This window comes from Salvelinus namaycush, chromosome 9 (assembly GCF_016432855.1).
Source record: "Salvelinus namaycush isolate Seneca chromosome 9, SaNama_1.0, whole genome shotgun sequence".
Classification (NCBI taxonomy): domain Eukaryota; kingdom Metazoa; phylum Chordata; class Actinopteri; order Salmoniformes; family Salmonidae; genus Salvelinus; species Salvelinus namaycush.
The window spans coordinates 11,036,969-11,109,057 of record NC_052315.1 but is presented as its reverse complement, the minus strand read 5'-3'; positions in this window follow the sequence as shown (position 1 = coordinate 11,109,057).

Below are 72,089 nucleotides of genomic sequence, written 5' to 3'. Positions count from 1 at the left end.
CCCCCCCCCCCCCCCCAGCCCCACACCCTCACCCAGACTTTTCCCCCCTTTCCTGGCCGCCCGGATCTCATCTCCCAGCGAGGCTCAGGTCACTCCTAAAGTGTCAAAGTGGGTCTTAATTCTAAACCCCCCGGGGCCCGTCGCTAACGATTCAGCTATGCTTATCACTCAATTATCTCCCTGTTTTCCTCCAGTACAGCTCGTCTGTAAACCTTTAGACAGTTTCATTTCCCATTGTCTAGCAACACAGATGGCCATACCAGGTTTTTTGACAGACTCAAGGAGCGTCACAGCCTTTTGACAGACTCAAGGAGCGTAACAGCCTTTTGACAGACTCAAGGAACCGTACCAGCCTTTTGACAGACTCAAGGAACCGTACCAGCCTTTTGACAGACTCAAGGAACCGTACAAGTCTTTTTGACAGACTCAAGAGACCGTACAACTCTTTTGACAGACTCAAGGAGCCGTACGAACCTTTTTGACAGACTCAAGGAACCATACCAGCCTTTTTGACAGACTCAAGAGAACGTACCAGCCTTTTTGACAGACTCGAGGAGCCTTACCAGCTTTTTTGACAGACTCAAGGAGCCGTACGAGCCTTTTGAAAGACTCAAGGAGCCGCATGAGACTTTTTTGACAGACTCAAGGAGCCGTATAAGCCTTTTTGACAGACTCAAGGAGCCGTACGAGCCTTCTTTACAGACTCAAGGAGCGTACCAGTCTTTTGACAGACTCAAGGAGCGTACCAGTCTTTTGACAGACTCAAGGAGCATATCAGCCTTTTGACAGACACAAGGAGCGTACGAGCCTTTTGTCAGACTCAAGGAGCCGTATTAGCCTTTTTGACAGACTCAAGGAACCGTACCAGTCTTTTTGTCAGACTCAAGGAGCCTTAAGAGCCTATTTGACAGACTCATGGAGCCGTACGAGCCTTCTTTACAGACTCAAGGAGCGTACCAGTCTTTTGACAGACTCAAAGAGCGTATCAGCCTTTTGTCAGACTCAAGGAGCCGTATTAGCCTTTTTGACAGACTCATGGAGCCATACCAGCCTTTTTGACAGACTCAAGGAACCGTACCAGTCTTTTTGTCAGACTCAAGGAGCCTTAAGAGCCTATTTGACAGACTCATGGAGCCGTACGAGCCTTCTTTACAGACTCAAGGAGCCGTACGAGCCTTTTGACAGACTCAAGGAGCCGTACGAGCCTTTTGACAGACTCAAGTATTCGTTTTTTTTTTGCGGGGGTGAGACATTACGTGAAAGATTACCTAACGAGCAACTTTCCAAGAGAGATCATTACTCCAAACTCATTTTGAAATGATTTTTTATGAACAATGAATTCTGGCCTTAGTGCTATTAGCCCATACAACACATTAAATAACAGATTCTGTACATTGAGCGTCAGATAGTTCCTCCCCCCAAAAAAATCTAAAGGAAGTTTGTTCTGAAGTGTCTGTCGTATATCTGAGAGATATATAAAGAATTGTTTTAAGAAGGTCATACCAAGGATTATTTTAATATTTGATTTTCACCTTTCCACGAAGGGGTCATATTAGTGTGTAGCCCAAACTGTTCAGACTCTACAGTTGGCATATCATCTGTACCAATTTGAGACTTTTCCCAAGACGCTTGTGGGGATCGTAGAGCAAAACGGAACGCCACCGTGTTAGTGAGAGTCTCATCTTTCCATGGAGGGGTCATGATAGTTTTGTAGGCTAAACCGTTCAGACGCTACAGATGATTTTGTGAGAAGACCGATATTCAGGATGTCTCATGGTCTGACAAACATCTCTCTAGCTCTGTCACCTTTCACCTCAGATGCCGAAGTGCAACTTAGTCAGATGTGGTTGTTTGAGACGCATCCATAGCAAAAATACAGATATCTCTAGTTTAAGCTGACGGATTTTGATGGGGATTTTTTATTATGCTCATTCGATTTCGGCAGGGGATATCGACCTTCGGCAGGGGATATCGACCTTCGGCAGGGGATATCGACCTTCGGCAGGGGATATCGACCTTAGGGGGTTTAATGGGAGAGAGCTTTTGTCAACAAGGCCAAAGCTGTTCTCTCTTTTTATCAGGTAACATGTTATACCTTAAACCAATTCAACAAGTCATATCTCCCAGCTGTTCTCTCTCTATCAGGTGCCATGTTAATAGTTACAGCTGTTCAACCATACATATGTCACAGCTCATCTCTGTCTATCAGGTACCATGTTAATAGTTACAAAAAATCAAAAAGCCATATGTCACAGCTCTCCATCTACTATAGGGTAACCTGTTAGAATAAGGTAACCTGTTAGAATCAGGTAACCAACTAGAATAAGGTAACCAACTAGAATAAGGTAACCAACTAGAATAAGGTAACCAACTAGAATAAGGTAACCTGTTAGGATAATGTAACCTTTTAGAATAATGTAACCTGTTAGAATCAGGTAACCAACTAGAATAAGGTAACCAACTAGAATAAGGTCACCAACTAGAATAAGGTAACCTGTTAGAATAAGGTAACCTGTTAGAAAAAGTTAAAATATTGTAGTCAGGCAACAGATGAGATATGAATAGGCAACATTTACTTCGAAAGTTAGCTCAAATAATAATATTTTCAAGAAAATATGCTTCATTTTTTACTTGGTTGTGTCATATTTCTTTGCACACTTTCCGTTGAAGCTTGCATCAATTATTATTATTTGACCCTGCTGGTCATCTACGAACATTTGAACATCTTGGCCATATTCTGTTATAATCTCCACAAGTCACAGCCAGAAGAGGACTGGCCACCCCTCATAGCCTGGTTCCTCTCCTGGTTCCTCTTCTTCCTAGGTTTTAGCCTTTCTAGGGAGTTTTTCCTAGTCACCGTGCTTCTACACCTGCATTGCTTGCTGTTTGGGGTTTAAGGCTGGGTTTCTGTACAGCACTTTGCGACATCAGCTGATGTAAGAAGGGCTTCATAAATACATTTGATTGAATTCGATTGATCGATGCATGCTTCAAAATATGCACAAACGGAGGACGCATTCGAGAAGTCGTCCCCCCCCCCCCCCCCCCGTGCTCCGTTTCACAAGCTTTGATTTGGACTCACTTTAGCATGCATTTTGAGAAACACCCAGCATGAAAGAAGCACACATATAGAATTGAAAGCTCAGAGTAAATCAGAGGTGAAAGAAAGATACACGAGGAAGAGTAAACTGAGTGGATGTCATCTGAACCTCATGAAACACTTATTAAGCGTTCAACCACTTTCTGGCCTTTGTTCTTCTGTTGAATCCTGTGGAATGTTCTGGAGGAAAGAAACTAGACATGTAGTTTGGGTCTCGGGCAGAATTGTTTGCAGTGAGTTTCCCTTACCCGCAAAATAGTGCAAGATGTTTCAAATAGCATCACCTTTTCGATTATGGTTTTCCCACCACCCCAGTGGCTGATTTGCAACCCCATGCGCAACTAATTAGCACTGCAACTTGCACTAATGTTATATCTGCCGATTGGCAAGCTCACTCTTTTTTTAATTCAAAGATGTTGCACATTTAGACTGAATCACAGCATTTAGACAAAGATAATTGTGTAGTTTAGAGCGATCTTCTAGGTTAGCTAGCCAGCTATTTTCGTCCTTTTAACGTAACGTAACGTAATCAACACTGCTAGCTAGCCAGCTAGCCACCGAATAGCAGCACTGTAGAATCTATTACATTCAACGGAACAACGGAACGACTTGATTAGTGTAGTGTTAGCTAGCTACACAGTTGTCTTTGCTGTCCTTGTATCTAAGATAACTGTGGAGTCTAGAGTAATTTTCGGTTAGCTAGCCAGCTATTTTCGTCCGCCGCGCTGCCGTTCCCCTACCTAGTCAATACTGCTAGTCAACACTGCTAACACTGCTAACACTGCTAGCTAGCCAACTTCTACCGAATAGCAGCACTGTAGAAACTATTACATTACAACGGAACGATTTGATTAGTGTAGTGTTAGCTAGCTAGTGTTAGCTAGCTACATAGTTGTCTTTGCTGTCCTTGTATCTAGGACAATTGTGTAGTTAGACTAATTATCTGGCCAGTTACCGAGGTTACCTAGCCAGCTATCGAGGTTACCTGGCCAGCTACACTCTCAAACAAAGTCAACAACGCAGCCACTGCTAGCCAGCCTACTTCAGCAGTACTGTATCATTTTAATCATTTTAGTCAATAAGATTTTTGCAACGTAAGCTTAACTTTCTGAACATTCGAGACGTGTAGTCCACTTGTCATTCCAATCTCCTTTGCATTAGCGTAGCCTCTTCTGTAGCCTGTCAACTATGTGTCTGTCTATCCCTGTTCTCTCCTCTCTGCACAGACCATACAAACGCTTCACACCGCGTGGCCGCGGCCACCCTAACCTGGTGGTCCCAGCCCGCACGACCCACGTGGAGTTCCAGGTCTCCGGTAGCCTCTGGAACTGCCGATCTGCGGCCAACAAGGCAGAGTTCATCTCAGCCTATGCTTCCCTCCAGTCCCTCGACTTCTTGGCACTGACGGAAACATGGATCACCACAGATAACACTGCTACTCCTACTGCTCTCTCTTCGTCTGCCCACGTGTTCTCGCACACCCCGAGAGCTTCTGGTCAGCGGGGTGGTGGCACCGGGATCCTCATCTCTCCCAAGTGGTCATTCTCTCTTTCTCCCCTTACCCATCTGTCTATCGCCTGCTTTGAATTCCATGCTGTCACAGTTACCAGCCCTTTCAAGCTTAACATCCTTATCATTTATCGCCCTCCAGGTTCCCTCGGAGAGTTCATCAATGAGCTTGATGCCTTGATAAGCTCCTTTCCTGAGGACGGCTCACCTCTCACAGTTCTGGGTGACTTTAACCTCCCCACGTCTACCTTTGACTCATTCCTCTCTGCCTCCTTCTTTCCACTCCTCTCCTCTTTTGACCTCACCCTCTCACCTTCCCCCCCTACTCACAAGGCAGGCAATACGCTTGACCTCATCTTTACTAGATGCTGTTCTTCCACTAACCTCATTGCAACTCCCCTCCAAGTCTCCGACCACTACCTTGTATCCTTTTCCCTCTCGCTCTCATCCAACACTTCCCACACTGCCCCTACTCGGATGGTATCGCGCCGTCCCAACCTTCGCTCTCTCTCCCCCGCTACTCTCTCCTCTTCCATCCTATCATCTCTTCCCTCTGCTCAAACCTTCTCCAACCTATCTCCTGATTCTGCCTCCTCAACCCTCCTCTCCTCCCTTTCTGCATCCTTTGACTCTCTATGTCCCCTATCCTCCAGGCCGGCTCGGTCCTCCCCTCCCGCTCCGTGGCTCGACGACTCATTGCGAGCTCACAGAACAGGGCTCCGGGCAGCCGAGCGGAAATGGAGGAAAACTCGCCTCCCTGCGGACCTGGCATCCTTTCACTCCCTCCTCTCTACATTTTCCTCTTCTGTCTCTGCTGCTAAAGCCACTTTCTACCACTCTAAATTCCAAGCATCTGCCTCTAACCCTAGGAAGCTCTTTGCCACCTTCTCCTCCCTCCTGAATCCTCCTCCCCCTCCACCCCCTCCTCCCTCTCTGCAGATGACTTCGTCAACCATTTTGAAAAGAAGGTCGACGACATCCGATCCTCGTTTGCTAAGTCAAACGACACCGCTGGCTCTGCTCACACTGCCCTACCCTGTGCTCTGACCTCTTTCTCCCCTCTCTCTCCAGATGAAATCTCGCGTCTTGTGACGGCCGGCCGCCCAACAACCTGCCCGCTTGACCCTATCCCCTCCTCTCTTCTCCAGACTATTTCCGGAGACCTTCTCCCTTACCTCACCTCGCTCATCAACTCATCCTTGACCGCTGGCTACGTCCCTTCCGTCTTCAAGAGAGCGAGAGTTGCACCCCTTCTGAAAAAACCTACACTCGATCCCTCCGATGTCAACAACTACAGACCAGTATCCCTTCTTTCTTTTCTCTCCAAAACTCTTGAACGTGCCGTCCTTGGCCAGCTCTCCTGCTATCTCTCTCAGAATGACCTTCTTGATCCAAATCAGTCAGGTTTCAAGACTAGTCATTCAACTGAGACTGCTCTTCTCTGTATCACGGAGGCGCTCCGCACTGCTAAAGCTAACTCTCTCTCCTCTGCTCTCATCCTTCTAGACCTATCGGCTGCCTTCGATACTGTGAACCATCAGATCCTCCTCTCCACCCTCTCCGAGTTGGGCATCTCCGGCGCGGCCCACGCTTGGATTGCGTCCTACCTGACAGGTCGCTCCTACCAGGTGGCGTGGCGAGAATCTGTCTCCTCACCACGCGCTCTCACCACTGGTGTCCCCCAGGGCTCTGTTCTAGGCCCTCTCCTATTCTCGCTATACACCAAGTCACTTGGCTCTGTCATAACCTCACATGGTCTCTCCTATCATTGCTATGCAGACGACACACAATTAATCTTCTCCTTTCCCCCTTCTGATGACCAGGTGGCGAATCGCATCTCTGCATGTCTGGCAGACATATCAGTGTGGATGACGGATCACCACCTCAAGCTGAACCTCGGCAAGACGGAGCTGCTCTTCCTCCCGGGGAAGGACTGCCCGTTCCATGATCTCGCCATCACGGTTGACAACTCCATTGTGTCCTCCTCCCAGAGCGCTAAGAACCTTGGCGTGATCCTGGACAACACCCTGTCGTTCTCAACTAACATCAAGGCGGTGACCCGTTCCTGTAGGTTCATGCTCTACAACATCCGCAGAGTACGACCCTGCCTCACACAGGAAGCGGCGCAGGTCCTAATCCAGGCACTTGTCATCTCCCGTCTGGATTACTGCAACTCGCTGTTGGCTGGGCTCCCTGCCTGTGCCATTAAACCCCTACAACTCATCCAGAACGCCGCAGCCCGTCTGGTGTTCAACCTTCCCAAGTTCTCTCACGTCACCCCGCTCCTCCGCTCTCTCCACTGGCTTCCAGTTGAAGCTCGCATCCGCTACAAGACCATGGTGCTTGCCTACGGAGCTGTCAGGGGAACGGCACCTCAGTACCTTCAGGCTCTGATCAGGCCCTACACCCAAACAAGGGCACTGCGTTCATCCACCTCTGGCCTGCTCGCCTCCCTACCACTGAGGAAGTACAGTTCCCGCTCAGCCCAGTCAAAACTGTTCGCTGCTCTGGCACCCCAATGGTGGAACAAACTCCCTCACGACGCCAGGACAGCGGAGTCAATCACCACCTTCCGGAGACACCTGAAACCCCACCTCTTTAAGGAATACCTAGGATAGGATAAAGCAATCCTTCTGACCCCCCCCCCCCCCCCCCCCCCCTTAAAAGATTTAGATGCACTATTGTAAAGTGGCTGTTCCACTGGATGTCATAAGGTGAATGCACCAATTTGTAAGTCGCTCTGGATAAGAGCGTCTGCTAAATGACTTAAATGTAAATGTAAATTTTCATGACAGGAAGAGCATGGTTCACATTACAGTTATGTGTTAGGCAGCAGACCATACAGTCTCAGGTCTGAATGCAGACCATACAGTCTCAGGTTTGAAGGCAGCAGACCATACAGTCTCAGGTCTCAAGGCAGCAGACCATACAGTCTCAGGTCTGAATGCAGCAGACCATACAGTCTCAGTTCTGAATGCAGACCATACAGTCTCAGTTCTGAATGCAGACTATACAGTCTCAGGTCTGAAGGCAGCAGACCATACAGTCTCAGGTCTGAAGGCAGCAGACCATACAGTCTCAGGTCTGAAGGCAGCAGACCATACAGTCTCAGGTCTGAATGCAGCAGACCATACAGTCTCAGGTCTGAATGCAGACCATACAGTCGCAGGTCTGAATGCAGCATACCATACAGTCTCAGGTCTGAATGCAGCAGACCATACAGTCTCAGTTCTGAATGCAGACTATACAGTCTCAGGTCTGAAGGCAGCAGACCATACAGTCTCAGGTCTGAAGGCAGCAGACCATACAGTCTCAGGTCTGAAGACAGCAGACCATACAGTCTCAGGTCTGAATGCAGCAGACCATACAGTCTCAGGTCTGAGGGCAGACCATACAGTCTCAGGTCTGAAGGCAGCAGACCATACAGTCTCAGGTCTGAATGCAGCAGACTATACAGTCTCAGGTCTGAAGGCAGACCATATCGTCTCAGGTCTGAATGCAGCAGACCATACAGTCTCAGGTCTGAATGCAGCAGACCATACAGTCTCAGGTCTGAATGCAGCAGACTATACAGTCTCAGGTCTGAAGGCAGACCATACAGTCTCAGGTCTGAAGGCAGCAGACCATACAGTCTCAGGTCTGAATGCAGCAGACTATATAGTCTCAGGTCTGAAGGCAGCAGACCATACAGTCTCAGGTCTGAATGCAGCAGACCATACAGTCTCAGGTCTGAATGCAGACCATACAGTCTCAGGTCTGAATGCAGACCATACAGTCTCAGGTCTGAATGCAGACCATACAGTCTCAGGTCTGAATGCAGACCATACAGTCTCAGGTCTGAATGCAGACCATAAAGTCTCAGGTTTGAAGGCAGCAGACCATACAGTCTCAGGTCTGAATGCAGGCTATACAGTCTCAGATCTGAAGGCAGACCATACAGTCTCAGGTCTGAATGCAGACTATACAGTCTCAGGTCTGAATGCAGCAGATCATACAGTCTCAGGTCTGAATGCAGACCATACAGTCTCAGGTCTGAAGGCAGACCATAAAGTCTCAGGTCTGAATGCAGACCATACAGTCTCAGGTCTGAAGGCAGACCATACAGTCTCAGGTCTGAATGCAGACCATACAGTCTCAGGTCTGAATGCAGCAGACCATACAGTCTCATGTCTGAATGCAGACCATACAGTCACAGGTCTGAAGGCAGCAGACCATACAGTCTCAGATCTGAAGGCAGCAAACCATACAGTCTCAGGTCTGAAGGCAGCAGACTATACAGTCTCAGGTCTGACGGCAGCAGACCATACAGTCTCAGGTCTGAACGCAGACCATACAGTCTCAGGTCTGAATGCAGCAGACCATACAGTCTCAGGTCTGAACGCAGACCATACAGTCTCAGGTCTGAATGCAGCAGACTATACAGTCTCAGGTCTGAATGCAGCAGATCATACATTCTCAGGTCTGAACGCAGACCATACAGTCTCAGGTCTGAATGCAGCAGACCATACAGTCTCAGGTCTGAATGCAGCAGATCATACAGTCTCAGGTCTGAAGGCAGACCATATAGTCTCAGGTCTGAAGGCAGCAGACCATACAGTCTCAGGTCTGAATGCAGCAGACCATACAGTCTCAGTTCTGAATGCAGCAGACCATACAGTCTCAAGTCTGAAGGCAGCAGACCATACAGTCTCAGGTCTGAATGCAGACCATACAGTCTCAGGTCTGAATGCAGCAGACCATACAGTCTCAGTTCTGAATGCAGCAGACCATACAGTCTCAGTTCTGAATGCAGCAGACCATACAGTCTCAGGTCTGAAGGCAGCAGACCATACAGTCTCAGATCTGAATGCAGACCATACAGTCTCAGGTCTGAATGCAGACCATACTGTCTCAGGTCTGAATGCAGACTATACAGTCTCAGGTCTGAATGCAGCAGATCATACAGTCTCAGGTCTGAATGCAGACCATACGGTCTCAGGTCTGAAGGCAGCAGACCATACAGTCTCAGGTCTGAATGCAGCAGACCATACAGTCTCAGTTCTGAATGCAGCAGACCATACAGTCTCAGGTCTGAATGCAGCAGACCATACAGTCTCAGGTCTGAAGGCAGCAGACCATACAGTCTCAGGTCTGAAGACAGCAGACCATACAGTCTCAGGTCTGAATGCAGCAGACCATACAGTCTCAGGTCTGAATGCAGCAGACCATACAGTCTCAGGTCTGAATGCAGCAGACCATACAGTCTCAGGTCTGAAGGCAGCAGACCATACAGTCTCAGGTCTGAAGGCAGCAGACAATACAGTCTCAGGTCTGAATGCAGCAGACCATACAGTCTCAGGTCTGAATGCAGCAGACCATACAGTCTCAGGTCTGAATGCAGACCATACAGTCTCAGGTCTGAATGCAGCAGACCATACAGTCTCAGGTCTGAATGCAGACCATACAGTCTCAGGTCTGAAGGCAGCAGACCATACAGTCTCAGGTCTGAATGCAGACCATACAGTCTCAGGTCTGAATGCAGACCATACAGTCTCAGGTCTGAATGCAGACCATACAGTCTCAGGTCTGAATGCAGACCATACAGTCTCAGGTCTGAATGCAGACCATACAGTCTCAGGTCTGAATGCAGACCATACAGTGTCTGGTCTGAATGCAGCAGACTATACCGTTTTAGGTCTGACTCTCCCCATTGGAGTGTAAGAGATGCTTCCCCTCCCCCCCATTTCTGCAAACTCTGCAAAGACAGTTATTTTTAAAACATAAACATTTCACTTTGAGACATTCTTTTTGTTCTGCTGAAAGGCTCGTTTAGGCTCCAACATAGACAGGGAGTCTTTTTGAGCAGCCTATCAGGATGTGGTTAGCTGTCGAGGGGCTCAGCCATTTATTCCCATTAGTGCTGGTGGTGGAATAACACTTTAGTATTCTTTACCTGTCATGGCTGCCAGATGTAGATTACGCTGGCACTGCACAGCTGGAGAGGAAAGCTCACCTTGCATCTCCGCAGCTATACAGTTCTGTCAGAGAGTCTAAAGCATAGCCTAACATCTCCAGACTAGTAGTAATTGGCTGACTAAGTTCACTAAGCATTTTTTTGAGGAACACTGAGCAAGTTCCTCAGTTTGCATGCTTCGTTGAGAGGGCAACCATGGCTTTCTTCATGAGAGGTCCCTGACTTTTTGGCACTTAAAATAAAGAGGGAACCAAACCCCCCCCCCAAAAAAGATGTAGAAAATGATAAGTGGAAGTATGATGTGTTTCGGCAAAACCTTGTACAGCCAACCAGGGTCTACAGCCAACTTTATACAGCCAACCAGGGTCTACAGCCAACCTTGTACAGCCAACCAGGGTCTACAGCCAACCTTGTACAGCCAACCAGGGTCTACAGCCAACCTTGTATAGCCAACCAGGGTCTACAGCCAACCTTGTACAGCCAACCAGGGTCTACAGCCAACCTTGTACAGCCAACCAGGGTCTACAGCCAACCTTGTATAGCCAACCAGGGTCTACAGCCAACCTTGTATAGCCAACCAGGGTCTACAGCCAACCTTGTTCCACCACATTGAACCACCCAGTGCACACACAAGTGGGCTTTCAGAGTTTTGCATTTGTTTAATGGAATAACCAGTTATAATTGTAAATGCACATGTGTATCGATCATGTGAAATGGAGAGCCCAGAGAAAATTAAAAAGTCTTGACACATTAACATTTAATGAGGAATCAGTGAAACTGTACAAAATATAGTTTTTCAAAGGCAGTAGAATATGTTGTTATAGTTTTTATCATTGATTGATGTGAATAAAAAGGTTAAAGGGATACAGGAGGATTTAGGCACTGAGGCCCTTTATTTGCATCACCAGAGTCAGATGAACTACAGGATACCATTTCTGTGTCTCGGTGTCCAGTATGACGGAAGTTAGAGGTAGTTTCTCGAGCCAATACTAACTATGTATATTTTCATGTAGGTCACTAGTTCTTTAATGTCTCTGTGTCCAGTATGAAGGAAGTCAGAGGTAGTTTCTATGTCTCAGTGTCCAGTATGAAGGAAGTCAGAGGTAGTTTCTATGTGTCGGTGTCCAGTATGAAGGAAGTCAGAGGTAGTTTCTATGTCTCAGTGTCCAGTATGAAGGAAGTCAGAGGTAGTTTCTATGTGTCGGTGTCCAGTATGAAGGAAGTCAGAGGTAGTTTCTATGTCTCGGTGTCCAGTATGAAGGAAGTCAGAGGTAGTTTCTATGTGTCGGTGTCCAGTATGAAGGAAGTCAGAGGTAGTTTCTATGTCTCGGTGTCCAGTATGAAGGAAGTCAGAGGTAGTTTCTATGTCTCGGTGTCCAGTATGAAGGAAGTCAGAGGTAGTTTCTATGTGTCGGTGTCCAGTATGAAGGAAGTCAGAGGTAGTTTCTATGTGTCTGTGTCCAGTATGAAGGAAGTCAGAGGTAGTTTCTATGTCTCGGTGTCCAGTATGAAGGAAGTCAGAGGTAGTTTCTATGTCTCAGTGTCCAGTATGAAGGAAGTCAGAGGTAGTTTCTATGTCTCGGTGTCCAGTATGAAGGAAGTCAGAGGTAGTTTCTATGTCTCGGTGTCCAGTATGAAGGAAGTCAGAGGTAGTTTCTATGTGTCGGTGTCCAGTATGAAGGAAGTCAGAGGTAGTTTCTATGTCTCGGTGTCCAGTATGAAGGAAGTCAGAGGTAGTTTCTATGTGTCGGTGTCCAGTATGAAGGAAGTCAGAGGTAGTTTCTATGTGTCGGTGTCCAGTATGAAGGAAGTCAGAGGTAGTTTCTATGTCTCGGTGTCCAGTATGAAGGAAGTCAGAGGTAGTTTCTATGTCTCGGTGTCCAGTATGAAGGAAGTCAGAGGTAGTTTCTATGTCTCGGTGTCCAGTATGAAGGAAGTCAGAGGTAGTTTCTCGAGCCAATACTAACTATGTATATTTTCATGTCGGTCACTAGTTTAATGTCTCTTCTGGCTCCGGAGTCATCTCAAGGGGTGAAGCCTCCGTGTACGTGTGTCTCTTCTGGCTCCGGAGTCATCTCAGGGGGTGAAGCCTCCATGTATGTGTGTCTCGTGAGCTCTTTACTCAACGCCTATGTATTCAAAATCTGTCCTTCTGCCCCTGAACAAGGCAGTTAACCCACTGTTCCTAGGCCGTCATTGAAAATAATATTTTGTTCTTAACTGACTTGCCTAGTTAAGTAAAGGTAAAAAAAATCTAATAAAATTCATCAATCTGTCTATCTCTGTCCACTGGCCTGCAAAAACGTGACTTTTTGTTTTCTATGGAAAATCTCTACCAAAATCAGTAGTTCAAAAGCGATTTATAATGTTTCTCGTCTGTATCTTATTTTACAATTTTTTCTGGTAAACATTTCCCTCAAGGCCTGTGGTTCAGCTTTTCTGTTGCCATTTGTTACTTTCTGCTTTGTGACTTATAGGATGTGTCTTATACCACATTGTCTCTGTTTCGCAACAGGCTATATAATTCCTTAGCTGATGGTGACTTCCTTCACCGCCAACGTTTACTCGTTACAGAGGACGGGGCGGTCGACAGTGGATGGGAGATAGACTCGTAGCTGTTATCTACGGCATGCTTTGCTTCTGAGACACCAGTCCATCAAACTCTGAGGCAATTATCCTGAGAGCAGAGAGGTCAGCGAGCCAGGGAGGCAAGAATGAGCCCGACGGATTGGCTTATCCGATGACCAGAAACACAGAACAGCTGAGAAAACTATTGAGGAGCCTTTTATTTTAGAAGTCATGAGAGTTCAACGTATAGAAGGAGGTCAAAGGTCACAGATTGGACTTTTATTTCACAGATCTCTATTTCACTGATCTCTATTTCACATATCTCTATATCACAGATATTTGACATGTTCAAAGCCGTGCAAGAGAAGCCGGGGGAGAGGGGCTTAGAGAAGTCGGGGGAGTGGGGGCTTAGAGAAGCCGTGGGAGTGATGGCTTAGAGACACATAAGATATTCAGGTGTACAGCGGCTGTGTACCTGTTTGATTACATTTATAATCATCACAGGTTCTGTCAAGAGCACCTATTGTATTGCAAGCAGTCCGGGAGAGAAGCTGGTCAGACGAAGTAGCAGAGATCATGTAGCACTTTAAAGATACTAGATTCAAAAACAAACTGTTGACTGATACTGCATGTGTTTTTAATCATGAAAAAGTGCTACACACACCCCCCCCCCCCCCCCCCCCCCCACACACACACACATCAGACAGGACAATGACCCAACACACCTCCAGGCTGTGTAAGGGCTATTTGACCAAGAAGAAGGAGAGTGATGGAGTGCTGCATCAGATGACCTGGCGTCCCTCAACCCAATTGAGATGGTTTGGGATGAGTTGGACCGCAGAGTGAAGGAAAAGCAGCCAACAAGTGCTCAGCATATGTGGGAACGATTTCAAGACAGTTGGAAAAGCATATCTCGTGAAGCTGGTTAAGAGAATGCCAAGAGTGTGCAAAGCTGTCATCAAGGCAAAGGGTGGCTACTTTGAAGATTCTCAAATATAAAATATATTTTGATTTGTTTAACACTTTTTTGCTTACTACATAATTCCATATGTGTTATTTCATAGTTTTGATGTATTCACTATTATTCTACAATGTTGAAAATATTAAAAATAAAGAAAAACCCTGGAATGAGTAGGTGTGTCCAAACTTTTGACTGGTACTGTATATCAAAGCACAGAATTTGACAAGAAATGGAGCAAAAACAAAATGAAGACACTCAACCCAATTGAGATGGTTTGGGATGAGTTGGACCGCAGAGTGAAGGAAAAGCAGCCAACAAGTGCTCAGCATATGTGGGAACGATTTCAAGACAGTTGGAAAAGCATATCTCGTGAAGCTGGTTAAGAGAATGCCAAGAGTGTGCAAAGCTGTCATCAAGGCAAAGGGTGGCTACTTTGAAGATTCTCAAATATAAAATATATTTTGATTTGTTTAACACTTTTTTGCTTACTACATAATTCCATATGTGTTATTTCATAGTTTTGATGTATTCACTATTATTCTACAATGTTGAAAATATTAAAAATAAAGAAAAACCCTGGAATGAGTAGGTGTGTCCAAACTTTTGACTGGTACTGTATATCAAAGCACAGAATTTGACAAGAAATGGAGCAAAAACAAAATGAAGACACAAGGTATCAGGTTCCTGGCTGCTGATGTAACAGTATAACTTTAGACCGTCCCCTCGCCCCGACACGGGCGCGAACCAGGGACCCTCTGCATACATCAACAACAGTCACCCACGAAGCGTCGTTACCCATCGCTCCACAAAAGCCGCGGCCCTTGCAGAGCAAGGGGAAACACTACTTCTAGGTTTCAGAGCAAGTGACGTAACTGATTGAAACGCTATTAGCGCGTACCCGCTAACTAGCTAGCCATTTCACATCCGTTACACTGACATACACTGAGTTTACAAAACACTATGAACACCTGCTCTTACCATGACAGACTGACCAGGTGAATACAGGTGAAAGCTATGATCCCTTATTGATGTCACTTGTTGAATCCACTTCAATCAGAGTAGATGAAGAGGAGGAGACATGGTTAAAGAAGGATTTTTATGCCTTGAGACAATTGAGACATGGATTGTGTATGTGTGCCATCCAGAGGGTGAATGGGCGAAGACAAAATATTTAAGAGCCTTTGAACGGGGTTTGGTAGTAGGTGCCAGGCGCACCGGTTTGTGTCAAGCACTGCCACACTTTTTCATGCTCAACAGTTTCCAGGTTGTATCAAGACTGGTCCACCACCCAATAAACATCCAACCAACTTGATACAACTGTGGGAAACATTGAATTCAACATGAGCCAGTATCCCTTTGGAACACTTCAACACCTCATAGGGTCCATGCCCAGACAAATTAAGGCTGTTCTGAGAGCAAAAGGGGGTGCAGCTCAATATTAGTGCCCTCGGAAAGTATTCAGACACAGCCTTATTCTAAAATTGATTAAATAATACATTTTCCTCAACAATTTACAAACAATACCCCAGAATGACAAAGCGAAAACAGGATTTTAGAATTTTTTTGCAAATGTACAGTGGTGGAAAAGGTAAAATACTACTTGCGCCAAAGTCTAAAAGTACGTGGTTTTAAATGTACTTAAGAATCAAAATTAAAAGTATAAATCATTTAAAATGTCTTATATTAAGCAAACCAGAAAACATGATTTTCTTGTTTTTTTTTGTTAGCCAAGGGCACAGTTCAACACAATCGAAGCATTTATGTTTAGTGAGTCTGCCAGATCATAGGCAGTAGAGATGACCAGGGATGTTCTCTGTTTAGTGAGTCCTCCAGATCAGAGACAGTAGGGATGACCAGGGATGTTCTCTGTTTAGTGAGTCTGCCAGATCAGAGGCAGTAGGGATGACCAGGGATGTTCTCTGTTTAGTGAGTCCTCCAGATCAAAGGCAGTAGGGATGACCAGGGATGTTCTCTGTTTAGTGAGTCTGCCAGATCAAAGGCAGTAGGGATGACCAGGGATGTTCTCTGTTTAGTGAGTCTGCCAGATCAGAGGCAGTAGGGATGACCAGGGATGTTCTCTGGATAAGTGCGTGAATTAAACCATTTTCCTGTCCTGCTAAGCATTCAAAATGTAACGTGTACTTTGGTTGTCAGGGAAAATGGAAGGAGTAAAAAGTACATAATTTTCTTTAGGAATGTAGTGAAGTAAAAGTAAAAGTAATCAAAAATATAAATAGTAAAGTAGTGTACAGATACCCCCAAAAAACTACTTAAAATAATTTTACTTAAGTACTTTACACACCTGCAAATGTATTAAAAATTAAAAACAGAAATAACTTATTTACGTAAGGATTCAGACCCTTTGCTATGAGACTCGAAATTGAGCTCAGGTTCAACCTGTTTCCATTGATGATCATCCTTGAGGTGTTTCTACAACTTGATTGGAGTCCACCTGTGCTAAATTCAATTGATTGGACATGATTTGATAAGTCGCACACCTGTCTATATAAGGTTCCACAGTTGACAGTGCATGTCAGATCAAAAACCAGGCCATGAGGTCGAAGGAATTGTCCATAGAGCTCCGAGAAAGGATTGTGTCGAGGCACAAATTTGGGGCAGGGTAGCAAACCATTTCTGCAGCACTGAAGGTCCCCAATAACACAGTGGCCTACATCATTCTTAAATGGAAAAAGTTTGGAACCACCAAGACTCTTCCTAGAGCTGGCCGTCCGGCCAAACTGAGTCATCTGGGGAGAAAGGCCTTGCTCAGGAAGGTGACCAAGAACCCGATGGCCATTCTGACAGAGCTCCAGAGTTCCTCTGTGGAGATGGGAGAAACATCCAGAAGAACAACAATCTTTGCAGCATTCCACCAATCAGGCCTTTATGGCCTTTAAGACTCTCCATCCATACAGTGAATCATGGTGGTAGCATCATGCTGTGGGGATGTTTTTCAGCAGCAGGGACTGGGAGACTAGTCATGATCGAGGGAAAAATGAAAGTAGCAAAGTACAGAGAAATCCTTGATGAAAATCTGCTCCAGAGCGCTTAGGACCTCAGACTGAGGTGAAGGTTCACCTTCCAACATGACAACGGCCCTAAAAACACAGCCAAGACATTGCTGGAGTGGCTTCGGGACAAGTCTCTGAATGTCCTTGAGTGGCTCAGCCAGAGCCCTGACATGGACCCGATCAAACATCTCTGGAGAGACCTGAAAATAGCTGTGCAACGATACTCCCCATCCAACCTGACGGAGCTTGAGAGGATCTGCAGAGAAGAATGAGAGTCATACTCAAGAAGAATTGAGGCTGTAATTGCTGCCAAAGGTGCTTCAACAAAGTACTGAGTAAAGGGTATGAATACATTTGTTTTGATATATACAATTTGCAAAAAAATATTTTTTGCTTTGTCATTATGGGGCATTGCATGTAGATTAAAGAGGGGGAAAAAACTATTTGATACATATTTTAATTGCACTTCTGTGCAAGCATGCTGCCTTCATGATGCAGACCTCATAAAGCTGACCTCCTAAAGCTGACCTCGTAACTCTGACCTCCTAAAGCTGACCTCGTAATGCTGACCTCCTAAAGCTGACCTCGTAATGCTGACCTCGTAAAGCTGACCTCGTAACTCTGACCTCATAACGCTGATCTCATAATGCTGACCTCATAAAGCTGACCTCATAATGCAGACCTCATAAAGCGGACCTCATAACGCTGACCTCATAACGCAGACCTCATAAAGCTGACCTCCTAATGCTGACCTCGTAAAGCTGACCTCGTAACGCTGACCTCGTAAAGCTGACCTCGTAAAGTTGACCTCGTAACGCTGACCTCGTAAAGCTGACCTCCTAAAGCTGACCTCCTAAAGCTGACCTCGTAAATCCTACCTCATAATGCAGTCCTCATAATGCAGACCTCAAGAAGCTGACCTCGTAATGCAACTTTCTAAAGCTGACCTCAAAATTCTGACCTCATAATTCTGACCTCATAAAGCTGACCTCCTAAAGCTGACCTCCTAAAGTTGACCTCGTAAATCTTACCTCATAATAATGACCTCCTAAAGCTGACCTCGTAAATCTTACCTCATAATGCTGACCTCATAATACTGACCTCATGAAGCTGACCTCATAATACTGACTTCATAAAGCTGGCCTCATAAAGCGGGTATCATAAAGTTGGCCTCATGACGCAGACCTCAAAATGCAGATCTTGTAAAGCTGACCTCGTAAAGCTGACCTTGTAAAGCTGACCTCATGATGTTGATCTCATAAAGCTGACCTCATAAAGCTGACATCATAATGCAGACCTCATGATGTTGACCTCATAAAGCTAATCTCATAATGCTGACCTCGTAAATCTGACCTCGTAAGTCCTACCTCATAATGCTGATCTCATAATGCAGACCTCATAAAGCTGACATCATAATGTTGACCTCATGATGATGACCTCATCATTTTGACCTCATAATCTTGACCTCATAAAGCTGACCTCATATTTCTGACCTCATAAAGCTGACCTCAAAATGCTGACTTTAAAAAGCTGACTCCATAATGCTGACAAAGCTGACCTCATAAAGCTGACCTCCTAAAGCTCACATCATAAAGCTGACCTCATTAGGCTGACCCCATAATGCTGACAAAGCTGACCTCATAAAGCTGACCTCCTAAAGCTTACCTCATATTCCTGACCTCAAAATGCTGACCTCAAAATGCTGACCTCATAAAGCTGACCTCATCATGCTGACCTCATAATGCTGACCTCATAATGCTGACCTCATAAAGCTGACCTCATAATGCTGACCTCATAAAGCTGACATCATAATGCTGACCTCATAAAGCTGACCTCATAAAGCTGACCTCATAATGCTGACCTCATAAAGCTGACCTCACAATGCTGATCTCATAAAGCTGACCTCATAATGCTGACCTCATAAAGCTGACCTCATAAACCTGACCTCATAATGCTGACAATGCTGACCTCATAAAGCTGACCTCCTAAAGCTTACATCATATTCCTGACCTCGTAAAGCTGACCTCATAAAGCTGACCTCATAATGCTGACTTCGTAAAGCTGACCTCATAAAGCTGACCTCAAAATGCTGACCTCATAAAGCTGACCTCATAAAGCTGACCTCATAATGCTGACCTCATAATGCTGACCTCATAAAGCTGACCTCATAATGCTGACCTCATAAAGCTGACCTCATAATGCTGACCTCATAAAGCTGACCTCATAACACCTGACCTCATAATGCTGACAATGCTGACCTCATAAAGCTGACCTCAAAATGCTGACCTCATAAAGCTGACCTCATAAAGCTGACCTCAAAATGCTAACCTCATAATGCTGACCTCATAATGCTGACCTCATAAAGCTGACCTCATAACACCTGACCTCATAATGCTGACAATGCTGACCTCATAAAGCTGACCTCAAAATGCTGACCTCATAAAGCTGACCTCATAAAGCTGACCTCAAAATGCTAACCTCATAATGCTGACCTCATAAAGCTGATCTCATAAAGCTGACATCATAATGCTGACCTCATAATGCTAACCTCATAATGCTGACCTCATAAAGCTGACCTCATAAAGCTGACCTCATAAACCCGACCTCATAATGCTGACAATGCTGACCTCATAAAGCTGACATCCTAAAGCTTACCTCATATTCCTGACCTCGTAAAGCTGACCTCATAAAGCTGACCTCATAATGCTGACCTCGTAAAGCTGACCTCATAAAGCTGACCTCAAAATGCTGACCTCATAAACCTGACCTCATAATGCTGACCTCATAATGCTGACCTCATAATGCTAACCTCATAATGCTGACCTCATAAAGCTGGCCTCATAATGCTGACAATGCTGACCTCATAAAGCTGACCTCCTAAAGCTTACCTCATATTCCTGACCTCGTAAAGCTGACCTCATAAAGCTTACCTCATATTCCTGACCTCGTAAAGCTGACCTCCTAAAGCTTACCTCATTTTCCTGACCTCGTAAAGCTGACCTCATAAAGCTGACCTCATAATGCTGACCTTGTAAAGCTGACCTCAAAATGCTGACCTCATAAAGCTGACCTCATAAAGCTGACCTCATAATGCTGACCTCATAAAGCTGACCTCATAATGCTGAGCTCATAAAGCTGACCTCATAAACCTGACCTCATAAAGCTGACCTCATAATGATGACCTCATCATTTTGACCTCATAATCTTGACCTCCTAAAGCTTACCTAGTATTCCTGACCTCAAAATGCTGATCTCATAAAGCTGACATCATAATGCTGACCTCATAATTCTAACCTCATAATGCTGACGTCATAAAGCTGACCTCATAATGCTGACCTCATAAAGCTGACATCATAATGCTGACCTCATAAAGCTGACCTCATAAACCTGACCTCATAATGCTGACCTCATAATGCTAACCTCATAATGCTAACCTCATAATGCTGACCTCATAAAGCTGACCTCATAATGCTGACAATGCTGACCTCATAAAGCTGACATCCTAAAGCTTACCTCATATTCCTGACCTCGTAAAGCTGACCTCATAAAGCTGACCTCCTAAAGCTTACCTCATATTCCTGACCTCGTAAAGCTGACCTCATAAAGCTTACCTCATATTCCTGACCTCGTAAAGCTGACCTCCTAAAGCTTACCTCATTTTCCTGACCTCGTAAAGCTGACCTCATAAAGCTGACCTCATAATGCTGACCTTGTAAAGCTGACCTCAAAATGCTGACCTCATAAAGCTGACCTCATAAAGCTGACCTCATAATGCTGACCTCATAAAGCTGACCTCATAATGCTGAGCTCATAAAGCTGACCTCATAAACCTGACCTCATAAAGCTGACCTCATAATGATGACCTCATCATTTTGACCTCATAATCTTGACCTCCTAAAGCTTACCTAGTATTCCTGACCTCAAAATGCTGATCTCATAAAGCTGACATCATAATGCTGACCTCATAATTCTAACCTCATAATGCTGACGTCATAAAGCTGACCTCATAATGCTGACCTCATAAAGCTGACATCATAATGCTGATCTCATAAAGCTGACCTCATAAACCTGACCTCATAATGCTGACCTCATAATGCTAACCTCATAATGCTAACCTCATAATGCTGACCTCATAAAGCTGACCTCATAATGCTGACAATGCTGACCTCATAAAGCTGACATCCTAAAGCTTACCTCATATTCCTGACCTCGTAAAGCTGACCTCATAAAGCTGACCTCATAATGCTGACCTCGTAAAGCTGACCTCATAAAGCTGACCTCAAAATGCTGACCTCATAAACCTGACCTCATAATGCTGACCTCATAATGCTGACCTCATAATGCTAACCTCATAATGCTGACCTCATAAAGCTGGCCTCATAATGCTGACAATGCTGACCTCATAAAGCTGACCTCCTAAAGCTTACCTCATATTCCTGACCTCGTAAAGCTGACCTCATAAAGCTTACCTCATATTCCTGACCTCGTAAAGCTGACCTCCTAAAGCTTACCTCATTTTCCTGACCTCGTAAAGCTGACCTCATAAAACTGACCTCATAATGCTGACCTTGTAAAGCTGACCTCAAAATGCTGACCTCATAAAGCTGACCTCATAAAGCTGACCTCATAATGCTGACCTCATAAAGCTGACCTCATAATGCTGAGCTCATAAAGCTGACCTCATAAACCTGACCTCATAAAGCTGACCTCATAATGATGACCTCATCATTTTGACCTCATAATCTTGACCTCCTAAAGCTTACCTAGTATTCCTGACCTCAAAATGCTGATCTCATAAAGCTGACATCATAATGCTGACCTCATAATTCTAACCTCATAATGCTGACGTCATAAAGCTGACCTCATAATGCTGACCTCATAAAGCTGACATCATAATGCTGACCTCATAAAGCTGACCTCATAAACCTGACCTCATAATGCTGACCTCATAATGCTAACCTCATAATGCTAACCTCATAATGCTGACCTCATAAAGCTGACCTCATAATGCTGACAATGCTGACCTCATAAAGCTGACATCCTAAAGCTTACCTCATATTCCTGACCTCGTAAAGCTGACCTCATAAAGCTGACCTCATAATGCTGATCTCGTAAAGCTGACCTCATAAAGCTGACCTCAAAATGCTGACCTCATAAACCTGACCTCATAATGCTGACCTCATAATGCTGACCTCATAATGCTAACCTCATAATGCTGACCTCATAAAGCTGGCCTCATAATGCTGACAATGCTGACCTCATAAAGCTGACCTCCTAAAGCTTACCTCATATTCCTGACCTCGTAAAGCTGACCTCATAAAGCTTACCTCATATTCCTGACCTCGTAAAGCTGACCTCCTAAAGCTTACCTCATTTTCCTGACCTCGTAAAGCTGACCTCATAAAGCTGACCTCATAATGCTGACCTTGTAAAGCTGACCTCAAAATGCTGACCTCATAAAGCTGACCTCATAAAGCTGACCTCATAATGCTGACCTCATAAAGCTGACCTCATAATGCTGAGCTCATAAAGCTGACCTCATAAACCTGACCTCATAAAGCTGACCTCATAATGATGACCTCATCATTTTGACCTCATAATCTTGACCTCCTAAAGCTTACCTAGTATTCCTAACCTCAAAATGCTGATCTCATAAAGCTGACATCATAATGCTGACCTCATAATTCTAACCTCATAATGCTGACGTCATAAAGCTGACCTCATAATGCTGACCTCATAAAGCTGACATCATAATGCTGACCTCATAAAGCTGACCTCATAAACCTGACCTCATAATGCTGACCTCATAATGCTAACCTCATAATGCTAACCTCATAATGCTGACCTCATAAAGCTGACCTCATAATGCTGACCTCATAATGCTGACCTCATAATGCTGACCTCATAAAGCTGACCTCATAAACCTGACCTCATAATGCTGACAATGCTGACCTCCTAAAGCTTACCTCATATTCCTGACCTTGTAAAGCTGACCTCATAAAGCTGACCTCATAATGCTGACCTCGTAAAGCTGATCTCATAAAGCTGACCTCAAAATGCTGACCTCATAAAGCTGACCTCATAATGCTGACCTCATAATGCTGACCTCATAATGCTAACCTCATAATGCTGACCTCAATAAGCTGATCTCATAATGCTGACCTCATAAAGCTGACCTCATAATGCTGACCTCATAAAGCTGACCTCATAATGCTGACAATGCTGACCTCATAAAGCTGACCTCCTAAAGCTTACCTCATATTCCTGACCTCGTAAAGCTGACCTCATAAAGCTGAACTCATAATGCTGACCTCATAATGCTAACCTCATAATGCTAACCTCATAATGCTGACCTCATAAAGCTGACCCCATAATGCTGACCTCATAATGCTGACCTCATAATGCTGACCTCATAAAGCTGACCTCATAAACCTGACCTCATAATGCTGACAATGCTGACCTCATAAAGCTGACCTCCTAAAGCTTACCTCATATTCCTGACCTTGTAAAGCTGACCTCATAAAGCTGACCTCATAATGCTGACCTCGTAAAGCTGATCTCATAAAGCTGACCTCAAAATGCTGACCTCATAAAGCTGACCTCATAATGCTGACCTCATAATGCTAACCTCATAATGCTGACCTCAATAAGCTGACCTCATAATGATGACCTCATCATTTTGACCTCATAATCTTGACCTCCTAAAGCTTACCTAGTATTCCTGACCTCAAAATGCTGATCTCATAAAGCTGACATCATAATGCTGACCTCATAATTCTAACCTCATAATGCTGACGTCATAAAGCTGATCTCATAATGCTGACCTCATAAAGCTGACATCATAATGCTGACCTCATAAAGCTGACCTCATAAACCTGACCTCATAATGCTGACCTCATAATGCTAACCTCATAATGCTAACCTCATAATGCTGACCTCATAAAGCTGACCTCATAATGCTGACCTCATAATGCTGACCTCATAATGCTGACCTCATAAAGCTGACCTCATAAACCTGACCTCATAATGCTGACAATGCTGACCTCATAAAGCTGACCTCCTAAAGCTTACCTCATATTCCTGACCTTGTAAAGCTGACCTCATAAAGCTGACCTCATAATGCTGACCTCGTAAAGCTGATCTCATAAAGCTGACCTCAAAATGCTGACCTCATAAAGCTGACCTCATAATGCTGACCTCATAATGCTGACCTCATAATGCTAACCTCATAATGCTGACCTCAATAAGCTGACCTCATAATGCTGACCTCATAAAGCTGACCTCATAATGCTGACCTCATAAAGCTGACCTCATAATGCTGACAATGCTGACCTCATAAAGCTGACCTCCTAAAGCTTACCTCATATTCCTGACCTCGTAAAGCTGACCTCATAAAGCTGAACTCATAATGCTGACCTCATAATGCTAACCTCATAATGCTAACCTCATAATGCTGACCTCATAAAGCTGACCCCATAATGCTGACCTCATAATGCTGACCTCATAATGCTGACCTCATAAAGCTGACCTCATAAACCTGACCTCATAATGCTGACAATGCTGACCTCATAAAGCTGACCTCCTAAAGCTTACCTCATATTCCTGACCTTGTAAAGCTGACCTCATAAAGCTGACCTCATAATGCTGACCTCGTAAAGCTGATCTCATAAAGCTGACCTCAAAATGCTGACCTCATAAAGCTGACCTCATAATGCTGACCTCATAATGCTAACCTCATAATGCTGACCTCAATAAGCTGACCTCATAATGCTGACCTCATAAAGCTGACCTCATAATGCTGACCTCATAAAGCTTACCTCATAATGCTGACAATGCTGACCTCATAAAGCTGACCTCCTAAAGCTTACCTCATATTCCTGACCTCGTAAAGCTGACCTCATAAAGCTGAACTCATAATGCTGACCTCGTAAAGCTGACCTCATAAAGCTGACCTCAAAATGCTGACCTCATAAAGCTGACCTCATAAAGCTGACCTCATAATGCGTACCTCATAATGCTGACCTCATAAAGCTGACCTCATAATGCTGACCTCATAAAGCTGACCTCATAATGCTGAGCTCATAAAGCTGACCTCATAAACCTGACCTCATAAAGCTGACCTCATAATGATGACCTCATCATTTTGACCTCATAATCTTGACCTCCTAAAGCTTACCTAGTATTCCTAACCTCAAAATGCTGATCTCATAAAGCTGACATCATAATGCTGACCTCATAATTCTAACCTCATAATGCTGACGTCATAAAGCTGACCTCATAATGCTGACCTCATAAAGCTGACATCATAATGCTGACCTCATAAAGCTGACCTCATAAACCTGACCTCATAATGCTGACCTCATAATGCTAACCTCATAATGCTAACCTCATAATGCTGACCTCATAAAGCTGACCTCATAATGCTGACCTCATAATGCTGACCTCATAATGCTGACCTCATAAAGCTGACCTCATAAACCTGACCTCATAATGCTGACAATGCTGACCTCCTAAAGCTTACCTCATATTCCTGACCTTGTAAAGCTGACCTCATAAAGCTGACCTCATAATGCTGACCTCGTAAAGCTGATCTCATAAAGCTGACCTCAAAATGCTGACCTCATAAAGCTGACCTCATAATGCTGACCTCATAATGCTGACCTCATAATGCTAACCTCATAATGCTGACCTCAATAAGCTGATCTCATAATGCTGACCTCATAAAGCTGACCTCATAATGCTGACCTCATAAAGCTGACCTCATAATGCTGACAATGCTGACCTCATAAAGCTGACCTCCTAAAGCTTACCTCATATTCCTGACCTCGTAAAGCTGACCTCATAAAGCTGAACTCATAATGCTGACCTCATAATGCTAACCTCATAATGCTAACCTCATAATGCTGACCTCATAAAGCTGACCCCATAATGCTGACCTCATAATGCTGACCTCATAATGCTGACCTCATAAAGCTGACCTCATAAACCTGACCTCATAATGCTGACAATGCTGACCTCATAAAGCTGACCTCCTAAAGCTTACCTCATATTCCTGACCTTGTAAAGCTGACCTCATAAAGCTGACCTCATAATGCTGACCTCGTAAAGCTGATCTCATAAAGCTGACCTCAAAATGCTGACCTCATAAAGCTGACCTCATAATGATGACCTCATAATGCTAACCTCATAATGCTGACCTCAATAAGCTGACCTCATAATGATGACCTCATCATTTTGACCTCATAATCTTGACCTCCTAAAGCTTACCTAGTATTCCTGACCTCAAAATGCTGATCTCATAAAGCTGACATCATAATGCTGACCTCATAATTCTAACCTCATAATGCTGACGTCATAAAGCTGACCTCATAATGCTGACCTCATAAAGCTGACATCATAATGCTGACCTCATAAAGCTGACCTCATAAACCTGACCTCATAATGCTGACCTCATAATGCTAACCTCATAATGCTAACCTCATAATGCTGACCTCATAAAGCTGACCTCATAATGCTGACCTCATAAAGCTGACCTCATAATGCTGACCTCATAAAGCTGACCTCATAAACCTGACCTCATAATGCTGACAATGCTGACCTCATAAAGCTGACCTCCTAAAGCTTACCTCATATTCCTGACCTTGTAAAGCTGACCTCATAAAGCTGACCTCATAATGCTGACCTCGTAAAGCTGATCTCATAAAGCTGACCTCAAAATGCTGACCTCATAAAGCTGACCTCATAATGCTGACCTCATAATGCTGACCTCATAATGCTAACCTCATAATGCTGACCTCAATAAGCTGACCTCATAATGCTGACCTCATAAAGCTGACCTCATAATGCTGACCTCATAAAGCTGACCTCATAATGCTGACAATGCTGACCTCATAAAGCTGACCTCCTAAAGCTTACCTCATATTCCTGACCTCGTAAAGCTGACCTCATAAAGCTGAACTCATAATGCTGACCTCATAATGCTAACCTCATAATGCTAACCTCATAATGCTGACCTCATAAAGCTGACCCCATAATGCTGACCTCATAATGCTGACCTCATAATGCTGACCTCATAAAGCTGACCTCATAAACCTGACCTCATAATGCTGACAATGCTGACCTCATAAAGCTGACCTCCTAAAGCTTACCTCATATTCCTGACCTTGTAAAGCTGACCTCATAAAGCTGACCTCATAATGCTGACCTCGTAAAGCTGATCTCATAAAGCTGACCTCAAAATGCTGACCTCATAAAGCTGACCTCATAATGCTGACCTCATAATGCTAACCTCATAATGCTGACCTCAATAAGCTGACCTCATAATGCTGACCTCATAAAGCTGACCTCATAATGCTGACCTCATAAAGCTTACCTCATAATGCTGACAATGCTGACCTCATAAAGCTGACCTCCTAAAGCTTACCTCATATTCCTGACCTCGTAAAGCTGACCTCATAAAGCTGAACTCATAATGCTGACCTCGTAAAGCTGACCTCATAAAGCTGACCTCAAAATGCTGACCTCATAAAGCTGACCTCATAAAGCTGACCTCATAATGCGTACCTCATAATGCTGACCTCATAAAGCTGACCTCATAATGCTGACCTCATAAAGCTGACCTCATAACACCTGACCTCATAATGCTGACAATGCTGACCTCATAAAGCTGACCTCAAAATGCTGACTTTAAAAAGCTGACTTCATAATGCTGACAAGCTGACCTCATAAAGCTGACATCATAATGTTGACCTCATGATGATGACCTCATCATTTTGACTTCATAATCTTGACCTCCTAAAGCTTACCTCATATTCCTGACCTCAAAATGCTGACCTCATAAAGCTGACCTCATAAAGCTGACCTCATAATGCGTACCTCATAATGCTGACCTCATAAAGCTGACCTCATAATGCTGACCTCATAAAGCTGACCTCATAACACCTGACCTCATAATGCTGACAATGCTGACCTCATAAAGCTGACCTCAAAATGCTGACTTTAAAAAGCTGACTTCATAATGCTGACAAGCTGACCTCATAAAGCTGACATCATAATGTTGACCTCATGATGATGACCTCATCATTTTGACTTCATAATCTTGACCTCCTAAAGCTTACCTCATATTCCTGACCTCAAAATGCTGACCTCATAAAGCTGACATCATAATGCTGACCTCATAATGCTAACCTCATAATGCTGACGTCATAAAGCCGACCTCATAATGCTGACCTCATAAAGCTGACATCATAATGCTGACCTCATAAAGCTGACCTCATAAAGCTGACCTCATAATGCTGACCTCATAATGCTGACCTAATAATGCTAACCTCATAATGCTAACCTCATAATGCTGACCTCATAAAGCTGACCTCATAATGCTGACTTCATAAAGCTGACCTCATAAACCTGACCTCATAATGCTGATCTCATAATGCTGACCTCATAATGCTAACCTCATAATGCTGACCTCATAAAGCTGACCTCATAATGCTGACCTCATAAAGCTGACCTCATAATGCTGACCTCATAAAGCTGACCTCATAAACCTGACCTCATAATGCTGACCTCATAAAGCTGACCTCCTAAAGCTTACCTCATATTCCTGACCTCGTAAAGCTGACCTCATAAACCTGACCTCATAATGCTGACCTCATAAAGCTGACCTCCTAAAGCTTACCTCATATTCCTGACCTCGTAAAGCTGACCTCATAAAGCTGACATCATAATGCTGACCTCGTAAAGCTGACCTCATAAAGCTGACCTCAATATGCTGACCTCATAAAGCTGATCTCATAAAGCTGACCTCATAATGCTGACCTCATAATGCTGACCTCATAAAGCTGACCTCATAAAGCTGACCTCATAATGCTCTCCTCATAAAGCTGACATCATAATGCTGACCTCATAAAGCTGACCTCATAAACCTGACCTCATAATGCTGACCTCATAATGCTGACCTCATAATGATAACCTCATAATGCTGACCTCATAAAGCTGACCTCATAATGCTGACCTCATAAAGCTGACCTCAAAATGCTGACTTTAAAAAGCTGATTCCATAATGCTGACAAAGCTGACCTCATAAAGCTGACCTCATAATGTTGACCTCATGATGATGACCTCATCATTTTGACCTCATAATGCTGACCTCATAAGGCTGACCTCATAAGGCTGACCTCATAAATCTGACCTCATAAGGCTGACCTCATAAGGCTGATCTCATAAAGCTGAACTCCTTGCATTAAAAGTAAGAGGTCTGCATTGGGGAGCTGACTAAGGGCTTCTGCTCCTGGCCACCGTATGCTTTGATCGAACTCTCCCCGGCCTCGTCAAATGTAGGTCGTCCCCCGGTTCCATACTCCCCACATCAGGTGATTGGTGAACTTAGCCACATCCCGTCCACTGCAGATTTTTCGTGTACATCAGTCTGTCTCCCTACAAGTCAGGTTCAGGAGTTTAAGGAGGCCGGTGGATTTAATAACCTGGCTAATAAACCAGCAGCTGGTGACATTACGATGGGCGATACAGCCTCCAAACGGCGAAGCCCACAATCTGGTCCTAGTGTCATGGCAGCTGAATATTTGGTCACGGTGTCATGGCAGCTGTATATCTGGTCCCAGTGTCATGGGAGATGTATACGCCACAGTGGAGGTGCAACCAGTGAAACACTCAGGGTTCCCTGAACCTCTGAGTAGTAAGGACAACTTGTAATTGTTTCTCCATGCGCTGGAGAAAAAGGTACAGAGGTTCACCTCTCCTACATTCGTCCACGATCCATTTTTTCAATGCATTTTATGTCCTCATTTACAACGCCAAATTCTTTCAGTCTTTTTTTTGTGATGGATGATTGGAAACACCCAGTTCTTGTAAAACTGGTCTCCGCTGAACCAGATCACTTTTTTTGCCCCTTTGAAGATGTGATGTTCTCCATGTGACATTTCTCCTGTATCACATCAGTCTCATTCTAAAACATACCGCCTGTCTTTGCCTGCTCAATTTAGCCCCGTTCTCGTAACCGAGGGACTTGAAACCTCTAGATTATCTTTTTTTTGATATCTTACTTACCATAAATACAGTACATGACATGAAATGCCTTATTAAACTTTTATTATGTAAACTTGACTCACACTCAAAATGTCTCCTAAATGTAGCTGGCACTGCTCATTAAACTGAAATGTGTATAAACTAGGGTACAGGAGACGCTGTTTATTTTGACTCGACCAGAACAATCTCACATCTCCATTCCATTCTTCCACCAGATTAATTGGGGGTAATTGTCTTGTGTTAGCAACACAAGGTAAATCCAGGCTCCAGAGAAGTCTGAACCAGCCAACCTGGCAGCCAGGAACGATTGGCATCTGGCAGGAGCGCCGTGAAGCCGTCGCTGTGACGAGACAACCAGACCTGCATTCTTGGTAATTGTAGACAGCTTAGCTGGTTTCAAATATCTGAGTGAGTTGGCAAAAAAATGTCAAATAAACTGCTGCCGTGGCAGCTTTACTTCCTGTTTTGTTTACTTCCTGTTTTGTTTACGTCCTGGTTCTTCCTGTGTTTAACCTGGATTTTATTGATGTTTTTCCTACCACTGCAACACATTCTATAATGTACTATCATTGTCTTATTCACGTTCTCTCTCTAGCTCACTGTTACATCTGATAGTCTTTTGGCAGTGTTGTCGAGATATGTCAACTACAGGGCAGGGCCTCTATCAACGACTCAGCACTTCCTGTAAAACACTCACTCTGGACTAGTGCCCATTAGAGTGGCCATCTATCAGTGAAGTGTGAGGGAGGGGGTGGGGGCTTGCACCCCCTGATGACATATGAGGGACACCCAAGGGATCCCCCCCCCCCCACCAGGACCACCTCTCGTGACTTATGACCTCATCCCTCTGAGTCCCGTCATTGTCCTGCTTAACCCTGACCTCAGCTGCCAGGGCTTACATACACTCAGTTGGAAGAGGAAGGAAAAAGGAAATGGTCTCTTTATATTACCACACATTTCTATCAATCTCTTTTCCTGAAAATGTCCTCTTTTCCTGAAAATGTCCTCTTTTCCTGAAAATGTCCTCTTAGTTTGTAGCACATGGCGTGAAGTGAAAAATGATGTTGGGCGTGGAGGTTTGAATGTTGTACTTCCCCCAACAGCTGCAATATGTCAAATATACTGGGATACACAGCATTGAATGCATCATATTCAGTGACTGTAATCTGTTGATCATCACTAATTGTATTGATTTGAAACAGTGGGATGCTACACATTACAAAAAAAAAATACAGTCAACGGCAATCCCCAATGACTTCATTCATTTTTTTTTTTAGGGTGATGGGTTTGAGGAAAAAATACAAACCGTAGGCTTTTGGGTGAAAATGAAAGAAAGCTGCTATTCAAAAAATAAAAATAAGTTTTAAACGTAATCAAGATGCCTCTCCACACTTCCACACAGACATCTGGTAAATATTGACGGCTGCCGCCTCCGACGTCCTCTTCAACCGCTGGGCTCTTCCAAAAAAACGCTAACTCTGTTTTCTTACTCCCCCTCTCCCACCCCTCATGAATAACTTCCCTATTGTCTTTGTTGTTGGTCTGAAAAACAAGGCTTGGGGTGGGGGGGGGGGGTGTTGGGAGGATGGATGGAAGACTAAGGGGCTCTAATCAATCTGGAAAGCTGAACCGTTACAGATTCTGTAATAGAAATGTAAAAGGTAATTTCAGATTTAGGCTACGTATGCAGTGTGTGTACCTGCTAAAAGCGGGAACGTTTCCTTTTAAAATGTCAGCCGTGCCCGTAAAGATGGGGAAAGAGAAAGAGGGAAATGAATTTATGCGACGTGGATAGAATAAAGCTTTGAAGTACATAAGCGGTACAGGAGAAAACACAGGCGGGTAAATCAGCTAAGGAGTCACATGACTAAACTGGGATAACTGGCCAACTGTCTCCATGGTAACAATGCAGAATGCCCTACTAAGTCAAGCTATTGCGGTTGCTGCCCCCCCCCCCCCAAAAAAAACGGCCACATTTTACTCCAGCCATGTTTTTGTCTGGCAGGTCAAGTAATCCTACATCCATCACATGTTCTATTCCAAAATCCCATTGTCTCTTTTGAATCCTATCATTTTTCCCCCCCCTTCCCTCGAATGAGCTTCATTAGGATTTAAGACCATACTGAGCATGTTTTGGTTAGACTAAGTGGTTGGCTATGTGCATTTTGGAAGCCACCAATGCCCGTGGGACTCGTTGAAGCGTTTGCGATTGATCCATTTCCATGACTGCTGCAACACTTAACAGTGGTCAAATGTTGCCGGAGAAACAATAGTCCTTTTTCACTGTGGGGAGATCCTGATTTGACGGAATGTGACCTTGTGGTTGACAGGGAACCACAAACTTAACGATCCTTTTCCACCCATCTCCAATTTTTCCATTCAACTACATTTGTTTTTCATTTGAGAAATAAAAAAACATTCTCTGTTTCTCTCTTCTGTGAAAACACAGTGTCCCAGGAGGCGTTTGAACTGGGTAGTATCATCGCAGCCAGTTCATATTGTGATTATCTCAACTCGCAATATCAGACACCCTGCCTTTAGAAAACAGTGGATGATTTGTGACACCGGAGATACCTTGCATTGTCCTTTCTTCCTGAAGTTCCAGCTCTGTACACTGTATGTGTGGATAGATAGCATACATTTTACACACCATTGTGGACGAATGGACAGACAAGGTTAATGCATGAGTCAATACAGGCAGATAACACAGAATGAAACATGATCTAGCTAGGCAAAGGAAAGGCACACAGTGGAAAACATTGGCAAGCTGTGTCTTCCAGATGTACTCTATGAGAAAGCAAGAACATGGAAGAACGGAATCACTGTCCTGGAAGGAGCTCATTATTGTAATGTTGTTTTAACAGAAACAATAGTTTTATCTGTTGAAATAAGCAAACTTAGGAAAATTCATTTTTTTGTATTTATTTCACTAGGCAAGTCAGTTAAGAACAAATTCTTATTTACAACGACGCTAGACCAATTGTAAGCCGCCCTATCGGACTCCCCATCACAACCTGTTGTGATACAGCCTGGAATCGAACCAGGGTCTGTAGTGACACCTCTAGCACTGAGATGCAGTGCCTTAGACCGCTGCGCTGATCGGGAGCCCATGACAATTTTGTTACAAAAAATGTCTCTAGACAACACATTTAAAGGTTTTGCATCACTCCCACGTTTAAAACAGACCCACATGCATGACTATATATGTGTTATACCACATTCTGCATTCATGTTTAGGGGGGTGTATCCTCAATAAGAGGGTAGTGAATGAAGAGTCGTCCTGACTGTTTAGGGGATGTATCCTCAATAAGAGGGTAGTGAATGAAGAGTCGTCCTGATTGTTTAGGGGATGTATCCTCAATAAGAGGGTAGTGAATGAAGAGTCGTCCTGACTGTTTAGGGGATGTATCCTCAATAAGAGGGTAGTGAATGAAGAGTCGTCCTGATTGTTTAGGGGATGTATCCTCAATAAGAGGGTAGTGAATGAAGAGTCGTCCTGACTGTTTAGGGGATGTATCCTCAATAAGAGGGTAGTGAATGAAGAGTCGTCCTGACTGTTTAGGGGGGTGTATCCTCAATAAGAGGGTAGTGAATGAAGGGTCGTCCTGACTGTTTAGGGGATGTATCCTCAATAAGAGGGTAGTGAATGAAGAGTCGTCCTGACTGTTTAGGGGATGTATCCTCAATAAGAGGGTAGTGAATGAAGAGTCGTCCTGACTGTTTAGGGGATGTATCCTCAATAAGAGGGTAGTGAATGAAGAGTCGTCCTGACTGTTTAGGGGATGTATCCTCAATAAGAGGGTAGTGAATGAAGAGTCGTCCTGACTGTTTAGGGGATGTATCCTCAATAAGAGGGTAGTGAATGAAGAGTCGTCCTGACTGTTTAGGGGGGTGTATCCTCAATAAGAGGGTAGTGAAGCCAGAGTCGTCCTGATTGTTTAGGGGATGTATCCTCAATAAGAGGGTAGTGAATGAAGAGTCGTCCTGATTGTTTAGGGGATGTATCCTCAATAAGAGGGTAGTGAATGAAGAGTCGTCCTGACTGTTTAGGGGATGTATCCTCAATAAGAGGGTAGTGAATGAAGGGTCGTCCTGATTGTTTAGGGGATGTATCCTCAATAAGAGGGTAGTGAATGAAGAGTCGTCCTGATTGTTTAGGGGATGTATCCTCAATAAGAGGGTAGTGAATGAAGAGTCGTCCTGATTGTTTAGGGGGGTGTATCCTCAATAAGAGGGTAGTGAATGAAGAGTCGTCCTGACTGTTTAGGGGATGTATCCTCAATAAGAGGGTAGTGAATGAAGAGTCGTCCTGACTGTTTAGGGGATGTATCCTCAATAAGAGGGTAGTGAATGAAGAGTCGTCCTGACTGTTTAGGGGATGTATCCTCAATAAGAGGGTAGTGAATGAAGAGTCATCCTGATTGTTTAGGGGATGTATCCTCAATAAGAGGGTAGTGAATGAAGAGTCGTCCTGACTGTTTAGGGGATGTATCCTCAATAAGAGGGTAGTGAATGAAGAGTCATCCTGATTGTTTAGGGGATGTATCCTCAATAAGAGGGTAGTGAATGAAGAGTCGTCCTGACTGTTTAGGGGATGTATCCTCAATAAGAGGGTAGTGAATGAAGAGTCGTCCTGATTGTTTAGGGGATGTATCCTCAATAAGAGGGTAGTGAATGAAGAGTCGTCCTGATTGTTTAGGGGATGTATCCTCAATAAGAGGGTAGTGATTGAAGAGTCGTCCTGATTGTTTAGGGGATGTATCCTCAATAAGAGGGTAGTGAATGAAGAGTCGTCCTGATTGTTTAGGGGGTGTATCCTCAATAAGAGGGTAGTGAATGAAGAGTCGTCCTGATTGTTTAGGGGATGTATCCTCAATAAGAGGGTAGTGAATGAAGAGTCATCCTGATTGTTTAGGGGGGGTGTATCCTCAATAAGAGGGTAGTGAATGAAGAGTCGTCCTGAGTGTTTAGGGGGGTGTATCCTCAATAAGAGGGTAGTGAATGAAGAGTCGTCCTGACTGTTTAGGGGATGTATCCTCAATAAGAGGGTAGTGAAGCCAGAGTCGTCCTGACTGTTTAGGGGATGTATCCTCAATAAGAGGGTAGTGAATGAAGAGTCGTCCTGATTGTTTAGGGGATGTATCCTCAATAAGAGGGTAGTGAATGAAGAGTCGTCCTGATTGTTTAGGGGATGTATCCTCAATAAGAGGGTAGTGAATGAAGAGTCGTCCTGATTGTTTAGGGGGGATGTATCCTCAATAAGAGGGTAGTGAATGAAGAGTCGTCCTGATTGTTTAGGGGATGTATCCTCAATAAGAGGGTAGTGAATGAAGAGTCGTCCTGACTGTTTAGGGGATGTATCCTCTATAAGAGGGTAGTGAATGAAGAGTCGTCCTGACTGTTTAGGGGATGTATCCTCAATAAGAGGGTAGTGAATGAAGAGTCGTCCTGATTGTTTAGGGGATGTATCCTCAATAAGAGGGTAGTGAATGAAGAGTCGTCCTGACTGTTTAGGGGATGTATCCTCAATAAGAGGGTAGTGAATGAAGAGTCGTCCTGATTGTTTAGGGGATGTATCCTCAATAAGAGGGTAGTGAATGAAGAGTCGTCCTGACTGTTTAGGGGATGTATCCTCAATAAGAGGGTAGTGAATGAAGAGTCGTCCTGATTGTGGCTCTAACAACTTTGTTGAAATGTTACTCCATTATACCACTTTAGGGGGAAATAATTATCCATCTATTTTCTCACGGACTGGCCTGCCAATGGCATGTATGAACGATGAATTTACATAAATTGCAGAGAAGTGTGCAATTATTCCAGTGCTGAGACTATCCTAATTATTTTGACTGTTTTGACTCAAAGACATATTTCACGTTTCATTTTTTAAATAATTTAAACAGCAGGTTGAGGTCCAAACGAGAGAAGTGTTCTGGAGGTTAAGTAATGGATTTCAGGGTTAGGGTTAGTGTTCTGGAGGTTAAGTAATGGATTTCAGGGAGTGGTCTTGAAACAGTACATTTTTACAACTGTTGTGATACACTGGATGATATTATGGTGTATGTGGCTCCGCTCTAACCTTTGACCTCATGTAGTGGGGACAGGAAGTTGACAGTAAACCAAACAAGTTGTACCTATGGATGATACTTGTGTGCACATCCAACTGAGAAAAGTGTAACAATGTGTTTTGAGAGTCGGGAAGCATGTTCAGGAATGTTTTAATAAATAAACACAACATAATACAAAATAAGAAACACGAACAACGCACAGACATGATGTCACGGGTGTCGTCGTCTGATGAAGAAGAATCAGACTAAAGCGCAGCGTGGTAAGTGTTCATGACTTTTATTGAACTGAACACTGAAACAAAAATAACAAAGTGAATAACGAAACTGAAACAGTCCTGTCAGGTACAAAACACTGAACAGAAAACAACTACCCACAAAACACAGGTGGGAAAATGCTACCTAAGTATGGTTCCCAATCAGAGACAACGATAGACAGCTGTCCCTGATTGAGAACCACACCCGGCCAAAACAAAGAAATACAAAACATAGAAAAAAGAACGTAGAATGCCCACCCAAATCACACCCTGACCAAACCAAAATAGAGACATAAAAAGCTCTCTAAGGTCAGGGCGTGACACATGACACAGAAACAGAAACAATGATGCCTGGGGAAGGAACCAAAGGGAGTGACATACAGCATATAGGGCAGGTAGTCAGGGAAGTGATGGAGTCCAGGTGGGTCTGATGACGCACAGGTGCACATAAAGATGGTTGCAGGTGTGCGCCATTACGAGCAGCCTGGTGACCTAGAGGCCGGAGAGGGAGCACACAGTGACAGTAGGGAATTTCCAAGGAACCAACTTTAGCAGTTATCAATCCCACTGTTGAGAGTATTTGGGTTTTGTGTTGATCAGGCAACGTAATAGTTATAGTGATAGTTTAATGTCATTGCATGTTTAGGTGATCTATGCAGAAAGACAAGTACACTACATTACCAAAAGTATGTGGACACCGGCTTGTCGAACGTCTCATTCCAAAATCATGGGCATTAATATAGAGTTGGTCCACCCACCTTTGCTGCTATAACAGCCTCCACTCTTCTGAGAAGACTTTTCACTAGATGTTGGAACATTGCTGCGGAGACTATATTCAGCATTAGTGAGGTCGGGCACTGATGTTGGGCGATTAGGCCTGGCTCACAGTCGGTTTTCCAATTCATCCCAAAGGTGTTCGATGAGGTTGAGGTCAGTGCTCTGTGCACGCCAATCAAGTTCTTCCACACCGATCTCAACAAACCATTTCTGTATGGACCTCATTTTGTGCACGGGGGCATTGTCATGCGGAAACAGGAAAGGGCCTTCCCCAAACTGTTGCCACAAAGCTGAAAGCACAGAATCGTCTAGAATGTCATTGTATGCTGTAGTATTACGATTTTCCTTTACTGGAGCTAAGGAGCCTAGCCCAAACCATGAAAAACAGCCCCTAGACCATTATTCCTCCTCCACCAAACTTTACAGTTGGCACTATGCATTCGGACAGGTAGCGCTCTCCTGGCAGCCGCCAAACCCAGATTCGTCCGTCGGACTGCCAGGTAGTGAAGCATGATTCATCACTCCAGAGAACACGTTTCCATGGATCCAGAGTTCAATGGTGGTGAACATTACACCACTCCAGCCTACACTTGGCATTGCGCATGGTGATCTTAGGCTTGTCTGCGGCTGCTTGGCCATGGAAACCAATTTCATGAAGCTCCTGACAAACAGTTATTGTGCTGACGTTGCTTCCAGCGGCAGTTTGGGACTCGGTAGTGAGTGTTGCAACCGAGGACAGACGATTTTTACACGCTACACGCTTCAGCACTCGGCGGTCTCGTTCTGTGAGCTTTTGTGGCCTACCACTTTGCGGCTGAGTCGTTGTTGCTCCTAGATGTTTTCACGTGACAATAACAGCACTTAGCCAAATCCACCATTTTGAAGGGTTGTCCACATACTTTTGTATATATAACTAATACTGTGATTAATATTATCAATTGATTGATTGATTGATTGATTTTATAAATATTATTCCACTCATTTATTCTATTCCCTTTATGTAAGTACATTACATCGACAAGAAGCCAGCAGCAGTGTAAAAAGCAACAGTGGAGACATTTGAGCTTAAAAGATGTTGTATTAAAAGATATGGCCATAAATCACCTATATGGTAGTGTGGGTTAGTTTATACCCAGAACCCAGAAATAACTAGATGTGAGAAATGATAGAGTTCAGGAAGAAGTATTTTTCCAACGTTCTCATGCTATGGTTTCCTGTGACAACCCATTCTACGTTGTTTATTTATCAAACCAATCCATTAAAGGTGTCTTAAAGCATTGAAAATGACAAACATAGTGCATTTAATTACATATAAAATTCCCATGTTGTTTTGATGGCTGCAGGTTTGTAGCTGTGAAGACAGAGAGGGTTATTCTCCTGGCTGCCTCGGTCAAACTGATGAAACAGTGTCTATTTAGACTTTCATGGTAAAACAACTAACCGCAAGAATATAATCAAATAGATGTACGCTGCTTCCTGTGGTTATGTTTCAACTTATTCTCAATGTTTTTCTTTAACAAATCACCTTTGTAGAGGAACATGCACCACGGCGGAGAGGAGCGCTCTCTAAACATACAGCAGGACAGGGAGGAGCGCTCTCTGAACATACAGCACGACAGAGAGGAGCGCTCTCTGAACATACAGCAGGACAGAGAGGAGCGCTCTCTGAACATACAGCACGACAGAGAGGAGCGCTCTCTGAACATACAGCAGGACAGAGAGGAGCGCTCTCTGAACATACAGCACGGCGGAGAGGAGCGCTCTCTGAACATACAGCACGGCGGAGAGGAGCGCTCTCTGAACATACAGCAGGACGGAGAGGAGCGCTCTCTGAACATACAGCACGACGGAGAGGAGCGCTCTCTGAACATACAGCAGGACGGAGAGGAGCGCTCTCTGAACATACAGCACGGCGGAGAGGAGCGCTCTCTGAACATACAGCACGGCGGAGAGGAGCGCTCTCTGAACATACAGCAGGACAGAGAGGAGCGCTCTCTGAACATACAGCACGACGGAGAGGAGCGCTCTCTGAACATACAGCAGGACGGAGAGGAGCGCTCTCTGAACATACAGCAGGGCGGAGAGGAGCGCTCTCTAAACATACAACACGGCAGGGAGGAGCGCTCTCTGAACATACAGCACGACGGAGAGGAGCGCTCTCTGAACATACAGCACGGCGGAGAGGAGCGCTCTCTGAACATACAGCACGACAGAGAGGAACGCTCTCTGAACATACAGCACGACGGAGAGGAGCGCTCTCTGAACATACAGCACGGCGGAGAGGAGCGCTCTCTGAACATACAGCAGGACAGAGAGGAGCGCTCTCTGAACATACAGCAGGACAGAGAGGAGCGCTCTCTGAACATACAGCAGGACAGAGAGGAGCGCTCTCTGAACATACAGCACGGCGGAGAGGAGCGCTCTCTGAACATACAGCACGACGGAGAGGAGCGCTCTCTGAACATACAGCACGGCGGAGAGGAGCGCTCTCTGAACATACAGCACGACAGAGAGGAGCGCTCTCTGAACATACAGCACGACGGAGAGGAGCGCTCTCTGAACATACAGCACGACGGAGAGGAGCGCTCTCTGAACATACAGCAGGACAGAGAGGAGCGCTCTCTGAACATACAGCACGGCGGCGAGGAGCGCTCTCTGAACATACAGCACGACGGAGAGGAGCGCTCTCTGAACATACAGCACGGCAGAGAGGAGCGCTCTCTGAACATACAGCAGGACGGAGAGGAGCGCACTCTGAACATACAGCACGACGGAGAGGAGCGCTCTCTGAACATACAGCACGGCAGAGAGGAACGCTCTCTGAACATACAGCAGGACGGAGAGGAGCGCTCTCTGAACATACAGCACGGCAGAGAGGAGCGCTCTCTGAACATACAGCAGGACGGAGAGGAGCGCTCTCTGAACATACAGCACGACGGAGAGGAGCGCTCTCTGAACATACAGCACGGCGGAGAGGAGCGCTCTCTGAACATACAGCACGACGGAGAGGAGCGCTCTCTGAACATACAGCACGACGGAGAGGAGCGCTCTCTGAACATACAGCACGACAGAGAGGAGCGCTCTCTGAACATACAGCAGGACAGAGAGGAGCGCTCTCTGAACATACAGCAGGACGGAGAGGAGCGCTCTCTGAACATACAGCAGGACAGAGAGGAGCGCTCTCTGAACATACAGCACGGCGGAGAGGAGCGCTCTCTGAACATACAGCACGGCGGAGAGGAGCGCTCTCTGAACATACAGCACGGCGGAGAGGAGCGCTCTCTGAACATACAGCACGACGGAGAGGAGCGCTCTCTGAACATACAGCAGGACGGAGAGGAGCGCTCTCTGAACATACAGCACGACGGAGAGGAGCGCTCTCTGAACATACAGCACGGCAGAGAGGAGCGCTCTCTGAACATACAGCAGGACGGAGAGGAGCGCTCTCTGAACGTACAGCAGGACAGAGAGGAGCGCTCTCTGAACATACAGCACGACGGAGCTTCTCACATATCCCACGCGGGAGACGTGTTAAATTCAGCCCTCCCGACTGCAGCGTACAGGCAGTTAATCAAGACACGATGGAGACAGATGTTGAGAATGTTCAGAGCTCTCTTTGTGCCACTTTCAAACTCATCCCACATTCATTCTCCTCGACTGTCTCTAGTTCTTCTGTCTTTCCTTGCCTCTGGCTCTTGAGTTCACCGTTGTGCATTCTTTTCAACACGTCACTGGTTTCCGTATTCTGTCTCTTTGACGATGCAGGGAGGGGGGGGGGGGGGGGGTGAGATGAATTTCCTGTTGATTTCTCCCACAGTTTCCTTTCTTTTCCCCTTTGGTCATTTCTCATTCCAGATAAAAGTGACCTCTTTTCAATTCCTCATACCGTGCAGTCAGGGGGTTCCTCAAGTTCAGTTTACTTAAACTTGTTTAAACTCTTGTTGTTTTCAAACCATAACACTCTTCTCTCTATTGTAATATGGTACAATAACACAATATTTGCTTAGCAGGCACTTTTCATATGCAGTATGCATAGTTAGAGTTTTACACCTTTTTCCCATTTACCCAGCTGGAAAATTACTAGAGCAATCGAAGTCACACTAAGAACATAACAGTCAATGTGTAGGCTAGCCATTGGCATCAATGTGTAGGCTAGCCATTGGCATCAATGTGTAGGCTAGCCATTGGCATCAATGTGTAGGCTAGCCATTGGCTTCAATGTGTAGGCTAGCCATTGGCTTCAATGTGTAGACTAGCCATTGACTTCAATGTGTAGGCTAGCCATTGGCTTCAATGTGTAGACTAGCCATTGACTTCAATGTGTAGGCTAGCCATTGGCTTCAATGTGTAGGCTAGCCATTGGCTTCAATGTGTAGGCTAGCCATTGGCTTCAATGTGTAGGCTAGCCATTGGCTTCAATGGGTAGGCTACCCATTGACATCAATATGTAGGCTAGCCATTGGCTTCAATGTCACTACCATAAATTCTTTGCAGGACTGTAATGTCATGTTGAGACGTTTAACACATTCTCCAGCGTTGTTCAGATTTGATGACCCCGTGCAGACCTATGCTGTGTATAGTTTACTTGGAACACGCCCAATATTCTCCTGCTTGACTAGGCTTTGGTCACATGACATCTCTCCTTTTCAAGGTGGTGGACCTAGAACAGGTCATGCAGTCACTAAATATGCGTCAGAGCTAATGGATTTGTCCCAGGCGTCCGACAAAACAACAGACCCGGAGATGAAATGAATGGGAGTGTTCAGAACCTCTCTCCTTCATCTTCATTTCATCTCAAAGGGAAGGGCGTGTTCAGAACCTCTCTCCTTCAAGAGAAGAAGAGAAAAAATGCGAGCGAGGAACGTTTCACATCTCACCTCATCCCCGACACAGCTTCCATCCATCATCCGTGGCAGCCTAAATCCCCCTCTTTCACTCCACAAAGGGAGGAGACTGAGTTCATAATTAAGAGGGCTTTATTAAAGAAAATTGAATTCTTTACATGGGAGATAATTGACTGGAAAGGAGCCACCGTGTCTTCGTTTGGTTTTTGTCTTTTTCCGTCTTCTGAAACGTTTCTAGTTTTCTGCTGTTTTGAACGTTGGTTGGTGGGTCTTGTGAATACATGTGGCGTAGACCAAAGGGCCTCAGTCTCAAGCCAGGGACTAGAGTCAGGTTTCAAGCCCAGGGTCAGTGTGAGAAATCTGGGGGAAAGGCAAGGAAAGGGGAGGGTACTGGGGTTAACCAAAAAAGGGCCCAAAAAGCAGAGCTATCAGACTTCTTTAAATGGGTCTCTAATGTTGTAACAAAATCATCATTCAAATAAAACAAAATGTGCAACCGACGTAATAAAACAACGAATTCAACGTAAAGCTAAAGCTCTGCTTTAATGGTAGTAATTATTTTATGATAAAATACATGCGATTGCATCATCGGGGGGGGGGGGGCAACCTGGTTGGGAACCAGACGCTCAGCGAGAGTTTCTGCTCTCTCTTCACATGTTCAGCTCATAAAAAGGGAGTAAAATTGTGTTGCGAGGCTGAAATAGAGGTTTTCATAACAACCCAGGACTAGAACTTCTCTTTGTCTTGACTCCATCAAAAACTTTACCTATTCCCTGCCCACTATTATATATATTGTTGCTCTGAGTTAGTAAAAGTGCAGTTGTGTTAGTTTGTTTTGTTGCTGAAACGACAACAAAACCTTCTAATGAATTGCACAGAGCCCAGGGCTGCAACCTGCTTCAACAAAGCCTTCTAATGAATTGCACAGAGCCCAGGGTTGCAACCTGCTTCAACAAAGCCTTCTAATGAATTGCACAGAGCCCCCCAGGGCTGCAACCTGCTTCAACAAAGCCTTCTAATGAATTGCACAGAGCCCAGGGCTGCAACCTGCTTCAACAAATCCTTCTAGTGAATTGCACAGAGCCCAGGGCTGCAACCTGTTTCAACAAATCCTTCTAGTGAATTGCACAGAGCCCTGGGCTGCAACCTGTTTCAACAAAGCCTTCTAATGAATTGCACAGAGCCCAGGGCTGCAACCTGCTTCAACAAATCCTTCTAGTGAATTGCACAGAGCCCAGGGCTGCAACCTGTTTCAACAAATCCTTCTAGTGAATTGCACAGAGCCCAGGGCTGCAACCTGTTTCAACAAAGCCTTATAATGAACTGCACAGAGCCCAGGGCTGCAACCTGCTTCAACAAATCCTTCTAGTGAATTGCACAGAGCCCAGGGCTGCAACCTGTTTCAACAAATCCTTCTAGTGAATTGCACAGAGCCCTGGGCTGCAACCTGTTTCAACAAAGCCTTCTAATGAATTGCACAGAGCCCAGGGCTGCAACCTGCTTCAACAAATCCTTCTAGTGAATTGCACAGAGCCCAGGGCTGCAACCTGTTTCAACAAATCCTTCTAGTGAATTGCACAGAGCCCAGGGCTGCAACCTGTTTCAACAAAGCCTTCTAATGAATTGCACAGAGCCCAGGGCTGCAACCTGCTTCAACAAATCCTTCTAGTGAATTGCACAGAGCCCAGGGCTGCAACCTGTTTCAACAAATCCTTCTAGTGAATTGCACAGAGCCCAGGGCTGCAACCTGCTTCAACAAAGCCTTCTAATGAATTGCACAGAGCCCAGGGCTGCAACCTGCTTCAACAAAGCCTTCTAATGAATTGCGCAGAGCCCAGGGCTGCAACCTGCTTCAACAAAGCCTTCTAATGAATTGCACAGAGCCCAGGGCTGCAACCTGTTTCAACAAAGCCTTCTAATGAATTGCACAGAGCCCAGGGCTGCAACCTGTTTCAACAAAGCCTTATAATGAACTGCACAGAGCCCAGGGCTGCAACCTGCTTCAACAAAGCCTTCTAATGAATTGCACAGAGCCCAGGGCTGCAACCTGCTTCAACAAAGCCTTCTAATGAATTGCACAGAGCCCAGGGCTGCAACCTGTTTCAACAAAGCCTTCTAATGAATTGCACAGAGCCCAGGGCTGCAACCTTTTTCAACAAAGCCTTATAATGAACTGCACAGAGCCCAGGGCTGCAACCTGCTTCAACAAATCCTTCTAGTGAATTGCACAGAGCCCAGGGCTGCAACCTGTTTCAACAAATCCTTCTAGTGAATTGCACAGAGCCCAGGGCTGCAACCTGCTTCAACAAAGCCTTCTAATGAATTGCACAGAGCCCAGGGCTGCAACCTGCTTCAACAAAGCCTTCTAATGAATTGCACAGAGCCCAGGGCTGCAACCTGCTTCAACAAAGCCTTCTAATGAATTGCACAGAGCCCAGGGTTGCAACCTGCTTCAACAAAGCCTTCTAATGAATTGCACAGAGCCCCCCAGGGCTGCAACCTGCTTCAACAAAGCCTTCTAATGAATTGCACAGAGCCCAGGGCTGCAACCTGCTTCAACAAATCCTTCTAGTGAATTGCACAGAGCCCAGGGCTGCAACCTGTTTCAACAAATCCTTCTAGTGAATTGCACAGAGCCCAGGGCTGCAACCTGCTTCAACAAAGCCTTCTAATGAATTGCACAGAGCCCAGGGCTGCAACCTGCTTCAACAAAGCCTTCTAATGAATTGCACAGAGCCCAGGGCTGCAACCTGCTTCAACAAAGCCTTCTAATGAATTGCACAGAGCCCAGGGCTGCAACCTGTTTCAACAAAGCCTTCTAATGAATTGCACAGAGCCCAGGGCTGCAACCTGTTTCAACAAAGCCTTATAATGAACTGCACAGAGCCCAGGGCTGCAACCTGCTTCAACAAAGCCTTCTAATGAATTGCACAGAGCCCAGGGCTGCAACCTGCTTCAACAAAGCCTTCTAATGAATTGCACAGAGCCCAGGGCTGCAACCTGTTTCAACAAAGCCTTCTAATGAATTGCACAGAGCCCAGGGCTGCAACCTGTTTCAACAAAGCCTTATAATGAACTGCACAGAGCCCAGGGCTGCAACCTGCTTCAACAAATCCTTCTAGTGAATTGCACAGAGCCCAGGGCTGCAACCTGTTTCAACAAATCCTTCTAGTGAATTGCACAGAGCCCAGGGCTGCAACCTGCTTCAACAAAGCCTTCTAATGAATTGCACAGAGCCCAGGGCTGCAACCTGCTTCAACAAAGCCTTCTAATGAATTGCACAGAGCCCAGGGCTGCAACCTGCTTCAACAAAGCCTTCTAATGAATTGCACAGAGCCCAGGGTTGCAACCTGCTTCAACAAAGCCTTCTAATGAATTGCACAGAGCCCCCCAGGGCTGCAACCTGCTTCAACAAAGCCTTCTAATGAATTGCACAGAGCCCAGGGCTGCAACCTGTTTCAACAAAGCCTTCTAATGAATTGCACAGAGCCCAGGGCTGCAACCTGCTTCAACAAAGCCTTCTAATGAACTGCACAGAGCCCAAGGCTGCAACCTGCTTCCCTTTTAATGCTCCAGCTTTTTACTCTTTAAACAATTGAGAGACTTTGTGTCATACACAGATTCTGTGAATGACTGCACTAGAAATACTTAGCAATGACATTGAATATTCTGTGCCCTACAGCCTAGCATTGGACCATGACCACTCATTCTCAGTCAAATAGGTTCAAGGTGACTAAATATGTTGTAACAAATAAATACACAGGTTTAAGATGTGTTTATTGGTTATGGAATAATCAGCCACGCGAGTACAATACAGTCCGGGGCAGAACTGATTGATTTACTGTAAGAGCGTAAGCCATGCATAATTCATGTTAACCTGCTGTCTCTTCCTATATAGATGAGCAAATCCTTTCAAACACAAGGCTGAGAGGCTGAGAGATGTCAAGAGAAACACTACTTAAAAAGCCTTAAAAAGTCAAACAGGAAATGAAAAAGGAGTTAGGTAGTCAATCATGACCATGCATTCCAAGCTGAGGGGTCAGGGTGGGGTCAAGAGCCAAAGGTCAGGGCCGATGGATGGCGAGGCACAGCTGTGTGCAATGAGTAGCCCATCGGGCTGCCACTGGATGACCCCTCGAGTCACCACTTCCCCAAACTTTCTACCCATAACACATCTGGGCCACATAGGAGCTCTCTAGCAGACACGTATCAGGAGAACAGAGAACAGAGGGGCTCCTTCTCTTTGTGTAATAATCCATTCCTTCTCTAACCCGTCTCCTCCCCTTCATCTACACTGATTGACGTGGATTTAACAGATGACATCAACAAGGGATCATACCTTTCACCTGGATTCACCTGGTCCGTCTTATCCATGGAAAGAGCAGGTGTTCCTAATGTTTTGTACACCCAGTGTACGTCTCTGTTGTCTCTCAGGAAATGTAACGGGTGAGGTGTCAGTTATGATATAAGGGCAACCAAGGGAATCGGGAGAAAGGGAAGTAGAGCGAACGAGTCATACGGTCCTGGTTTTTGGAAAGTCAATCGATTTAAAAGTGTGTTTCAAATTTCATAAACTATCAATTAAATTAATCAAAGCTGCGCGCGGAGGGGGGGGGGGGGGGGGGGGTTCCTGTAAGATAGTCTGAATGTTTGGAAGGACATGAACCTTCGTGATGAATCACCCTTGCCTCATCGCTCATACGGGGTGACCACCAGTCAAATTAAATACAATGTTATTTGTCACATTGCTTGGTAAACAACAGGTGTAGACTAACAGTGAAATACTAATGGGTCCTTCAACAATGCAGACAGAAACATAGATAATATAATAGAAATACAATAACACTGAGAATAAATATACAATGAGTAACAATAACATGGCTATATACATGCGGTACCAGTACCTAGTCCATGTGCAGGGGTACGATGTAATCGACGTAGATATGTACATATAGGTAGGGGTGAAAGTGACTAGGCAACAGGATAGATAATACAACAGTTTGGAGCAGCGTATTTGATGAGTTTAAAAGGGTCAACGCAGATAGTCTGGGTAGCTATTGGTTAACTATTTAACCTCTAGAAGCCTAAGCTGTTGGAGTGCTGAGCTGTCATTTGGAATTGATTTAAGAGGGTCATACTATGGATCATTTAGCTATTTGATTGAGAATTGTAGGACCCCTTTAGGTATCCCCAAATAATTTACCAAAAAAGTTATTTGATAAAATATTGAATTTGTCTTTTACTGGTATAGCCCATAGAAACCCTTGGAATAAGGCATTCAGAAATGGGGGAGGGAAAAAGACAGTCAAAAAAGACATCATAAGGAAAAAGGTTTTGAAATGTCTGTCCTATATCTAGGAGTGCATTCTGGAACTTTTGCAAACATTTCTAAAAAACTGTTTTTGCTATGTCATTATGGGTATTATTGTGTGTAAATTGATGTTAATTTAATCAATTTTCGAATTTAGGGTGTAACGTAACAAAATGTGGAAAAACTCAAGGGGTTTGAATGCTTTTCCGATTGCACTGTATTAGAAAGCTCAGGAAACATTTTGTTTTTTTGGACACATATTTAACCTCTTACCTTTTTTGGGCGCACAGCTGTTGTTGCCTACCCTCAGCGCAACTGGGGGGGGAGTGGCCCGTCAGGAAGTCCAGGATCCAGTTGCAGAGGGAGGTGTTCAGTCCCAGGGTCCTTAGATTAGTGATGAGCTTTGAGGGCACTATGGTGTTGAACGCAGTCTCAGGACCTTTGACCTCACCACTCTCTCTGTGTGTGTGTGTGTGTGTGTGTGTGTGTGTGTGTGTGTGTGTGTGTGTGTGTGTGTGTGTGTGTGTGTGTGTGTGTGTGTGTGTGTGTGTGTGTGTGTGTGTGTGTGTGTGTGTGTGTGTGTGTGTGTACATTCAAGCTTCCTTTCTATAGCAAGTGTGTGAGTGTATATGCATCAGAGGAACCTGGTGGGAGGCGCTAAAGGAGGATGGGCTCATTGTAACGGCTAGAATAGAATACATGGAACGATATCAAACACATCAAACATATGTAAACTACATGTTTGACTCAATTCCTCCTTATAGCTCCTCCCACTAGCCTCTTCTGATACGCTGTGTCTGTCTTCCTGACCTCGTCTACTCTCCAGATGCGAGCTCAAAGCCCACCAATTAACCAGCAGCCAGCTCCCTTCTCCTTAACTGCAGCATTACCATAATATATTGGATTTTATCAAACCAGCCCGCCGTGCTTGTTCTTTCCCTCCACCTGTTAGTGATGCGCTCTCCACCAAAATGCAAACGAGGCCTTGGCCCAGCGCGTAATTGAGCTGGGAGATGCATCTTCAAAGTCTGTGGAGCAGATGTCTCCCCTCTCCCGAGACCCTATCTGAGAGGAATCAATAAATAAGGCCATCTCTGTGGCAATGCAGACGGATGTGGTGAGGAGGAAGTGAAGGAGAAAAGGACAGGATCCTGATCAGTTTCCTGTCAGTTTGGGTAAGGGGGAAGGAGGAAGAGAGGAAGGGAGAGAAGGCAGAGAGAGAGAGAGAGAGAGAGAAAGACAGAGAGAGAGAGAGAGAGAGAGAGAGAGAGAGAGAGAGAGAGAGAGAGAGAGAGAGAGAGAGAGAGAGAGAGAGAGAGAGAGAGAGAGAGAGAGAGAGAGAGAGAGAGAGAGAGATGCTGTGAGCATGTAAACAGGCCCAACCTCCACTCTTACACTAGCCCAAGCCAAAGGCATGTACCAGATGCTCAGCAGGCTCTGCTCACAATTATTGGCCTGAGGCCAAACCACACGACAAACAATATTGGACACATTATGGAGCACAAAGCCTTCAGTATCTCATCCTGGAATATCCAATGCCTGAGGTCATCTGCATTTGGCCTAAAGAGCAGGAACCTGGACTTCACCAAAGAAAACGGAAGACGGACCCACTGGTTTCCCTCTAGGTTACAGAGAGCTGGTAGTCCAATCCACCAAACTACCAGGTGTGAAACAGGGACGAGACTCAGGGGCTATGCTAATTTGGTATAGAGCAGACCTAACTCACTCGATTAAATTAATCAAAACAGCAACATTTTACATCTGGCTTGAAATGAATAAGGAAATTATCTCAACAGAGAAAAATGTCCTCTTGTGTGCTACCTATATCCCCCCACTAGAATCCCCATACTTTAATGAAGACAGCTTCTCCATCCTGGAGGGGGAAATCAATCATTTCCAGGCCCAGGGACATGTACTAGTCTGTGGCGACCTAAATGCCAGAACCGGACAAGAACCTGACACCCTCAGCACACAGAGGGACAAACACCTGCCTGGAGGTGAAAGCATTCCCTCCCCCATATGCCCGGCTTGGCACAACTATGACATCATAACCAACAAAAATGGGTCACAACTCCTGCAGCTCTGTCGCATGCTGGGTCTGTACATAGTCAATGGTAGGCTTCGAGGGGACTCCTCTGGTAGGTCCACCTATAGCTCATGTCTTGGCAGTAGTACTGTAGACTACTTTATCACTGACCTCAACCCAGAGTCTCTCAGAGCGTTCACAGTCAGCCTACTGACACCCCTATCAGATCACAGCAAAATCATAGTCTACTTGAACAGAGCAATACTCAATCCTGAGGCATTGCAGCCAAAGGAACTGAGTAATATTAAGAAATGCTATAAATGGAAGGAATGTAGTGTGGAAACCTACCAAAAAACATTTAGGCAACAACAAATTCAATCCCTTTTAGACATCTTCCTGGACAAAATGTTCCACTGCAATCGTGAAGATGTAAACTTGGCAGTAGAAAATCTAAACAGTATATTTGACATCTCAGCTTCCCTATCAAATCTAAAAATTTCAAATAGAAAACAGAAAATTAACAACAATGACAAATGGTTTGATGAAGAATTCAAAAACCTGAGAAAGAAATTGAGAAACCTGTCCAACCTAAAAGAGACCCAGAAAACCTGAGTCTACGCCTTCACTATGGTGAATCACTAAAACAATACAGAAATACACTACGGAAAAAGAAGGAACAGCACGTCAGAAATCAGCTCAATGTAATTGAAGAATCCATAGACTCTAACCACTTCTGGGAAAATTGGAAAATACTAAACAAACAACACGAAGAGTTATCTATCCAAATGGAGATGTATGTGTAAACCACTTCTCCAATCTTTTTGGCTCTATAACAAAGAACAAACAGAAAAAACATATACATGATCAAATACAAATCTTAGAATCAACTATTAAAGACTACCAGAACCCACTGGATTCTCCAATTACCTTGTTGTGTTGTTGTGGTGTCCTCAATGAAATTATTAAATATACAAACAACACATTTCAATTGGATATTCTTAAAGTCTTTAACATCATCCTCAGCTCTGGCATCTTCCCCAATATTTGGAACCAAGGACTGATCACCCCAATCCACAAAAGTGGAGATACATTTGACCCCAATAACTACTGTGGGACATGTGTCAACAGCAACCTTGGGAAAATCCTCTGCATTATCATTAACAGCAGACTTGTACATTTCCTCAGTGAAAACAATGTACTGAGCAAATGTCAAATTGGCTTTTTACCAAATTATCATACAACAGACCACGTATTCACCCTGCACACTCTAATTTACAAACAAACAAACTAAAACAAAGGCAAAGTCTTTTCACACTTTGTTGATCTAAAAAAAAGCCTTTGACTCAATTTGGCATGAGGGTCTGCTATACAAATTGATGGAAAGTGGTAATGGGGGTTAAACATACAACATTATAAAATACATGTACACAGACAACAAGTCTGCGGTTACAATTGGCAGAAAACACATTTCTTCCCACAGGGCCGTGGGGTGAGACAGGGATGCAGCTTAAGCCCCACCCTCTTCAACATATATATCAACGAATTGGCGAGGGCACTAGAACAGTCTGCAGCACCAGGTCTCACCCTACTAGAATCTGAAGTCAAATGTCTACTGTTTGCTGATGATCTGGTGCTTCTGTCACCAACCAAGGAGGGCCTACAGCAGCACCTAGATCTTCTGCGCAGATTCTGACAGACCTGGGCCCTGACAGTAAATCCCAGAAAGATCAAAATAATGGTGTTCCAAAAAAGGTCCAGTCGCCAGCACCACAAATACAAATTCCATCTAGTCACCGTTGCCCTAGAGCACAAAAAAAACTATACATACCTTTTGTCCCAGTACTTTTGCTCTCCTAAAGTGGGGGCACTATATACAAAAAGTTGTTGTAATTTCGAAACAGTTCACCCGATATGGATGAAAATACACCAAATATTAAAGCGGACAGTTTGCACTTTAACCTCATAGTCATTGCTTGATTTCAAATCCAAACTTTTGGAGTATAGAGCCAGAAGAAGAAAACATGCTTCACTGTCCCAATAATTACGGAGGGCACTGAATTTGGTTTTCGACCACAAAACTGTATGTCATAGATTTCCTTCTATTTGTCACGTTTTATTTTTTATTAAAAACCTCTTAAGGATTGTAGCCTTTTTTTTTAAACATTTTTGCCTAAAATGACATGAGCACTTGAGTTCTCATTAACAGAGTGAGACTGAGACAAACTGTGGCGATCGGGGTCTTGACGGCAACCCTTGGTGAGAATTGAATCGATGGCGGCGCACTACCTCGAGACCACAACCAGACATCAAATGAGCTTAAATGAGCATAAATGAGCATAAAGTATCTGGCCGAGATATTCCCACTGGTATATGAATCTGTACCATCTATAGGCTACAGTCTAAACACATATTAACGTGCAATGAAATCATATGCATATGTTTTTACACAGGTAATATACAGACATACAGTCATTGTCACGTTGACAATTGAAGACTTATGCCACATGGTCAGTCATCAAGGCTCTCTCTCTGTCTGAGTGCTTAAATCAACACTCTACTCCACTGCATCTACTCTCCACCCCAAACGTTGCTTTAAAAATCAAATCAAATCAAATTGTATTTGTCACATGCGCCAAATACAACAAGTGTAGACCTTACCATGAAATGCTTACTTACAAGCCCTTAACCAACAATGCAGTTCAAGAAATTGAGTTAAGAAAATATTTATAATAAAAATATAATAAAAAGTAACACAATAAAATAACAATAACGAGGCTATATACAGGGGGTACTGGTACAGAGTTAATGTGAAAGGGGGTACAGGTTAGTCGAGGTATTCAGTTTCCTTTGACATCCAAAGGAAAAAATAGATGTATTCATACTGAGGTTAGAACAGGAGATAAAAACCTACAGGCTGTATTCTCTTTCCTGAGCTCTCCGTTAGCTTGGCTCAAGAGCGGCAGCTAACACATTAGCAGATTATGAGGTGGTGAGAGGAGGTGGGAGTGGAGAGGGATGGGATCTTCATGAGCCGACACTATTGAGCATTTAGGGTGGTGTGTGAGCCAATAGAGAGTCCCACACCCTTTAAAACATGTCATCCCGACCCAAACAGAGATGTGTGATAGGTCTAAAGGCCGAAGCGACCAATAGCAGTGCAGCCAAGTCGAGCGGCACCCTGAGCCCTCTTGCCATTTGTCAGCCTCTCTCTCTCTCTTCCTCTCTCTCTCTCTCTCCGTGTGCCCACACAAGCCATTTAAAGAGCAGGTGAATAGAGAAAAAAAGCGTGGAGGCGCGGCTCGGACTGCGGCGACACGGAAGGCAGTGCCAGCAGGTGTTAGGGAGAGAGAGAGAGAGGAACCTGGGCACACTGCAATAAGTCTCATAGCAAGGGACACAGACCAGATGCCATGCCGTTAATACCAAGTGTTTCCAAACATAATCAAATCAGAGGCCGTCAAGTGGAAAAGTAGTTACGTGTCAAGCCTAAGGGGGGGATGTGATATTTGTTGGGAGGGGTGCCCCATGCATATCCTGTGGACACAGCAAAGTCAGCAGTACTTCCATTCTTGGTTTACAGAGGAAATCAAACATGTCCAATGTCTGGTCCTGGTGGACTTTTTACATGCTCTATATGTAATCTGGTTTAGATCTACAATTTTACAGAAATAACTATCTGAATCAGATGATTAAACTTCTTCACTCGGAATTACTTGAGAGACTGTCAATGTGACCAGTCAGCAGCAGGTGAAAACAGATGCCTGTTTGGAGCCTGAGAGGCCTAATTGTGTGTGTGTGTGTGTGTGTGTTTGTGTGTGTGTGTGTCTGTATCTGTGTGTGTGTGAGTGTGTCTGTGTGTGTGTCTGCGTGTGTATGCCTCAGAGGCAGCAGATTTGGGATACCCAGCTGGCACTCTGGGTGATCCGAGCAAGGCACCTCAGATCAAAAGGAGAGAGGCGGGGACGGGATGGGGATGGATGGAGGGAGGGACACTCTAGCCTGAGAGAGAGAGAGAAAGAGAGAGAGAGTGATAGAGAAAGAGAGAGAGAAAAAGAGAGAGAGATAAAAAGAAAGAGAGCGAAAAAAAGAGAGAGAGAGAGACATAATATGACATTTGAAATGTCTTTATTCTTTTGGAACTTCTGTGAGTGTAATGTTTACTGTTAATTTGTATTGTTTATTTCACTTTTGTTTATTTGCTACTTCACTTGCTTTGGCAATGTAAACATTTGTTTCCCATGACAATAAAGCCCTTGAATTGAATTGATTTGTGGGTGGGGGGGAGGGGGCGACCACTGCAGGCATGATGGGAAGTAAAATGAGCTGTAGAGCTGGCTCTGAGTGTCCTGTAGTTCCCCGGGCCAATTAGCATGCCTCATCTTGACCATTTTTAATGGCGCATAACATCACCAAAAAAGCACAGATATGACATGTCAGAGAGTCTGCAATATTATTTTGGTTTGTAAGAAAACATGTCTTGCGTTACAGTTATGTGTCTAGGGTGACGTTTCTCCTAGGTACAGACCTACAATCAGCATCACATCACCTCACCCAATCAAATCTAATCAAATCTAAATTGTATTTGTCACATGCGCCGAATACAACAGGTGTAGACCTTTGCGTGAAATGCTTACTTACAAGTCCTTAACCAACAAGGAATTTTAGGAATATAGAGTTAAGAAATTATTTATTAAATAAACTAAAGTAAAAAAATGTTTTTTTAAGTAACACAATAAAATAACAATAATGAGGCTATATACAGGGTATTACGGTACCGGGTCAATATGCAGAAGTAGAGGTTAGTCGAAGTCATTTGTACAGTTGTTGCTCAATTAAAAGTTTTGCGTTTATGCTGAGGAACATAGAGGTAGTTTGTGGTTTACTACGGTACCCTGCATCACTGCTTCATTATTCCACACCACCACAAGGGGGAGCTAGAGCACTGATTATGCTTTTGGGTCCCAAGGCAATGAATGGACGATATAAACCAAATAGAAACTGATAATTGTGCACAACTTCAAAATTGAATTTCAATGAACTGAATGATGAGGATGAAGAAGGTGATTGAATTCAGAACAAATGCGCCACACCCTGAAAAAGACAATCATTGTTTTGTTTCTACTCATCAGTATTTCTTAGTAAAACTGTTGTCACAGTAAGGTTTTCATTCGAAGAGAAATTAAAGTGTTCAATTATATACCATGTTATTCTTAAGATATATGTGTTGACTGAATATAAGCAAGTGATGTCTGCTAAAATAATCAAGTTGATTGAGTCGTCATATAGCCTCGGCACCTACAGTTAACCTTTATTTAACCAGGCAAGTCAGTTAAGCACAAATTCTTATTTACAATGACGGTCTAGGAACAGTGGGTTAACTGCCTTGTTCAGGGGCAGAACAACAGATTTTTACCTTGTCAGCTCGGGGATTTGATCTTGCAATCTTCCGGTTACTAGTCCAACGCTCTAACCACTAGGATACCTGACACCTGCCACCCCTAAGAGTGACTCACTCATTCATGGCTTTGGATCAAAATAAATAAGTACCAAAATTCTTTCTGATAGTCTTTAATAAAGAAATGTTTTGGTTATCCTGACCTGGACAGCTTGTATTATAACAGTCCATTATGGCATTATTATACTATTAGCAGGACAGTAGACTCTTGCCAACACCTCTCTGTATTTTGATACTTTGTGCAAGGCAATTGATCAGCATTGAACTCTTTGTGGATGGTGCCTCCAGAGTGGCATAGCGGTCTAAGACACAGCATCACAGTGCAAACTGCGTTCCATACCCGTGCTGGCAGTTGTTCAAGAATGGCCTTTACCCCGCTCACTTCAAGTTATTTGAAAACAAAATAGTCTTCAAAATACTGTCATTTTTTTAACAAAATCGATTATTATGAATTAATTTAGAATTATATAAAAGCCCCTTAGATATTCTCACAGATATATCATTAACCCTGTTTGTCACAAGCGTAGCAGGCTGTGAATTCAGCAAACAGTGTTTCTCGGATGGGCTATTAGCAGAACAATATATATTGGTCATATTGGTCATGGCTCCCGAGTGGTGCACAACGGGATCGCCTTGCAGTTCTCCAGCTGTATCCACTGAGATAGTGGTGGGCGCACAAGGTTCAAGGCACGAGGGCAGGGGGCACGGGAAGAGCCGCAGAGCAGTGCACAGGAGACGGAACTAGCCCATGGGGAAAGGGGGAGGAGGAGGAAGGGGGAATGGGGGTGGACCACACCCCACTGGGTAGCAGAGAGCAACACTAATAAAGGTGTTGCCAGTAATTGCACTAATAATGGCGCTGACTAGGTAAACGTTCCCGCTGTTCTTAGTGCCTGTTTGCACGTTCAAACTAAAACAATGTAACAAATAATGGTGCGAGAAATGCCCCTTTGATATTAATTCGGAGGGTAGAAATGATTAAATATGAAAGCAGTAGACCTCTCACTAAAGGGGTCAGTCAAAAGTTATACTTAAAATGGAAAAATGACATGAAAAGTGCACATTTGTAAATCCCAAACTATAAAAGTAATTGGAAAGGTAGATAAAAATTATTTTGTGACATTGTGGTTACAAAAAAGAATATAAACAAGATGTAAACAAGATACTGTGTTTTTATTTACAGTAGTGATGGACAGCTGGAGTCATTTGAAAAACAGGTTTTCAAACATTTATTTTTCACAAGTGTACTGTAGTAGGTGTAACCCTATTAGCAGGACAATAGACTCTTTATAGCCCGGCTACTGTTGGTGTGAAAATCTCCCAACTTGCAATGGAGTCGATGCTTAAGTACTCTAGTGTTACGTTTCTAACTCAAAACAGCAGTACAGTATTTCTTAACAGTCTAATAGAGGTAGGATTTTTTACTTACAAGTGCAACTTGTCAAAAATGTAGCATCCTATATAGAACAATAATTTAAAGAAAAAAAGTCTGTCTGTGTCGGGATAGCCTGCTCTTGTAACGACAGAACAAACAGAGCATACTGTCAGCTTGAGACGTAAATATCCCTGGATAACCTCTCACAATAATATTGGAATTTACTAAATACAGTCATATATGCCACTAAGTCACTTATTCAATGAGAAAAGTTGAATTTCCACTCGGACACAATCTTGTGGATGTCTGGTTTGATGAATGGATGTGATTTTGATAGTCCTCGGTTGACTTGTGTGAAAGGCGATTCCTGTCGTGAGTCTATATTGCGTTCATAGAGGAAAATGGTGACTCGCAGGTGTAAGTAGATCCATTAGCACATAAAATGCAAGTTTCTTTATTGTGCTGTACAGTATTCCTCTGAGTATGCCATTTTTCTCAGGTTTTCGCCTGCCATATGAGTTCTGTTAAACTCACAAACATCATTCAAACTGTTTTAGAAACTTCAGAGTGTTTTCTATCCAAATCTGCTAATAATATGCATATTTTGGCAACTGGGACTGCGTAGCAGGCAGTTTACTCTGGGCACGCTTTTCATCCAAACAAAAATGCTGCCCCCTATCCCAAACAAGTTAACGGTGGTGGGTTTGGGCCAGTTACTGACGACGATGACTTTGTTCTCATCCATGCTGACCCCTCCAGGTGACAGCACGAAACCGAGGAAGTTTACCGAGGTTACATGGAAGATGCTCTTTTCAGTCTTCACATAGAAGGTTATGGTCAAGGAGCCGTTTAAGAACCTTTTGCTTCTGTATGAGTTCCTTCAGGGAGTAAATCAGGATGTCCTCAATGTAGATGATGAGAAAGCGGTTGATCATATCCTGGAAAACCTTGTTCATAAAGGATTGGAAGACGGCGGGGCGTTTGTAAGGCCGAAGGGCATGACCAGGTATTCATAGTGGCTTCATGCGGTGATAATTCTTTGCCTTCCATTCGTCGTCTTCAGGTATATGGACAAGGTTATATGCACTTCGCAGGTCAAGTTTTGTTTAGATGTTGGAGCGGCCCAAGGGTCGCTGGGATCAGAGGAAGAGGAAAACGTTTTTTTGACCGTGACGTCATTCAGGGAACGGTAATCAATACATGGACAGAGACCTCCGTCCTTTTTTCCAACGAAGAAGAAACTGGACGCAGCCGGGGAATTTGAACGGATGAAACCATTTTCGTGTGCTTCATCAATGTATTTCTCCATTGCCTCATTTTCCAGGATAGATAGGGGGTAAACACGGCCCTTCGGTGGGGACACTCCAGGGAGTAAGTCAATAGCACAGTCCCCTGGGCAATGTGGTGGCAAAGTGGAGGCCTTGATTTTGCTGAAGACAGTGCTGTACTGGGTGTATTCAGATGGTATGTTGGGTGGCACTGCAGAGGCAGAGTCCTCAATGGTGGCAGGGTACGCTGAAACTACTAGTGAAGCAGGTGGAAGACCAGGACAGTAGTTCACCTTGTCGCCACGAGATGGCAGAGATCTCGTGACGACAAAGCCAGGGGTGTCCGTGGATGAGTGGCTGTTTGGGGGATGAGAGTTCCATGAGTTGAAAGGTTTCGGTGTGGACGACTACAATCTGGAGGGCGACGCTCTGTGTCAGATGTGTAATGAACCCTGTGCCTAATGGCTGCCTGTCCAGGGTGTTAACCGGGGCGGCAGGTAGCCTAGTCGTTAGAGCGTTGGACTAGTAACCGAAAGCCTGAAAGATTGAATCCCCAAGCTGACAAGGTAAAAATCGATCGTTCTGCCCCTGAACAAGGCCGTTAACCCACTAGCTCCCAGTATGCAATTCATATGGCTTCCACTGGGTGTCAGTAGTCCTTGTTCAAGGTTTCAGGATTGTTTCTTCCAAAACAAGTAAGATTAATTAGTTTTAGACTGGGACACAGACTTGGAAATTCGTATATGTGGCGCGACGAAGAGGACACGCACCTGCTAATATCGGTTTCCTATTGAACATACTTCTTTCCGTATGAAATATTATAGTTTATTTACATTTTAGGGGATCTGAGAATTAGATGGAAACGTATTTTGACTTGTTTTAACAAAGTTTAGCGAAAGCTTGTTGGATTCCTTTCTCTGCATGTTGAACGAGTGGATTACTCAAATCGATGACGCCAACTCAACAGACTTTTGGGATATAAAGAACGACACTACATATTGTAGTACGGACTCTTTGGATGACAAATCAGAGGAAGATTTTCAAATGTTAGTGAATATTTAATCACTATTTGTGAATTTTTGTAATGGTTGAAAAATATTTTGATGTGGGGCGCTGTCCTCGAACAATCACATGGCATGCTTTCGCTGTAAAGTCAACTGTAAATTGGACAGTGCAGTTAGATTAACAAGAATTTAAGCTTTTAACCGGTGTAAGACACTTGTATGTACATAAATGTTTAATATTCATAATTTGTATGATTATTTATTTGAATTGCGCGCCCTCCAGTTTCACCGGATGTTGTCCCGCTAGCAGGACGCCTAGCCCAAAGAGGTTTTAATTAAACATGATCCGGGTATTCTCTAGAGAGGGAAGACATATTGAACATGACCCAGGTCTCTAGAGAGAGTAGGCATATTGAACATGATCCAGGTCTTCTCTCGAGAGAGGAGGCATATTGAACATGAACCAGGTCTTTTCTAGAGAGAGTAGGGATATTGAACATGATCCAGGTCTCTAGAGTGAGTAGTTATATTGAACGTGAACCAGGTCTTTTTAGGAGAGAGGAGGCATATTGAACATGAACCAGGTCTTCTCTAGAGAGAGGAGGCATATTGAACATTATCCAGGTGTTCTCTAGAGAGATGAGGCATATTGAACATGGCCCAGGTCTTCTCTAGAGAGAGTAGGCATATTGAACACGACCCAGGTCTTCTCTAGAGAGCGGAGGCATTTTAAACATGATCCAGGTCTCTAGGGAGAGGGGGCATATTTAACGGGATCCAGGTCTTCTCTAGAGAGAGGAGGCAAAATCGAACATTATTCAGGTGTTCTCTAGTGAGAGGAGGCATATTGATCATGACCCAGGTCTTCTCTAGAGCGAGTAGGCATTTTAAACATGATCCAGGTCTCTAGGGAGAGGGGGCATATTGAACATGGCCAAGGTCTTCTCTAGAGAGAGAAGGGATATTGCACATGACCCAGGTCTCTTGGGAGAGGAGGCATATTGAACATGATCAGGTCTTCTCTAGAGAGAGGAGGCATATTGAACATGATCAGGTCGTCTCTAGAGAGAGTAGTTATATTGAACATGATCCAGGTCTTCTCTAGAGAGAGTAGTTATATTGAACATGATCCATGTCTTCTCTAGAGAGAGGAGGCATATTGAACATGACCCAGGTCGTCTCTAGAGAGAGGGGGCATTTGAGAGGATCCTGACTGAATGCCCCACCGTAGCTACCCCCAATGCAGTCTGGAAAGGATTCATGTTTCTTTAGACAATGTAACCAGTCACTAGGTGAGTCAGAGGACATCAGTGCTCCAGTGGAAGGAAATGAATTGGAATGACAGGGAAGGGGAAAATGATGGCGTGAGCCCGAATGGGACTGCTTTTTCTAACCTTGTAATAAGAAGGAAAACCTGGGGAACCAGCATATCTTTTCCATTTAATAAAATGTCTGACTTAAACGAGTCTTCCAAATTTACTGATATACTGTAATCCACAGTAACCCTTACTCTAACCTTAAACCTAACCATAACCATAGCATAGCAACAGAGTTTAACCCTAAACCTAATCATAGCATAGCAACAGAGTTTAACACTAAACCTAACCATAGCATAGCAACAGAGTTTAACACTAAACCTAACCATAGCATAGCAACAGAGTTTAACCCTAAACCTAACCATAGCATAGCAACAGAGTTTAACCCTAAACCTAACCATAGCATAGCAACAGATTGGAATACAGTTGAATTTGTTTTATTAGTTTGACTATTGTGCATGAGTACGTCATCTATAGGAGACTAAGAAAATAAAGTTTGACACGCTGGATTATTAACATACTGAGTTAGGCCACTTTAATCTCCACTGGAACACAAAGCATATTGAGTTAGTCCACTCTAATCTCCACTGGAACACAAAGCATATTGAGTTAGGTCGCTCTAATCTCCACTGGAACACAAAGCATATTGATTTAGTCCACTCTAATCTCCACTGGAACACAAAGCATATTGAGTAAATCCACTCTAATCTCCACTGGAACACAAAGCATATTGAGTTAGTCGACTCTAATCTCCACTGGAACACAAAGCATATTGATTTAGTCCACTCTAATCTCCACTGGAACACAAAGCATATTGAGTTAGTCCACTTTAATCTCCACTGGAACACAAAGCATATTGATTTAGTCCACTCTAATCTCCACTGGAACACAAAGCATATTGAGTTAGTCCACTCTAATCTCCACTGGAACACAAAGCATATTGATTTAGTCCATTCTAATCTCCACTGGAACACAAAGCATATTGAGTTAGTCCACTTTAATCTCCACTGGAACACAAAGCATATTGAGTTAGTCCACTCTAATCTCCACTGGAACACAAAGCATATTGAGTTAGTTCACTCTAATCTCCACTGGAACACAAAGCATATTGAGTTAGTCCACTCTAATCTCCACTGGAACACAAAGCATATTGATTTAGTCCACTCTAATCTCCACTGGAACACAAAGCATATTGAGTTAGGCCACTCTAATCTCCACTGGAACACAAAGCATATTGAGTTAGTCCACTTTAATCTCCACTGGAACACAAAGCATATTGAGTTAGTCCACTCTAATCTCCACTGGAACACAAAGCATATTGAGTTAGTCCACTTTAATCTCCACTGGAACACAAAGCATATTGAGTTAGTCCACTCTAATCTCCACTGGAACACAAAGCATATTGAGTAAATCCACTCTAATCTCCACTGGAACACAAAGCATATTGAGTTAGTCCACTCTAATCTCCACTGGAACACAAAGCATATTGAGTTAGTCCACTCTAATCTCCACTGGAACACAAAGCATATTGAGTTAGTCCACTCTAATCTCCACTGGAACACAAAGCATATTGATTTAGTCCACTCTAATCTCCACTGGAACACAAAGCATATTGAGTTAGGCCACTCTAATCTCCACTGGAACACAAAGCATATTGAGTTAGTCCACTTTAATCTCCACTGGAACACAAAGCATATTGAGTTAGTCCACTCTAATCTCCACTGGAACACAAAGCATATTGAGTTAGTCCACTCTAATCTCCACTGGAACACAACGCATATTGATTTAGTCCACTCTAATCTCCACTGGAACACAAAGCATATTGAGTTAGTCCACTCTAATCTCCACTGGAACACAAAGCATATTGAGTTAGTCCACTTTAATCTCCACTGGAACACAAAGCATATTGAGTTAGTCCACTCTAATCTCCACTGGAACACAACGCATATTGAGTTAGTCCACTCTAATCTCCACTGGAACACAACGCATATTGAGTTAGTCCACTCTAATCTCCACTGGAACACAAAGCATATTGATTTAGGCCACTCTAATCTCCACTGGAACACAACGCATATTGAGTTAGTCCACTCTAATCTCCACTGGAACACAAAGCATATTGATTTAGGCCACTCTAATCTCCACTGGAAAACAAAGAATATTGCCTTTTGACACAATGATTTGCTGATGAATAGAATGGCTCACCTAAACAATGATTTGCTGATGAATAGAATGGCTCACCTAAGCAATGATTTGCTGATGAATAGAATGGCTCACCTAAGCAGTATGAAGTGTTTTTATTGATTTTGTTGCTGTTGAAATGTTCACTTTTGTTACTCGTACGTCATTGATGTTGGATTCATGTCCGGGCTGCTTCACTGAACCCAGCCACACTGTTTCCAGACAAGACATTTGGGAAATCGTTCATACTGATTATCAGAGGCCCTGTCTGGAGTGATGAGTTCCTTTACAGCCCCATTGTGGGCCATGAGCTAAGTCCCACCCATGTATGGCGCATCGGGAGACAGGAGACGGATAGTCCACAAGGGGAACGAAGAGAAACACGTGTCCATCCGATACACATGTCATCAAAGGGATACAGCTGACGTATTCCCCCCCCCCCCCAGTGTTCATGATCTGGGTTGAAGATGACGGTGTGACCAAACTCGTTGGGTTACGTGATGTATGCTACATGTGCTGTATTGATGTGGTGGGCTATTGTCTAAGATATAGGTCAGAGGTCACAAAAATAAATCTGAGTCAAGATCACTTTCGCAGTCAAAAAGCAAGCCGAGATGAATTCGCTTAAAATGAACATTAACCTGATAAGACCAGTTCTGAATTAATGAGGTTCGTGCAGTAGTTAAATAAAGGTTTAATTTTTTTTTTATATATATATAATACAAATAAAGTAAGTAGGCCTAATACATTATCACAGCATATATGGCTGTATGTCTGGCCTGCCAGTATTCTTCTTTTCAGACCATATTGTATTTCTAAAATTGAATTTTGTTAACAAAATAGATCAGTTGGTGTAGCACTTGCGACGCACAGCTGAGCATACATTTACATTTTTTATTTCACTGGACTACATCTGATGGTCGTGGTGCTTTCAAGACATCGGGAAATGTGAAAAACACAAAGTCAAATCATGACATCAGGAATCTTCAGGTCGCAAAGTCAGAGGTCTAGAAAGATACCTGAGTTTACGACTCCGAGATGGATGACTGTTCAAAACTCTTCTTCCCAGTTGGATCAATTTTTTTATTTTACTAGTTCCCTGTTGTCTTGAACTCACTGAAGTTGGAAGTCGTAGATTTCAGCGTTTCCCAGTTGTCTTGAACTCACTGAAGTTGGAAGTCGTAGATTTCAGCGTTTCCTAGTTGTCTTGAATTCACTGAAGTTGGAAGTCGTAGATTTCAGCGTTTCCCAGTTGTCTTGAACTCACTGAAGTTGGAAGTCGTAGATTTCAGCGTTTCCTAGTTGTCTTGAACTCACTGAAGTTGGAAGTCGTAGATTTCAGCGTTTCCTAGTTGTCTTGAACTCACTGAAGTTGGAAGTCGTAGATTTCAGCGTTTCCTAGTTGTCTTGAACAGGGCATTATTCTCAGCGGAGGGAGGATAGAAAGCAGCAGAGGGTTCGCCTCACGGTCCCTGCTCTCTCCTTCCTCCTACTCGAGTGAGATTTACCAGAGAGAGGGGACACTAACTCCTGTTGTTCCTATGACCAGAGGAAGTGGAATATTCCTTGATAATATAATACACAACGAGCTGCTAATAACAATAAAAATGCAGAGCTATCGATATACTTGCCAACTCCTTCAATGCAGCTGCAGCGCGAGTGGAAGTAAGGGAGAAGAGTGTTTTATGTTTTGTAAAAGTGTTGAATAAAACCAGTGCTGAATAAAAACTTAAACATGACCTCACTCATAAAAACAGGAGCTCTTTGTGTGTTCTCTGACGGTCTCTCTCTCTCTGATCATGCTTTTAAACGTTATGAAATCTCATGTAGTCTAGTATGAAACGTTGCTGTGGCTGGGGTCATGGAAGCTGTAGGCACGGTGACTTGAACTATCTGATTGGCCAGTGCAGTAGGAACACTCGATTTAGCCACAGATCTCCCGGCCCGGGTAGGCTGAGTTTGTCTTTCAAACAAATGAAACGGTTGAAATAGTCAACACTTTGCCTACCTGGTGCCCAGGGCTTTGAATCAAGTGCCAACAGTGCATCACTAATAACAACAAAAAAGGATCGCAAGCCTTTATCGTTGACTTTTCTACAGAGATGTTGGGTGATCGACTAGGAATGGCTTGAAGATTACAATAGACCGGTTGGTGACCACTGATATATATTAGGTTATTCAAATATTGTGCTGTTTGGTATGTTAATGTCATTTGTGCACATCCATTTCTCATCCATCAGAACAGGTTATTATTGTGGACTAGAATGTCTTCTTGAAGATTTACCTCCATAAATGAAAGTAAAATAATACATAGTATTCGGACTTCAATACATGACCAGCTGATTTATAGGACCAGATGAGTTGTAGGACCATATGAGTTGTAGGACCAGATGAGTTGTAGGACCAGATGAGATATAGGACCAGCTGAGTCGTGGGACCAGATGAGTTATAGGACCAGCTGAGTCGTGGGACCAGATGAGTTATAGGACCAGCTGAGTCGTGGGACCAGCTGAGTCGTGGGACCAGATGAGTTATAGGAACAGCTGAGTCGTGTGACCAGCTGATTCGTGGGACCAGATGAGATATAGGACCAGCTGAGTCGTGGGACCAGATGAGTTATAGGACCAGCTGAGTCGTGGGACCAGCTGAGTCGTGGGACCAGATGAGTTATAGGAACAGCTGAGTTGTGGGACCCGATGAGTTATATGACCAGATGAGATATAGGACCAGCTGAGTTATATGACCAGTTGAGTTATAGGACCAGCTGAGTTATATGACCAGCTGAGTTATAGGACCAGCTGAGTTATAGGACCAGCTGAGTTATATGACCAGCTGAGTTATAGGACCAGCTGAGTTATAGGACCAGCTGAGTTATATGACCAGCTGAGTTATAGGACCAGCTGAGTTATAGGACCAGCTGAGTTATAGGACCAGTTGAGTTATAGGACCAGCTGAGTTATATGACCAGCTGAGTTATAGGACCAGCTGAGTTATAGGACCAGCTGAGTTGTAGGACCAGCTGAGTTATAGGACCAGTTGAGTTATAGGACCAGCTGAGTTATATGACCAGCTGAGTTATATGACCAGCTGAGATATAGGACCAGCTGAGTTATATGACCAGCTGAGTTATAGGACCAGCTGAGTTATAGGACCAGTTGAGTTATAGGACCAGTTGAGTTATAGGACCAGCTGAGTTATAGGACCAGCTGAGTTATATGACCAGCTGAGTTATAGGACCAGCTGAGTTATAGGACCAGCTGAGTTATATGACCAGCTGAGTTATAGGACCATCTGAGTTATAGGACCAGCTGATATAAAATACCTGCTGAGTTGTAGGACCTGCTGAATTATAGTACCAGCTGATATTAAATACCAGCTGAGTTATATGACCAGCTGAGTTATATGACCAGCTGAGTTATAGGACCAGTTTAGTTGTAGGACCAGCTGAGTTATATGACCAGCTGAGTTATAGGACCAGTTTAGTTGTAGGACCAGCTGAGTTATATGACCAGCTGAGTTATACGACCAGCTGAGTTATAGGACCAGCTGAGTTATATGACCAGCTGAGTTATATGACCAGCTGAGTTATATGACCAGCTGAGATATAGGACCAGTTGAGTTATATGACCAGCTGAGTTATATGACCAGCTGAGATATAGGACCAGCTGAGTTATATGACCAGCTGAGTTATATGACCAGCTGAGATATAGGACCAGCTTAGTTATATGACCAGCTGAGTTATATGACCAGCTGAGATATAGGAGCAGCTGAGTTATAGAACCATCTGAATTTTTAGGACCAATCAGAGCTTCAGTTGACCGATATGCAAATAGACCTTTGCCACTGTCTTTACAGCATGAGCAGTCGTAGGTAAATGAGCTTGTTTTTAAATCAAACAGATAGCTACATGTAGCCACGTGCACGTTCGTACATGTGTTCATATGCTTTGCTAGTTACAGAGTTATTAGTCCAGCTATAGATAATTTGTAGTCAGCAATGGGGGAGTGATTGCTTCCCACAAGAACACAAAATGTGTGCATTTCTATCTTTGAAAAGTGAGTCAAATAGATTTTCTCTTAAAGGGGCAGTGTTGTATTTTGAGACATGCTTGAATAAGCTAAGTAGCCAATAGGCAGAGGGTAGCATAATGTGAGTTTCTCTGTAATAATGGTAGGGGAATAATGATGCATTTTATTTCGTAAAATTGTTTCTTGCATCAAAACAACACAACAACATTTTCAGTCACCTTCTTGTCAAATCAAATCAAATATATTGTATTAGCCACATGCGCCGAATACAACAGGTGTAGGTAGACCTTAACGTGAAAGTATTACTTACAAGCGCTATTAACCAACAACGCAGTTCAAGAAATAGAGTTAAGGAAATATTTACTAAATAAACTAAAGTAAAAAACATAAAAATAATAACACAAGAAAATTACATAACAATAACGAGGCTATATACAGGGGGTACCGGTACAGAGTCAATGTGGAGGCTATATACAGGGGGTACCGGTACAGAGTAAATGTGGAGGCTATATACAGGGTGTTACGGTACAGAGTCAATGTGGAGGCTATATACAGAGTGTTACGGTACAGAGTCAATGTGGAGGCTATATACAGGGGGTACCGGTACAGAGTCAATGTGGAGGCTATATACAGGGGGTACCGGTACAGAGTCAATGTGGAGGCTATATACAGGGGGTACCGGTACCGAGTCAATGTGGAGGCTATATACAGGGGGTACCGGTACTGAGTCAATGTGGAGACTATATACAGGGTGTTACGGTACAGAGTCAATGTGGAGACTATATACAGGGGGTACCGGTACAGAGTCAATGTGGAGACTATATACAGGGTGTTACGGTACAGAGTCAATGTGGAGGCTATATACAGGGGGTACCGGTACAGAGTCAATGTGCGGGGGCACCGGTTAGTCGAGGTAATTTATGAAGTGACTATGCATCAATAATAAACAGCAAGTAGCAGCAGTGTAAAAACAAAATGGGGGGGAATGGTCAATTTAAAGCTGAGTTGGGACCAGGCCAGCTAAGTTATAGGACCAGGTGAGTTATAGGACCAGGTGAGTTATAGGACCAGGTGAGTTATAGGACTAGCTAAGTTAAAGGACCAGGTGAGTTATAGGACCAGGTGAGTTATAGGACCAGCTAAGTTATAGGACCAGGTGAGTTATAGGACCAGGTGAGTTATAGGACCAGCTAAGTTAAAGGACCAGGTGAGTTATAGGACCAGGTGAGTTATAGGACCAGGTGAGTTATAGGACTAGCTAAGTTAAAGGACCAGGTGAGTTATAGGACCAGGTGAGTTATAGGACCAGCTAAGTTAAAGGACCAGGTGAGTTATAGGACCAGGTGAGTTATAGGACCAGGTGAGTTATAGGACTAGCTAAGTTAAAGGACCAGGTGAGTTATAGGACCAGGTGAGTTATAGGACCAGCTAAGTTATAGGACCAGGTGAGTTATAGGACCAGGTGAGTTATAGGACCAGCTAAGTTAAAGGACCAGGTGAGTTATAGGACCAGGTGAGTTATAGGACCAGCTAAGTTATAGGACCAGGTGAGTTATAGGACCAGGTGAGTTATAGGACCAGCTGTTTGGCCTCCATCAAATGCGTTGGCATGCCTTTCAGACTGCCTGTTAGGTCAAGGACACTTCGGGCTAGCCTGGCTGCACTGGTAGGTCAGGGACACTTCGGGCTAGCCTGGCTGCACTGGTAGGTCAAGGACACTTCGGGCTAGCCTGGCTGCACTGGTAGGTCAGGGACACTTCGGGCTAGCCTGGCTGCACTGGTAGGTCAAGGACACTTCGGGCTAGCCTGGCTGCACTGGTAGGTCAAGGACACTTCGGGCTAGCCTGGCTGCACTGGTAGGTCGGGGACACTTCAGGCTAGCCTGGCTGCACTGGTAGGTCAGGGGAAAAGGGATACAGAGTGTCTCTGATTTTAGAACTCTCTCAGGTATTTCCTTCATTCTCTTCAAGGGGGGGATACGCTATATAGACCTGCTTTTAGATTGATCAGATAGTTCCTTCAATCTCTTCTATACTGTACAGATCTTATGTACTGTACACTATATACTGTAGAATACACACATTCATATGACTGTAGGATGTGAAATTATATTTGTTGTTTTGAAAAAAATAAAAAAATAAAACATCCTTCTCCTTGTCACACACTGTCTGGTTGAGATACCAAACCACGGTCATTGGTCATAGTACAGACCCCACAAGTTGACAAGCATGGAGTTTTAGTTGGCTAATCACTAGATTCGACAAACAATCTATTCTGACAGGTTTTTTCTGTACAACGCCAGACACATAGGCACCAGTAAGAATTCTGCTAATCTCTTAGCTTTGTGAATCTGTTTATTGAGGCAGAATATCTGATGAGTCCAACATCTGGTTTTAATACACTCTTAGATTAAAAAAATGTGTTGTCTAGAACAAAAAAAATTGTCCACATAGGACAACCCTTTCAAGAACTCTTTTGGTTCCAGGAAGAACCATTTTGGTTCCAAGTAGAATTTTTGAGGTGTTCTACATGGAACCAAAAAGGGTTCTCCTATCGTGATAGCCAAAGAACCCTTTTGGTTCCAGGAAGAACCATTTTGGTTCCAAGTAGAAATCCTTTTGGGTTCTACCTGGAACCAAAAAGGGTTCTCCTATCGTGACAGCCGAAGAACCCTTTTGGAACCCTTTTTTTCTAAGTGTGGTTCCTTTTTCATTACAAAGAGCCTGTGTATACTATTGAAAGGTCCAAACTCTCTACGTTCTCAACCAAAACAGAAGATGCATGATTTAGCAGAACGAAGTGTATCTGACCACACTCTTCGACACTATACACTCATGTTCAGGCAATGTAGGTATGTTTGTGTATCGTCTAGGTTATGACTAATTGTGTCTCACACTGTATCCAGCTCTTTTTCAGCGCTCCATAGCTTATTCTTGGTTCTCCATAGTTCATTCTTGGTTCTCCATAGCTCAATCTTGGTTCTCCATAGCTCATTCTTGGATCTCCATAGCTCATTCTTGGTTCTCCATAGCTCAATCTTGGTTCTCCATAGCTCATTCTTGGATTTCCGTGGCTCATTCTTGGTTCTCCATAGTTCATTCTTGGATCTCCATAGCTCAATCTTGGATCTCCATAGTTCATTCTTGGATCTCCATAGCTCATTCTTGGTTCTTCATAGCTCATTCTTGGATCTCCATAGCTCAATCTTGGTTCTTCATAGCTCATTCTTGGATCTCCATAGCTCAATCTTGGTTCTCCATAGTTCATTCTTGGATCTCCATAGCTCAATCTTGGATCTCCATAGTTCATTCTTGGTTCTCCATAGCTCATTCTTGGTTCTCCATAGTTCATTCTTGGATCTCCATAGCTCAATCTTGGATCTCCATAGTTCATTCTTGGTTCTCCATAGCTCATTCTTGGTTCTCCATAGCTCAATCTTGGATCTCCATAGTTCATTCTTGGTTCTCCATAGCTCATTCTTGGTTCTCCATAGCTCAATCTTGGATCTCCATAGTTCATTCTTGGTTCTCCATAGCTCATTCTTGGTTCTCCATAGCTCAATCTTGGATCTCCATAGTTCATTCTTGGTTCTCCATAGCTCATTCTTGGTTCTCCATAGTTCATTCTTGGATCTCCATAGCTCAATCTTGGTTCTCCATAGCTCATTCTTGGATCTCCATAGCTCAATCTTGGATCTCCATAGTTCATTCTTGGTTCTCCATAGCTCATTCTTGGTTCTCCATAGCTCATTCTTGGATCTAACTGGAATCTCTTCTGTCACATCCTCCTAACTGGAATCTATTGTTCTGTTCGTGCATGATTATATTAAGTAGTCCCACAGTCTGCGAATAGGTAGCCTGGAATCTACTGTTCTGTTCGTGCAATGTTTTATTAAGTAGTCCCACAGCCTGTGAATACGTAGCCTATGCCTATCCTTTCTGGGGAATGCAAACCAGACAATATACATTTGAATTTGAAAATGGATAAATCCCTCTGAATTGAGCCAATTACGAGGACTCATGCAGGGCCTGCAGCCTGTGGCTAAACTCTCCCCAGCTGGAGAAAGGTTTAACTGGGTATTATTTCTTCTGCACTTTCTGTCGCAGCAGTGCCTTCAGAAAGTATTCATACATCTTGACTTTTTCCACATTTTGTTGTTTTACAAGGTGGGATTAAAATGGATTTGTCTTTTTTTTTGTGTCAACGATCTATACAGAAAAACTCTGTAATGTCAATGTGGAAGAAAAAGAAAACACTAATATATGTTGATTACATACGTCTTCAACCTCCTTAGAGGCATCTTTGACAGGGATTATAGCTGTCTTTCTGGGTGAGTCTCTAAGAGCTTTGCACACCTGGATTGTACAATATTTATTCATCAAGCTCTGTCAAGTTGGTTGTGTATCATTGCCAGACAGCCATTTTCAAGTCTTGTCGTAGATTTTTCAATCCGATTTTAAGTCAAAACTGTAACTAGGCCACTCAGGAACATTCAATGTCGTCTTTGTAATGTCATCTTGGTAAGCAACTCCAGTGTATATTTGGCCTTGTGTTTTAGGTTATTGTCCCGCTGAAAGGTGAATTAATCTCCCTGTGTCTGTTATAAATCAGACTGAACCAGGTTTTCCTCAAAGGATTTTGCCTCTGCTTAGCTCTATTCCTTTTTTTATCCTAAAAAAACTCCCTAGTCCTTGCCAATGACAAGCATACCAAGAACGTGATGCAACCACCACTAAAATATGAAGAGTGTTACTCAGTGATGTGTCATGTTGGATTTACCCCAAACATAACACTTTGTATTCAGGACAGTTAATAGTAGTTAATTGCTTTGCCACATTTTTAGCAGTTTTACTTTAGTGCCTAATTGCAAACAGGATGTATGTTTTGGAATAGTTTTATTCTGTACAGGCTTCCGTCTTTTCACTCTGTCATTTAGGTTAGTATTGTGGAGTAACTACAATGTTGTTGATCCAGCCTCAGTTTTCTCCTATCACAGCCATTTAACTCTGTAAATGTTTTAAAGTCACCACTGGCCTCATGGTGAAATCCCTGAGCAGTTTCATTCCTCTCTGGCAACTGATTTAGGAAGGACGCCTGCATCTTTGTAGTGACTGGGTGTAATGTAATTAAAACCTCTTAAAGTATTTTTTTACATTTTCATCCTAAAATGACATACCCAAATCCAACTGTCTGGTAGCTCAGGCCCTGAAGCAAGGATATGCATATGCTTGGTACCATTTGAAAGGAAACACTTTGAAGTTTGTGGAAATGTGAAAGGAATGTAGGTGAATAAAACACAATAGATCTGGTAAAAGATAACGCAAATAAAAAACCAACCGTTCTTTTGTATTTTGTTTTTACCATCATATTTCAAATGCAAGAGAAAGGCCATAATGTATTATTCCAGCCCAGGTGCAAATTAGATTTTTGCCACTAGATGGCCGCAGTGTATGTGTAACGTTTTAGACTGATCCAATGAACCATTGAATTTCTGTTCAAAATGTTGTATCAAGACTGCCCAAATGTGCCTAATTTGTTTATTAATAACTTTTCATGTTTACAATTGTGCACTCTCCTCAAACAATAGCATGGTATTATTTCACTGTAATAGCTACTGTAAATTGGACAGTGCAGTTAGATTAACGATAATTTAATCTTTCTGCCAATATCAGGTATGTCTACGTCGTGGGAAATTTTCTTGTTAATTACAACCTCATGCTAATCGCATTAGCCTACGTTAGCTCAACCGTCCTGTGGATTGGACACAAAACACTATTATTACACACAGAGTGAGTCCATGCAACTTATTATGTGACTTGTAAACCATATTTTTACTCCTGAACTTATTTAGGCTTGCCATAAGAAAGAGGTTTAATACTTCTTGACTGAAGACATTTCAGCTTTAAATTTGTTATATATTTATTTTTAAAAATCATAAAAACATAATTTCACTTTGATGTTATGGGGCAGGGGCACAACTAACACTGGGGACAGGGGGGACATGTCACATTCTAAATTATATATTTTTGGCTCCAAGTTTTA